The sequence below is a fragment of the Cinclus cinclus genome, chromosome 7, assembly GCF_963662255.1.
Source record: "Cinclus cinclus chromosome 7, bCinCin1.1, whole genome shotgun sequence".
Lineage (NCBI taxonomy): Eukaryota > Metazoa > Chordata > Aves > Passeriformes > Cinclidae > Cinclus > Cinclus cinclus.
Genome location: NC_085052.1, coordinates 4,983,462 through 5,055,550, shown reverse-complemented (window position 1 = coordinate 5,055,550; position 72,089 = coordinate 4,983,462). Strand labels below are relative to the sequence as shown.

The window sequence follows — 72,089 nt, the reverse complement described above, 5'->3', positions numbered from 1 at the left end:
AAGCATAAATGAACTTTTTATTTGGCTCCAAGGATGCATTCATTCAATTTATTCCACCTGAATGTAGGAAACTTGGATGGAATGCCAGTTTCCAAAAAAAGGTCCATATTTCATGATTGTTCAGCAAAATGGGGACACACAGTTTTGGAACAACCTAAGAAAAATAAAGTTATTTTAAATTTTTTTTCTCATTATTTTACTAAAGTTAACCTTGCATTTTGGGATATACAAATAGTGGATGGTTCATGTCCACTATTTAGAAAATGCTCAGTATTTTTCACTAGCAGAAAACAAGACATGAGAATATGAATCCTAAAAGTCAAAAATTACAAGACTGGGAGACAAAATAAGAAGACTGAGGATCCTAAAGAAGGAAATTCTTTTTAAAAATGCAATGTTTAGAAAGTAGTCAGATGTGTTAATGTATCTTTTTACCTTTTTTGTCATAGCTGACACAAATCTAGCAAAACTGATTACTCACCACATGTAAAAATTATCATTAACTCCACTGGGGACCAAGGAAGGATGAATTGTTCAATAAAAAAAGATAGAAATAGGTGCTTGAAGATATTGGGTTTTCTCATGTCTTTCTCTAAAAGTAGCAATTCTCCTTTATTTATACTATTGTTTTAAATAAGAAAATCAGTAGGGAATGGTAAAAAATATATCTATACCTCAGAATAATCAGGGAAGGCAACCTCATGGAAAAAAAAAAAAAAAAAAGCTTTATTCCTTATTTTTCAGCGTGCTAACTAAATACCTTCCTGAAGATTTTAAAGCATTTTAGCTCATGTACATCTTTGCAATTTCAGTGTCAACCCAGTTAAAGAGCCTCTGACTTAAGATCTGGTAAGAACCTGCTGCTTTCTTGTACCCCGTGCCACTGAGGTTGAGTTAAATATTCCCTCTAGAGCAAATTAGAGCACAGAACATGTCAAGCCTTCCACTAAAAGCCTTGGAAACTTCAGCAGAAAATCTGTTTTATTTGAGGGTTGAATTGCCAACAGGGCTGACCTGCTCTTTTCTGTCTGCAGAAATTAAGCATTCAGGGAAATATTAGGTTCTTCCCTATACCCCGACAACAATTAGCTCATCATTAGTGCCCTTGTGACTCCACATTGATTATGATAAATGCACAGAACTAATTTTGGTCAGTAAGGAATTCTATAGGAATTGCACAATTTCATTTAGTTTGAGTCTATATCCATTTCAAAACCATGTAATTTGTGGCTGAATCCACAACAGGATCCTTTTGTGGGTACTTGCCCAGCAGAAAAGCATCATTTTGCCAAAAGTAGTTCTGCAGTTCAGTATTTACACACAGCAGTGTTGGTGTAGCATGATGTTAAACAGCTTCCTTTCTACCCCCAAACAGCATAAAAGCTCATTATTTAAAACCAGTTGATTAAAATCTGTCTGCAGTTTAAGAAACTGAAATATGCATGAACTGATTTTACTCAAGTTTGTTCAATTACCTCTATAAATCAATGCAAAAAAAAAAAAGCATAATATGTTTTAAAAGTCAAATAAATATTGAATATTTGCCTTTGGCATTCTGAGGGGAAGTTTCCCAGTAACAAAAATTCCTTATTTCTAATTCTGAGAGGAGGCAAAATTGCCTCATAAAATGAAACCTCAATGTTGTTTGGTGACACAACCAGTGACCAGCATCCATGCTGATGGCACCGAGCTCAGGGGAGAGAATCTAAATCAGCTGCCTGTGATTGGATTTCATCATTATCAACAGCTGTTATCATTTTCCACTCAGATATGGTCAGCAATCTCTGGCTTACCTAGAGAAATCATTTGGATTTGCCAGCTCAGGGAGCTGCTGGTGTCCAAAATTGTAGGATTATTACAGGAATGGTGTACACTTCCACTGCTAGGCAACATTAATGACAAAACTGGCTTGGAGCACTGACTGCTTGGTGGTGTAAGCTGGGATTCAATCACCCTTTGATTAATTACCAGTCTTTACTTTGAGGAACTGCAGCAAAATGTGCAAAATTTGCAGTGACACACACACACACAGACTCAATCAGCGCCTTAGTTTACTCAAGTTGCAGAGCTGCTGATTTTTTAAGTATAGATAATAGAGAAGGCAAAGAAAATGAGGCTGTCACAGTGCGAAAATAAGCACCAAGCCTGTCTTTCAGCAAATAATGAAATTGTGCGTGCATTTTCTAGGCATCCAGAAGTTAATGCTCCTCAATGCTTTCTCTGTCCTTCATCTTCTTGAGCACTGGTAAAATATATCCTCAATTATATATTGAAAATGATACAAACTAAACCAAGTGTCTTCATTTGACAGTAGCCTACATCATGCTAGATGGGCCAGACAGAAATGACTTCGGTATTTAAATATGCACATAAATTATGACTTAATAAGTGCTGAGAATTCCAGGGTTCATGTTGGGAAACAAAGTTCTGCCACCTCAGTTCCAAACAGCATGAAGGGTTCATGTCTGATTTTAGTTTGCCTTCAGTGGCATTGGTGGAAACTGGCTCTAAACAAGGATGTTTCAGCTGTCCTCTGACCTGTGCTGTGGGCCTGACAAAACATCATCAATGCATCCCAGTTAGCCACAGAACTAAGGGTGCTTCCACTTCTGCAGTTATTGACCAGGCACTTCAGCCTGCAATTGATGTGAGGAAAAAGTAAAATGCTCCTTTTGCCACAGTGCACCCAATCTCACGGCATGACAGAATTTAAAGAGGAATTAGGTCCCTGGTGCTGTTTGCTGGGTTAGGAAATCGCTTTTGCAGTCGTTCAGAGCTACAACTCAGAAACTGCTCTCATTCTCATTGAGCAGAAAATCCTGTTTTTCTCCTCCTACAAATCACTGACATGATCAGTGGCCGAGGAAGCCCCCAGAACAGCAGCAAGATGTGATTCCTGCTGGGAAAGCCCTGGCACATTGTTCTTGAAGCCCTCAGGTACCACTGCAGCGAGCACAGCCCCAGAATTCAGTTTTCTTCCAGGGCTGGGGATGCAGATCCTGTGCACTCACAGTGTGATTCCTGGGGCAGAGCAACAAATGGAATGCTTAAAGGGAAATGCAGCCCAAGACTATATTAATACTCTCTCACCCTACTTTACCCTTCTGGGGGCCATGTCCAGTAAATTTGGGTTAGAAAAAAATTCCTGCTGTGAGCAGCTTCAGAATTCTGGCCGCTTTATTACACAGAATCCAGGAGAAATGGCTAGTGGTTTCCAAGAATCCAAGTTAAACATGAACAAACGGTCCTTTATTGTTACCAGTACTAAACCATAAGGCCATGCTCAAACCCTGGAGTGTTTGTTTTGCAGCTCACTCCTGCCCAAGATAATTGGCCATTTTATTTTGTTTTCCTCTGCTCATATAGAGCTTGTTCTTCCATTTACCTCTTCTATTTAATTATCCTGCATCATTATGCTCCCTTTCAAGTCAAGAGCAATTTGGAATGGCTGCAGCAATGGTTGGCAAGCTTCCACTACATTTAGAAGACAAAAAAAAAAAAAAAGAAAAAAAGTAATTAAACAACAATTTCATTGAAGTCAATAAGGCCATTCTTGGCATGAAGTATTACTCAAGATTAAAGATAGCAGATGTCTGCTTTAAGTCAGTCTCCTGTTAAACACTGCACAAGAGCATTAAATATTGTAAAGGTTAAAGACTTGAATTTATCACAAGTTTATTATGAGAGCATGAATACTTTTACAACAGTAACCCCATAACAATATACACAGTATATTGAGCACTAGCAGCACCAGTGCTGCAAATGTCAAATGGCTCATAAATGATTTATCTCAACTTCATGTATACATGTATTTAATTGTTTAGACTAATCAAATTTCCCCAAGATGCTGATTATTAGGGGTAGTGGTGTGCTGGCTGAAAATATGTCAATTCTTGGTTTAGAAGAGTTATAAAGGACACGTTTTGAAACAAGTCAGGGTTCAGTAGAGAAATCCCATGGGCAGCAGATAGAAGAGAGCACACAGGGCTGGCTGTTCTGTAGGGATGGGATGTCTGGGATGTCCCCGGGAATGGCAGGGGAGTCTGCCCCGGGATGGGCAGCAGCACGTTTAGTGCATTGTAGTTCTGCTCCACCAGATGGCCCCAAGCACATACAATCACCCCCACCCCCAACACCCCCCAAAAAACCCCAAAAAACATATATATATATATGCACACACACATATATATCTCTATTCCCCGATGAAATACTTGACACAACTTCATTAAACAGCAACTGCTGAAACTCGCTGATGCATTAATGTTCAGAACTGTTTAATTAGGCACAATCAGGAGCCAATTGTAGGCACCTGCACAGTAACTAAACAGAAGCATTAACGATTTGCTTTTATAAATGTTTTAAAAGTTATATCCAGGGCAATTAAGATGTGCATGGCTGCATCATGCTGATTGAAGTTTTTAATTCCTTTGGAGTTTTATTGCCTGAACTTTCTTTTGTCCATCAAAATACCAATAACTACTTAGGAAAGAGACCAACAGCAATGTATGTGGAATAGCAGCCAAATCCAATGATAATGGGAAATTCCCACTGCCATATGCATCTGTGTAGACATGTACAGAATAAATAAAATTATCTCAGTCTTGACTTTGTTTTTTTAAACAAAACCCTCCATGGCTTTGGAGTTCCTCTAGAGCTGCATCTACAGCCAAGGACTGTGCACTGCATCTGGGTGTGTAGCACAGATCAGACCATGCACAGGGAATGCAGGAAAGGAAGGGAAAAAAGGACTTTTCCCCATTGAGAACCTAGATATAAATACTCAAACAGGCAGGAAAAGAAGTGGTAAAAGATAAAAATAAAAAAGTACTGACAGAAGTAAAGACAATTTAAGAAAGTGCTAAAATGGTTATTTTTAGCTTCATTTATAACTTTGAAAGAATACGTAGGTTGTTTAGTGGACTGTAATTGCTAAAGAGTAAAAAGCTACTCTGGTGTCATGCCAGGCTGGATTTTAGGTTTCTTTGGCCAGCAGTTTTTGCTTAAGCATCTAGTTGTCTACAGACTCAGGCAATGGAGAACCAGAAATGTTGTTCATCCAGATATTTCTTAATATTTGGTCTCAGAGGATCCCAACCCACATCAGTTTTATGTCCTGTGACAAATCTGAATCGGGAGTAAATCACTCCAAAATGAAAGTTGTCTGCCAATCTGCTCCTGATTTTGTGTCAGAACTATGAAAGTTACGAAAACTCTATTCAACATCCTTTGAGTCCTTCTTAACATACATAATTATTTCACTTTTATGTGTTGTGTTGAGACTCTTGCCTGTTTTCAGAGTTTCAGGTGTACCTACCACCTGTTTTTTTGTCATGTTCCTTCTGCTGCAAGCTTGCTATTTTCCACAGTCTTTTGGCAGGATGAAGTTTACCTGCTTTGATAGAAAGTCAAGTTTTTTTAATCTCAGCTTACCATGAGCTGCAAGATTTTGCCCCAAAGCAGGTAAGAAGCATGCACACATCCTGGCAAAATGCTGTAATCTCCAGAAAAGCCAGGTCAGCTCTGCTGCTCTTTCTGGCTGTGAACATCTCTTTGAGGACTGAAAGTTGACTGCAGGTGGCTCAAAGAGAAACTAATCTTTGTGAGAGAAAAGTACTGAGAACCTGAGTTAGCCACCTAAAGGGATTGATAGCTGCCTCCATTGGGGTGGGATCAGTTCTCTCTCCTCTGCAGTCACTCTTAAAAACATAAATAGCATTGAGGGCACCTGCTGTGCCTGATGTAGGGTTGGGATGAATAAAAACCTGGGATGTTCTCAGGATTACTGTGGTTTGCTCTAAGAATGTGCTGTAGTGCAGTGGCTGTGCTATACCTCCTGCTGGTTTTAGCTTAATTCCACAATGTAGCCTAAAATCTTTTTCTTGCTATTTACCACTATTGCTCATATTCAGTTTAAAAGTCAAAGCAAGTTTTTGTTCTGCAGCCAGCTGCAAACTGGGTCTACTTTAAAAAAAAAAATCATTCTGAAGTATTTATGCTTCATAAATCACCATCAGCTGATACTGTTGGAGAGTCAGAAGACTACAAGCAGATCACTGCAGCAGGACAAATCTTGTTTCATTTGGAACTGGAACTCCTTGTTTCATGACTGGCTCAATTCACACAAATTATGAGGCTATTCCTTCCTATTAATAAAAGTAAAGATAATTCCAGTGCACACCTATCAAGAGTGTAGGTACACATTCAGTCACTGGGGGCACAAACCCGAGGAAGGACAAGTATTTGACAACAGAAGACCAACTGAGTGTCCTGAAAGGAAGGTGATGTGTCCTTTACCACCACCACCACCAGTTTAGTATGGAGGTTTCACTATTCAGATTTGCTTCCTGAGAGCAAATCACATTTTTTAAAATCCTGACTAAAAGTAGTTGACTGAGCTTTGTCTGAAAGTTAATGAAACCAGGTGTACAAGGGAGAAAGATCTCTTTTAAGTAATGCCTTTAGTGTTCTCTCCAATCACACAGTCACACATCTGGGTTTCCTGGCTTTCAGTCATACTCCTTGCATCAAATCTAGTGCTGGTGTAGTTCTCTGTAGATGAGTTTAGTACAGAATCTCACGTCTCTGTTCTTCCACAAACATGGTCAATAAAAGTTTTACTACTACGTAGTAGTTAATTCAGGGTTCAAGGCTTCCCTTTAATGCACTGTGCATATATCAGGCAGATAGGTTTAACAAAGCCTCTCTGGCATTAATTCTCCAGCAATAACCACGTAGTAAAGTGGATTGGATTCCTACTGCAGTCCTGATGGGTGTTTTGCAGCTATGTGCAGTGTTAATAGCTATGAACAATTTCCTGAAGCACATGCCCCTTCAAATGCCCCAAGAAAGCAGCTAATCAAATGCATTTAAATGTGAATTTGCTGCATTTCATGACTTAAGGCTGAAACTCTCTTACACCAAAGATGTTCAGGAGTCTCTCCATGCTTAGGAAGTTAAAGGAAGAGGGAGTTAAATGAAGGCTGTGCAAAATTAAACTAAGGTAACACAAGCAATTAGGCAGCCCAGAGAATGCCATTGAGAGGAATGGTGGATGGATTGGAGGAATCATAGGAGCAAACCAAGTGACTGGTTGTATTGCTGTTTTTCTCCCATCCCATCAGTTTGGAGTCCCATATAACTACAGCTTCTGCATGTTTAGCTAAACTCATCTCTGGGAATGAGCAGGCAGTGAATTAATGGCATCTTTAGGCTATAATATCACATATTATGCAGAATCTGACCAGGGTGACACACTGGGTTATCTGCATTAACAACGAGGAGTCAGGTTTAAAACGGCACGGATGTGTGAGCAGGTGAAAGGCCTGTTATATAAATACATCCGATAGAAGGTGTTCAAACGCTGTTAGTCCTTTATGCAAAGACAAAGAGAATGGGCCAGCTCGGAAGATCTGGTGTGTGATTGCCCTTTGCCCCACGGGCAAAGTCTTTTATGAACACCTGATGTTATCTGTGTGCGGCGATGCTCCCTCCCGCCGACCCCATTCTTTTTTTTTTTTTTTTTTTTTCCCTCCATCTTTCCGAAGCGCAGGGCTTCATTACGAGCCAGCGAAGAACACCGGAACGTCAGCCCACGTTCGGAGCTGCAATCCGGCGGTGCCCTGGGACGTCAGCCCCTCGCACCGATGGCTTCACGGCCCTCCAGGGAAGGATGGGGAGCGCTGCGTTAAATGGGGCAGAAAAAGCGCTCTCACGGCGCCCTTCACCCGCGGGGTAAAGGCATCCCCCTGCCGAGGGCACCCGGGCGGTGTCCCCGAGGGGCGGGCGGGACGGACCCGGCTGCGCTCCGGCTGCGGCTCCGCTCGGCAGCGCCGCGGGGGCGGGCAGGGGAAACCCCCGGGATCCCCGGCCCCCTCCTCCGGAGCGGGGACACCGCGTTAGTCACCGGGACCCTCCCTCCGGAGCGGGGACACCGCGTTAGTCACCGGGACCCTCCCTCCGAGCGGGGACACCGCGTTAGTCACCGGGACCCTCCCTCCGAGCGGGGACACCGCGTTAGTCACCGGGACCCTCCCTCCGAGCGGGGACACCGCGTTAGTCACCGGGACCCTCCCTCCGAACGGGGACACCGCGTTAGTCACCGGGACCCTCCCCCGGCGCTCGGCTCCGCCGCTCCAGCGCCACTCCCCGCACAGCGCGGCAGCCGCGGCTGCCGAGGGATGGCGGGGCCGGGGCTGCGGCCGGAGCCGCTCCGTGCCGGGCCCCGAGCTCCGGGCTGGGCGGCATGAGGCGGCCCCGCTGCTCCCGGGTATGAGAGGCGGCGCCGCGGGGCCGCGGGAGCGCCGGGACCAACCATGCGGGAGCTGGCGATCGAGATCGGTATACGGGTGCTGCTCTTCGGGGTCTTCGTGTGAGTAGCGCCGGGCAAACAGCGGCACCGCGGCAACTTTGCTGCGGGGCTGCTCTGACATCCGAGTGCCGCTCGTAGCGGGCCGGGGAGAGCGGGATGGAGCTGTAGGGATGGAGCTCTGGGATAGAGCAGCGGGATGGAGCTACATGTAGGGATGGAGCTCCGGGATGGGTCTGTAGGGATGGAGCAGTGGGGCTCGCCCGGTGGGCTCCGGCGCTCAGGGGACCCCGGCGGGGCAGCCCCTGGGGATGCCCGAGCGAGCGGCAGCTGCCGCCGGTCCCCTCTCCGGGATGCTCGGGGGTGGGATGTTTATTTCCCCGAGGTGAGTCTTTGAGAGAACTCTCCCAGCACCGGGGTTTTGCTGAAGAGCGGAGTGGAATTGTTCTTGGAGAAGCTGCTGTTTGTGAGAAGTGTGCAAGAGCGAGCAGCCAGAACAATGCAGCCTCAAGCGTGCTGGTGTTTTTGTCGGGCCGGTGAAGTGTGAGGTGAAGTGTCTCCTGGCGGGGCTGTGGATGCTCCTCCACAGCTGGCTCTGGCAGCAGCGGGAGCCCCGGGGCCGGAGCTGAGCAAGGACCGCGGGCTGAGCTGGGGCTGGAACGTGTGAGTGCGGGTTTGGGAACCTTCTCCGCACGCTGTTGGGCAGGGAGGAAAGGCACGAAAATCTGGCTGTTGAAAGATGTGCAGCTGTCGCTGCAGGACCATTTCTTTCTCTTAGCCCCTTTTTTAGGACAAAGCACTTAGGCATTATTTTGCTTTGTGTATTTCAGTCCTTTTTTTCATGTAGTTTGTGTTCTGCATGCATTTGCACAATGAAAAGTTCCACTCTATGTAAGTTTGCATTTCCATTGCTTAATGTTTAAAATGAGTGTTCTGAGTCTTTGTGGTGTCTCAGGGGTATCACAGAACCAGGATCAGATTTTGGTGTTTGCTCCTTTCTTTTCCTGAGGATGGATGCTGTCACAGGTGCAGGCAGTGTAGGACATCTGTTAAGCTGTGATATCGACTTCGACCTGGTGAAATGGAATGCTTTGATGAGTCCTTTCTGAACCCCTCATGGTTAATTAATAACTTGTCCAATTTACTGGTGTTTGATTTTTTTTCCCTCAGTGCTCATTTTTCTTGAATATTGATGCAAATCTTTTGATTTGCAACAAAACCCTGTGAGGTGCCTTTGATATCTGTCAGTTCAGTTGCATCTCACTTTGAAAGCAGACCCGTTCCTGTCAGCAGAACTCCATTCTGGAATACATGGAGTTATTACAGGGTGAGCAAAGATCTCAGGAGCTGATGCTACATCAGAACCTTTCTCTTTATGACTGTGTGTGTAATTCATCACCTACACCACCCCTGTAGGAGATCTCTTCATGAAGCTTATTACTGTGATACATAAGTCATGAGCCATCATAATTTGTCATTTCTTGGTTGTGCTTCTCTTTGTTTCCTCTCTAAAAGATAACATTATTTTCACCACTCTTTAGGCTGTGGTTCCAAAATCCTCTGAGGAGTGATAGCTAACAGAAAAGCTCTTGGTAGAGTCACCAAAATGGCAAATGCCTATGGAAGAATTTCTCATGTTATCACACAGCTCAGCTCCTGCCTCATTGGGATTCTGGGGAATAATTCTGATATTTCAATAGGTCATTCAGAGCATTCATTGACACCTGAAAGTGCTGGGCACGACTGTGTTCCAAATTCAGGCCAGTATTTAGTTTCATGAAGAACTGCACTTTATTTGCTGGTAATGGTTGCAAGAATACAATCTCTAGGTAGACTAAAAGAAGAGCTTTTCTATTCAGGTAGTATTAGCACAGAAGTAATCTTTTGCTATTGCAATAGCATTCAATAGTTCTCTCAGTTTTCTAAAGGGCAGTTACTCACATTTAGAAACTTTTATGTTGCAGTGGTTTAAACATGATGTTTCCTGTGGCTTTATAGACGGCAGGTGCAAAGATTTTTATGACACACTGAGTTCAGTGGAATATCTTTTCAGGAGTGAACATTCCCTGGTGAATTTGAAAGCCCTGGGACTGGAATCCAGGCAGCAGCAACTTGAGCTCTGCTGCAGAAGAGATTTCTAGGAATGGAAAGTCTGTATAGGTTTTACCTCCCTTGGAAAGGAATGCCATTAACAGAAATGAGCTGAGGCTGGGTCTGAGCTCATCTCCGTGATGAATGCCAGGAAATGAGGAGCTGGACAGAAGAGAAGGAGCTCTTTCTGAAAGGGTCTTGATGGTTTTGTGTCATTAGCAGTCCTTGTAGTGTCAGGAGCCTGACCTTGAAGGTAATAGTTCCACAGCTACTTGAGAGTTCTGAACCATCTGTGCCTCCCAGATCTGAGCTTCAGCTTAACAGTTCATATCACTCACAGCAATAGACTGGCACATTTTGTACCCTAGAATGCAGAAGAGAAAGGTGCATATTCCACACTGGAGCTTTGCTTGGTAATAAATGTCATTTCATAAAAATGGAGGTGTGAAAACTTCTGTTGATGATTGCTGAAATTGAATGTATTGCCAATTTGAATGTATTTTAGATCAAGAACAACCATATTTTCTATGTTTAAGACTGGCATTCTTTTTCCTCCAGTTGCCATAATTATCAACGTCAGTCATTCCATCAAAGGCAGAAACCTAAACTTGTTATATAAGATCTCTTCTATCCTGCAGATGGGCACCCTTAGAAGCAATGCACATTTTTGGTAGTTGAGTATTGATTTGGTTGAATTCAGCAGCCATTTAGGGAGGATAATGATAAAAACTGATTCAGTTCTAGGTGTTGTGTTCATGGCAATTGCTGAGCGCTCACTTAGCAATTAAAGACCGGATTAGGTATTGAAATTTAGCAACTCAAGCTTCTCTGCCTTCACAGAGAACTGTGCTAAAGGGTGTTTTAGCCCTCAGGATTTAGTGGTACTGAAGGAGGGATTAGTTAGAAGAGATTTATTAGAAGGACTGTCTGCCTGATATTGAGAAGCAGGAGTTAAAAAAAAAAGTCAACAAACCCAAACTCCAAACAACAAAGTGTGAAAACCCAAAAGCAAGTGGTTGCAGTAAAAAAGCAAAAACAAACCTAAATAGACCCTTTACTGCGAAGTTAAATATGTATTCTTTGAGTACCTTCAGCAAAATAGTTCTCAAGCTGCAAGTTACAAACTGCAAGGATAGTGTTACCTCTGTTCTTCTCCAATTTCTCCAAGTTTCTAAACTATCAAATTATTTTTCAGCTTTCAAAACATGTATCCTTGCACCTTTTGATTGTGCTAAACTGATTGGATGGAGCAAGGGTGGTTTGTTAACTCCAAGGGCAAGAAAATTCTCACGCTGTAATTTGACTATTACATTATGAAGTTTCAAAACTTTTCCAATCAAATCTTGACTTTCATCAATTCCCACTTCATATTTTTGTTTAGACTTTTACTTATTAAGAAATATCTGTGGGTGCAGAACTGAGTTTTATTTTTAAAGTGAGGTTTTCATGTAAGCTCTCAGAAGAAGAAATTGTCTGTTTTCTAATGTAACAGCCATGAGAATGTACTCTGTTTACAGGAAAAATGCTAATTTGAAGAATGATTCTTCATAGGGTCTTGCAGCTCTGTTTTTCTTCATTTTTGTAATTATTTCTGTGACTTGGAGCATCTTAAATTGCCTGATTAATGCTAAAACATGTTTTAAAACAACCAGACTTTCATCTTTATGTGAGCAGGGGCATTTGTCACTTACCGGTTGCTTGAAGAAAGCAAATGGTTTTGACTGACTTGGTTTTATTCAGATAAGCCAATTATAAAGGGATTTGTGAGCAAATCTGATAGTTTTACACAGGAGTGATGCCCTTAAAACAAAGTTTTTCATCTGCCCTGAAATGAATTCACTGAGTGGTAGCTCAGAGTGAGCCTGAGGGGCATCTTTATTTCTTAGTGCTCCGTTTTAGGCGTCTTCTATGAGGAAAACTTTTTTGCAGCTGCTTCAGAAGTTTTAGGAGACCACACTATTGCCTCTTGGCAGGGAGAGAGGATCTGTGTGTGCTGTTGTGTATTTAACCCAAGGACTTGTCAACAGCACGTCACTGATGTTTAGAGAGCTAATTGATTAAAAAGGCAAAGTGTTTCAAGGATTGCTTCATCAAACCTCGAGCTCTTCAGTGCATGTGATGTGATTAAAATACAAATGTAGTTTGGAGTAATTGGATATCTTCCCCACAGCACAGTCTCATTAGCAGCCTCCCTTGGGAATAAATGTTTATCTGCAGGCTAATATACAGATATATATTGCACAAGTGTGAGTTTACAGCACTGACTAATGCTGACATCCTTTGTGGTGTGCCACGCTCAGGTTCTGGTGTAAGTAAATAAAAGCTGTTGCTGTGCGTGTTGTGTTTCTTACAAGTTTACAGTATTAATATTTTAATCAAGTTATGAATATGCATGAAAAATAAGCTCTTTCAAGTAGCTTTCTTTGTCAGGGGATGTTGTCTTCTGGATATCCTGCTTATGTTGCCTTTATAAATGACACTGTGTACTGTCTTGTTAACACAGACAGAAAATCAATTACCCGAGGAAATTCTACAGTGCTGTACTTCTGCATTGCTCTTCTCCCAGACTGTGTTTGCCTTTTCTCTCTCATGTGGATGGGATTTTTGGAGGATAGAATGAGCTGACAATTGTGACTGTAGGTAGCAAAAAAAAGGTGGTATTAAGAAGAACTCACCAGACTGAGACGTTAAGATTTCTTTTCTCATTTTGACTCAAATGCTGCAAATTTACACAAATCAGTTGGACCTAGGATTCACAGCTCCTCTTAAGCTTTGGCTCTCTAGTTGAATGTTTCAAAGTAGGTATTTGGCCACTTCTTGGTGGTTTTGTGTCCTCTGTTCTCTACTTGAATATCTCATAGTTCTGTCTTGGTTTGGAACACGATTTTTGGCTTCTGATCCTCACATTCTCAGACTTCATTTCTGTGTGCCCTAATTTATCATACAGAAAACATTTATCACCATAATCCTTGAGTTAATTGATAAATTCTTTGTCATGAGGTAGCCAAACACATTGAACATGCTTGGAGCTTTTTCAGTGTTAGTTTCACAAATAGTGATGATAATAGGAAACGAGAACATCAACATGTTTGCTAACCTGCTTAAAAAATAGGTGCATCATTGTAAACTGTAATTTATATGTTATTAAATTGAGGGAAAGATCTGTTTTGTGGTGCAGGTTGAAGTCTAATTTGCTGAGTAGGGTTAATGAAGAGTTAAGGGAAAGACCTGCTGCAGGAAAGAGCTTTTCTGGTGCTTAGGAACTGAGAACATCTATCAATGCTTGCAATTGAGCAACAGACTTGTTCCAGTGTTCAGCAGAGCCAGTCACACCTTTGAAGTGATGGGAAAGCTGGAATGATATGGAGCTCCTGTAACTCCCTGATATAACCTGAAAGTTATATATTAAAACCTGAAAGTCATATATATTATAACCTGAAAGTCATATATATTCAGGTTCAAAATAACCTGAATTTTAACTTTGCTCAACACTGTGTCCTTGGCAGGTTACTGTGCAAACAAAAGGCCCTAAATACCAATTATACCCAGTGTCATATGAGGCACAGAATAAAATGACCTGTCCTGATGTGTATGAATTACCAGGGAGCTCTCAGGGAAACTTGGTACTGTATTGGGTTTTATGGCCAGGTTTTGTGGCAGGGGGCTGCAGGGGTGCCTGTGATGATCTGATCTCAGTCTGCATTCCCCATTCCCCTGTACCACTGCAGGGGAGGAGGGAGAAAAAATTCAATGTTAAGCATGGGGAAAAGGGTGGGAAAGCTGCTTTGAGGCTTAGATTTTATTTTCTCATTTTCCTACTGTGATCAGACTGACTTCCCTCAGTCAGGTCTGTTTTGCCTGTGACAGTAACTGCTGAGTGATCTGTGTCTGTTCTTTCCTGGACCCAGGTGCTTTTCACTGTTTTTTTCTCTCCCCCATCCAGCTGAGGAGTGGAGTGATGAAGCAGCATCCACTCAGTGTCATCCTGCTGTTCAGCTACTTGGTGTTTCAGCTAGCTGCAACTTCTGATTCTGTTGTTTTTGTATTTTATTTATTGGACTAGGGTAGGATTTTACTGACTTTGATAACAGTTATTCAGGAGATACTGTACCTACCTGTCATCTTGTGCAGACTGTGCAAATGTTTTTACAGACTGTTGTATCAATACTTCTAGATTGTGGAACTGAGTTATTTCATTTGTCTTCCCTGGGTCTGGGGGAAAGAGGGAGTGAAAAGATGGGAAGAGGGAAGGGGATTTAATGGCAGGAATTCTAATTGTCCTGCTAATAGGATAGGATTTACAGCTGATCTCCATGGCTAAACTCACAGCTGAATACATGCTAAAAGAGGATGTTATTGTAAATGCCAAAGCATCTGCTCCAGATTTTTTGAGGAGTAAATGGTGACTTTGTGTCTCTTGTTGAATCTTGCTGAATCCCATTTACTCACAGGCTTTGGCACTTTGTGTTTATTTGCTTCTAGCCTGATTGAGGATGTTTTATAGTGAGAATGCTACTGATAGGGTTCCTGGGGGGAAAATTTTTCTTTAATAAATTGATTCTTATACTTTGATCTAAGCACAGTCAAGACAGGGCACAACTGTGATTCTTTTGGGAAAGAATTTAATAAAAATTATAGTCTTACTGCTGAGAATGAACTCATATCTGGCACAGTAAATCAAGATCTTTATGGTTTCCCAATCTTTCAGTGACTTTGAAAAGCCAGTACTTGGAAATAGCTGGCAGAATTATTGATGCTAAAAATGAATTAAGGGTAATATTTAGTGTGTCTTGTACCTTTTTTTAGGTAGCAAGGACTGTGCTGGTACTGAACAGGGGATGCCTGAGTGCTGCATCTCTACTGGCAAGGATTAGTGGACAAGAACAGAAAGCTAAAGGCAACACTCATGTCCCAAATTAAAGGATTGGTTGTGATCCACTAATGAGCAGCAGGGACTTAGGCTTGGATGGTTAAGGAAAGCTTCACTTGTTTCTGGGTCAGGACAACTGCTTTACAGTAGATCCAATTGCATTGTCTGCATGGAAGAGACAAAGGTGTCATCAGTCCTAGCACTTGAATGAAGATTTTCATGACTACGTGGATTTTAAAGTACCTTCCAGTCACATTTTCCCCTGCCTTTAAATGTTAAATTTGTCATCATTGGACCACAAGTCAATGATATGTAAAAAACTCTGACTGATATGATTCTGTAGAAAACTAGATTGGGGTTTTTTCTTCATTTAAAATCAGATTGCTTCAGTCACTGTGTATTGTATTTATTTGTTTGTTTCTCTACATTACGAAACACTTCTAGTTTTACTGTCTGTATGGCTAAACATTTTCCTTGTTAAAATACCACTGAATCTGAATTAAAATTTCATAGGAATGGAATAAGTGGAAATTGTTTTACTGTAGGGTAGATAACACGGTAACAACTGGTGTTTTGATAGCAAGTAGTTGATTGAGATTAATTATTCAGTTGAATTCCAGAGAGCTCAGGGGAGGAGTGAGGAAGATTGTAATAGAGGTATAGAAACATTTTTTTTTGTTGTTTTTCTGGAAAAGGTAGAAAAAATTCAGTCTAATCTGAAGATCTGAGGAGACATGGCAGAGATTTTCACAGGTAAGCAGCTCCCTAAAGGTGTATGAAGACAAAATGCTGCTCTTCACATCCTCTGGGAATTAGACAGAAAGGAAAGATTTTTGAATTTGTAGCAAAGGAAATTTCGGTTGAGTGTGGGGAAATACATTCTAATGTTAAGGACTTTGAGCACTGTGACAGACTGCCCGAGGATAGGTAGAGCCTCCTCCCATGGAAGTTTAAAAATTCGAGGTACACTGAAGTGTTTTAAGAGTATTTTACATCAAGTTTTGCTTTGCTGTGAGGAGACTGGCTGGCCCTGTAAGCTGGCACTGAGTGGGCTGAGGTTTATACTGGCTGAGAGTGCCCCAGTGTGTGGGTAAAAGTTTGAAGTGAAATTTCTTGTAAGAGATTTTTGGCTCATCTTGATGGGTGGGAAAGCAAACAGAGATACCAGTTTGAAATCACTTGGGGAACACCTCAGCAAACACTGAACAGAAGCTGATGGTCCCTTCTGCGGGGCAGTGCCCTGCCAAAATTTGCGTGCTGAATATTCTGCAGTGAGCAGACTGTGGGGAAAATGAAACCCTAGATTAGGTGCAATGTTTTACTCTGCAATCTGGCAGTTCAGCCTTTACCGGGAGAGAAGCTGTACTACTCCTTTAGCATGTCTAAGGGAGGTGCAAATGCTGGCTCAGAAGTGTTTCATCCCTGAACAGTTTGTGGCTCCCCGCCAAGTGTTGAGAAGCCTTGCAAAGGGAGAGCAGCAGAGGGGAGTGTCACCTTACAGAAAGAGCTCTATTTTCATTAGCTGCCAGTTCTCACTGATGGGAGAGCAGATCTACCAGCCTGTCTGTGCTCTCACAGCCCCCAGAGGTTAATAACTCAGTAATGATTGTCTTCATCTCTGTCCCAGGTGCTTTCCAGGAGTGTAACTATTGCTACGGGACCTCAGCGAGTGCTACAAAATGCAAAAAGTGATGCTCCTATTCCCCATTACTTGATCTTCTTCCCGTATTATTATTATAATTTTAATCATTACTAATATTCTTGAACGTGTTGTTCGTACACAAGTGGTTTTGGACTGAAGGATTTTAATATGGTTGCATTTTATTGGGGATATCATTAGGAGGAGGAGAGAGGGAGGGACAGAGAGAACTGAGAGGGGGAGCTTTGGTCACAGAGTGAAATTTGGCATGGTTGTGAGTTTACTCCACAATTTAATTTTGGGTCCAAGCATAATCAATAGTGTATGACATGCAGACATGAAAATAAAATAAAGAAACTTAACCAGACTCATCTCCATCAGTTTGCTTTGAAGCTGTGTGGTTGTGCGGGAAACTGTGGAGAGTTTGACTGAAAACAGTTTGAGATGTAATCAAAATAAGCATTAAAAACATCAAGAGGAAAATTTTGACTGTCTGCAGTTTGTTTGGGTTCATTATTCAGACTTGTGCTTAGTCAATTTAAGCTGTAATATGAATTCTGTTTTTCACTTTAGGATAATGTACAGCTGCCAGCTTTGACACTTCTGATGGCTGCAGAACTCATTATTTCGTTTCCCTCTACTTTCTTCTCCCCAAACACACATTAAAATGGCTTTTGTAAAATAACTTTTATCATTTAATTTATGCATTTAATAGAATTAGAGGATAGAGGCAACAACTAATACCATAAATACTTCTTTTGGTAAATAAAATGAGAGCTAATGCAATGAAAGCAGGAGCCAATGATTTTCCCTTGGCTGATATTGGTTATTTCTGTAAAACTACCACTGTTGATTACCTTTGGTACATTTCTGGATGGCCTGAAGAGTTGCACCTTGATACAATAAGCAGCAGCTCTGACCTCCTTGCCTTGTTTTCCAAGGGCAGCACTGCTCCATGTGAGCAGGGATCACAAGGGCTGAAGGACCCTTTCACCCCAGGAGCAGCTAAATGCCAAAACAAAGTTGTTTTTGTTTAAGAATGGTTTATTTTATATTCTGCTGACCAGAAAGCAAAGCCACAAGGATCACTTTCAATATTAGGTCAAGGAAAGTTGTAAAAATTAAAAACAAGTCCTTCCTTTCACCTTGCTCATTCCCAAATATCCCACTTCTCTGAGGAAGATATGATGGTGAAAATGCTGTATTGAAGTTAATTAAGTACCTTAAGGCCTGGAAACCCATTTTATTCCCATGGAATGGAAGGTTTCTGGATTCACTGTAGAAATAATGATGCTCGGTGATATTCAGCTCTACTTGCTATCAAAGGCTCAGCCCCTAATGAGGAGAATGCATGGACTAGAAGTTTTTGGAATCTTTCAGGTGCACAAGAACAATCTCCTAGCTATGTTAATCTCTTGTTCTAGTTAATGCATGCTCAGATAATCCTTTCCTCTGTGTCACAGGAAGGAATTTTTTTACTTAGAGTTCGAGTGCCATGGGCTGAGAAAACAGGGACAACATAATTTAAGTGCAAAGAAAACTAACATTAGGTTCTACAACTGCACTCCAGGCTGTTCTTTCTTTTTCAGCATTGTGAAAAGATTGTTGGTTTGCTTTTTCATATTAGGTATTCTAAGTATATATCTCATTTATATGTGAATTCACAAGCTGCAGGACTCCTGTTGTGAGTCTGTATTGTTTCTAGTTTGAGATCTGAGCTTTTAAGTGAGCCCAGGCTCCACAGCTGTTGCCTCCTTGCTGGGTGCAGTGATGGCTGCAAGGAGGAGAGCACAGAGTGTGGCCATTCATCTTTGGAAGAAGTCATGCCCTGATATAAATCTGTAAAATCAGTGGGTATGGTGAGGCAAATCTGGGAAACCTATCAGTAAGGCTGAAGGAAAATACTGGAAACTCTCCATTTTTATCACTCCAGGGAAATATGACAGCTGTGGTAATAGTGTGTGTTTTAATACCACATCAGAAATTATTTTCAATCTTTTCTTAATCAAAATGATTTCTTATGTATCTGAAAGACTAATGGAGGCATATGTGCTAATTAAATGTCACGCTGCAATTGCTAGCTAATTTAAAATATTCAGAAATATTTTCCATCAAGTCATACTGACTCATCTCAAGCCTAAGTTACACTCCAGAACCAGTCCTCTACTTGTCAGTAGCATTAAATAAAAACCCCAAAACGTTGCCCGTGCCCTTTGTCTTTATCAGTCCCAATAAAGTTCTACATGGGGATTTCAAACTGTTAATCAGAAATAGCAGGTGTAGACACTGCATGGCATTGTACTGTGAAATGAAACATTTTTAGCTGTTAAAAAGGGATAATTTATTGATATTGGTATTTCTGTGTCAGTGTGAGTATACAGTACTTAATTGGTTTCAGTGCAGTTAAAAAATGAATTTTACAGTAACATGTTTCCATAAAAGTCTATGAAGAACCAATAAAACATTAAGTCTATTCTGATGGGAACACTTCTTTTGCATTCAGTGCCTAATGCAATATAAGACTGGATACATATTTTAAATTAACTCTTTCCTTTTGATTTCTATGGAGAAGTTAAATCTGCTGCCTGGTGTTTTTCAGCAGTGCATACTTGGCATGTGTAGATACCAGTCCAGCTAATAAACAAACTGCAGAATTAAGAGTTGCTTTGATACTGATAACTGGAATGGTTGGTTTGTCCTACCCTGCCTTGTAAAACCATGTCAGCAAACATCAAATCTCTTGACACCCAGTGTTGTGCCTTAACTACAGGGAACGTTTCTTTTTCTATCAAAGTAGAGTTTATATTGCTGAAGTTATATTTTTAATTCATGCCAGCTTCTTCCTTGCTCATCACTTGTAATTGATGGCCATATATATTGCAACCCTACTTGATGGCTGAGGAGCTGTGGATTTCCCAAATTACTTTAGATATTAAGTGGCTCAGTTCCCTTTGCCTGTGCTAAGCTGTGAGCTGACACAAAGCTATCTCATCATGCTGATACACACAGACAGCAGCATTTCAGAGTCTGAATTGCTCCAGCTCCATGGAGAGCAGGATCATGGTGATAAACCACAGGCATTGCTCCTTATCTCCCCTCATCACTCTCCCCTCTCCTTCAGTTTTGTTAATTTTACATGCCAGCCACAGAATATCTCAAGCTTTTCATATTTTGTCTGTTTTTACAGGAATTTGTAAAACAACCTCCAAGAAGTCATGGTATTTTTTTTTTTCCATAATATTATCTGCAGGCAGCAAGAAACCCTAAGTTTTCTCATGGCTTGAGAACAAATTATTCTCTCCAGGTACATCAAATAACATGGCATGAATGCTTTGTCCACTGCTAGCGTATTTCAGAAAGGGTGAATTGAAGTCTTGAATTCAAGTATGAGACAAGGTGATGTGAACAAACACTGTTCAATGCACCCAGCTGATGCAAACTCTGGGCTCTTTCTCTTTTAGATCACTTGTGGGAAGCCCCTGAAGCAAATCCTGAGTTAGGAATTGTGCACGTACTCTGTAATTAGGCCAGCTATTACCAACTTCAGCATCACTGACACTGCTCACAACCTTGCAGAGTAATTGATTGCACAATTTAACATGGCAGGTACACCAGACAAGCTTTTACTCCCTGCTCTGAGACCCAGATTGGGGAATACTAGAGGAAATATCCATGTAAAAACATGCAAAATGGAGTTCCAACAGCCTGACCACAGTTAATCTGTGGTTTTGGGAGAGGCAGCAGTGTTTGCTCACACAGACTTCAGCAGGCAGGGCATGGTGGTCAGAGCCAAATTTTTTCTCCACAAACCCCCAATGGTGATTTATAAGAGAAGTTCATGAACATCTGCTATCTTTTTGTTGTTTGCCCCAGTGGGGAAATGCAGACAGAGCCATTTGAGGATAAAATCTGCTTATCAAGAGATGAAGCTTAGAAAAATGGAGAGTCATTCATCAGGTGTCTGGGATGAAAGTCTGGGTGTCACAATCACAAGTTCCTGTTCATTCTCTCCTGTTGTTTTGCCATCCCGTGTGTCTCTCAGTTATTATCACTTGGTATTTGGGACAAGATTTGTCTGTGAGAGAAAAAGTAAAGGCAAAAAGCCCCAATTTCCCCCCTCTCTGCCAACCAACCAACCACCCACCCTTTAGCTGATGCTGAGGACCGGGCAGAAATTCAAACCTTGCTGTGTGATTCCTGCAGCTGAGGCCAGGCAGTGGTGGGAGCAAGGTGAGGTGCCAAACAATATCCTGCTGCTGCTGCTGCTTATGGGAGGTGAAAACCACTGTGGAAGCTCAGGTCTAAACCTCTGTGAGCATATTTATGCTCTGTTTGATTCCTTCACTATCACTGAATGGTTTCATAAAAAGATAACCCCAAGTTATTAGTCCGTATCATCAGAGAACTGCTTTTCGTGCTCTGTTACCTGGCTCTGGCTGTGATGTGGTGCTGGCACGAAATGATCCTAAAGGGCTGCATGCTGTGAAATGGAAATGAAGTTAATGTACCTCGAAGACCTTGGAGAAGAGCAGCGTTCTTACTCAGTGTGGAGCTGCAAGCAGCAGCGTTGGCAAGACCAAAGCAACCCCAGGGACTGGGGCACCTGTTGCTCACCGATGTTTGGAATGGAATTTGGGCTCCTTTTCCCTCTGGCTGCTTTGAAAGTCACAGTTGAAGGCTCTGGAAGTTAATGGAAACCCTTTTATGCCTTAAAGAGACGACACCACGATGAAGTGTTTAAAATCTTTCTTGCTAAGCTGTTAAAAATGTTGGGTGAATATGTAAAAATGAAGAAAAAGGCCAAAAAGCTAAGATTCAATTTTTCAGTGCTAAAACAAAGGAAGCTTTTCTGCCCCCCTGCTGCCAGGGGAGGCTTCCCTGACTGAGTTTGTGCTTTGGGCCATAAAGGATCAAAACCAGTTTTCTTTGTCCAAGGACTGCACTCATTTCTCATAACACCTAGTCCTTTAAACAAGCTTGTGCTGACTTATGAATAGTGATAGACTGTACTTTTGGTTGGGACAAAGGAACATAAATCACCGAGTGTCAGGCAGCTTAGAAATCAGTATATCCTCATGATTGTTTAATAGAGCACAAAGGGAATTGCCTTCAAGCTAGTGAAATCTCATATCCACTCACCCATTGGTGACGCTTCAAAAAAGAAGACAATTGTTCTCTTATGAGTCTTGGCATAAAAATTTAATTAGCAGTTGGGCTCTTTGGGAGGAAAAAGAAAAGTTATTCCTTTTTTTAAAGTCTCTTTCCTTTAACTGTTTACTTTCTATTTCTGTCTTGTTCACAGAGACATCTGCTGCCTTCTGCAGCTATTTTTTTCCTCCCTCAACAGTGATTTTTGAAATCATTTTGCCCAGAAAACTTTTTTGTTTATTTTTGGAGGTTTTTTTTGCATTATTTTGCACTAAATTTGATCTGTTTGGGGAAGATATTCAGAATACACACAAGTCAAAGGAATAAATGAAATCCTAATCAGATTTAATATATAGTGGATACAAAACTGCTGCTATTCCATAAAATAATAATTGCAGTCATTGATGGATTTATTGAAATTACTAATTCTTCATATTTAAAATACAGATGAGTATATATTAATCAAAAAAATCAGTCTTCATCAACAATCAGATACTATTAATGTTATTTATTGCATTTTCATCTCTTTAGCACATCTTATTTTGCTCCTAAAGGCATTAAATCTTATGACAGAATGTATCTGCAGTGTCCTAGCGTGTTTCCTGTGAGAACTGAGTTTGATTTTTTTTTTTGAATTCCTCATATTTAAACAACAAGAATTTTAGTTTTTCTACATCATGAGGGCCAGGAAACAAAAGATGAAGAAAAGCCCCATACCTTTAACTCTGTTGGCATTTGTTCACAATGTGAAATGTTTTAACATCAAACTAATTACATTTCTGGTGAAATGTGGCAAATTTTCCAGAAGTGCACTGGTGCACAGATGCATTGTGATCACCTTGAAGCACGGACGTTTGTGTGTGGTTACCAGAAATGCTTCAAATAATATTCTTTAGGACTCTCTCTTAGCTGAAATTTGGAACCAAACCTGCTTGCATTGTCTAGGAGTCGACCTTTATTTTTCTAGTTGAAAACTAGAAAATGAATTTTTCGTATGGGTGATATATTGCCTGGAACTGTTCTTCTTTAGAAATGTTTCCTATTTTCATGTCTTGCAGAAGCCATTGTCTTTTAAACTTAATAAAAGCTTTGTTTTCATTAAAAAAAACCCACTGAAACAAATTGTTTTGACACTTCTGAAGTTCACCTTCTTGGGAGAGCAGGTTCCCAAGTGGGTTTGGAGAAGCTGAGTATAACAGTAAATATTCCCCTTGCAAAACCAGGCTCCTTAAGCTCCCAGAACAATCTTGTTGTCCATGTAGGCAGTATAGGAAACATAAATAGTGTGACAAGTGACAAGGCTGTGTTTGACATTTTGGTCCTTAAATGTGGTTGTTTTCCATTAGGAAAGGAGAGGAAGAAGAGGCCAGTTGGGCTCTTTGGAATGTTGTGCAGAGGGAGTCTGAGTGTCCTTGGGTAAAGGGCTCAGAGAAGGGCTTGGGCTGGCAGATTCCTTTAACCATCCCCTGGTTCCAGTGCCATGGGCAGTGGCAGTGCCTTGCTCCTGTTGAGGAAATTGCTGACCCAGCTCAGTTTGAGGCTTGTCTTCCCTGGGGAGAGCTGCATATGTGAGCATGCTTTAATTTTACTCTGCTCTACAAATTGCTTTGGGCTTTTTTCTCTTTACAAAGTCACCTGATGTCTACTGATGTAAAACCTGAGTTTGGAGAAGTTTAAAGCCCTTGGCTTTGGGAAATTTACAGTAAAAAAAAAAAAGCTTTGGGCTGCTACACCTCTGAGTTCTGGCTTTGTGGGTTTATCAGGTGAGACCAGTCTGCAGAAAAGTGGTCCCTCTGTGTTCCCTCAGCACCCATCCCTCGAGTGCTAATAAACCAGACCTGAGATGAACAGTGGAAAACAAAGGCCAAAAATTTCCCAGGGTGTCTGATACTAATTCAAAGCCAAGAAAAGTTAAAGAGCAATGAAAGGCACTGTGGAAAAAGGAGTATGGCTTAAAATTAAGTAATAGAAATTTAGGTAGTCATGAAAAGCTTCTGAACTTCCCGCTGCAGCCAAATATCAAAATTCCTGCTTTTTTCTGTGCATGAGAAAAGACACCCACAGAAATTACTGTGTACAGAACGATGGGACCTCAGCATTTTATTTTGATGCTCTTAATTGCAAAATAACATCATTACAGAACAATGAGGCTTTTAAGTGTGTTTGTTTCGGTGGATTTTTTTTTTCTTTTTTATTTGTGTTTTGTGGATTTTTTGTTTCTTTGTAAGAGGGCTAATAGACATAATAATGAAATTAAAACTGCTTTGGTAGAATGAGACATTTCTGGTAGACTTAGATTCTTCTTAAGCTTGACAGCCCATCCTGTTTTAAGAGTAAATCTTTTTTGGAGATATTCTCTAAAGATATTCTCTAAAGATATTCTCTCTTTTCTCTCAGTAGAAGAAATTTTCTGGACCGAGTCTTTCTTTTGCTTTGTGATTCTGCAAATGCAACTGTTATGCTTCAAAGTCTGAATCTTGACATTTGAAAGACATTTTATATTTTGCATTTGTTATATAATTTCTTCAGGGTAAAAGACTGAATTACATGATTGGAAATTGATAATAAATGACTACATGATTTATCTAATCTCACAGTGATATTTGCACACTTTTCCCACAAAAGAAAAAAAATTTCCAGAGTAGTGTTTATGGAACTTTTATAAAGTTGTAGAACAGCTTCAAAAGTGCAGACTTTTAAAATCCAGAAGGGTGCATTTATAAATAAAGTTTCTATTGCTAAAATGCAGTGAGGTAGGATCGCAATGTAATAATTATTGATAGGGATAATTCATGCATGTTGTCAAATTTGGGGGAAGTTCTAAATGAGCAGAACTCTTCTGGGGGTTTTTGGTCATCACTTAAAATAGGGAAAATTTGTATCTTTCATTGTGTTTTTCAGTTTTACAGAATTTTTGGATCCATTCCAGCGAGTGATCCAGCCAGAGGAGATCTGGCTGTACAAAAATCCTTTGGTGCAATCAGACAACATCCCTACACGGCTCATGTTTGTAAGTACTAAGGGCCCAGGGGTCATTTGATGGCTCTAAACTGAGTAAATTTTCATTTGATAAGCAGTAGGAAATATTTCACAAGTAGAGGATGTCCCTTTAATCCTAAAGGCAATCCCTTTCCAAACCAGTGTTGTCCAAAATGTAGCAAATTATGGGAAGTCTTTACAAAGCAGCGTTATCTCATGACTGAATTTATGAGTGTTGATTTTTCAGTTTGGGATTGAAAGCAGTGTTAGCTGAGAGGAGGGATGTAGAGAAATGAGTAGAGAAGCTTTTTTTAATTAGCTGCTTGGGTGACCTGACAAAACCTTGCCATGCTCTTACAAGGTTAAGTGCTTAAGTTTTGAAATCCAATTTGTTTTAGCCATGTTAGGCACTGAGATACTGGACTCTGAATATTTTATTTTTTTTCCCTCTAAAGGCAAAACCTTTGTATTAGCTTCTGCCAACACTAAATATATCACAGAGCTGCCCTGCTGTCACTGCTCTTCTGCTCTTCCCTGCTCAGCACATGGAGACTGGATGGCTGAATTTGGTTATCAAACTTCCTCATTTTGACAACCTTCACTAGCAATGATTAACGATCATAATAACCTCTACACAGAGAGTGCAGTAAGACAGAACACCTCAGAAATGCTGAAATTCTGAAATTATATAGTTCAGGCTGTAAAAGTAGTAGTCCAGTCTTTCCAACAGCTGCCTCAAAGTTGTCTTTTCCTGAGTCCTCAGTGAGGCCAGGGTTTTACCTTTCAGACTTGAATTCATGCAGATTAAATGCAAATCAGCTATATAATTTCTATTCATATTTTTTATAAATGCTTCATCCTTTAGTCATAAAAATTTTTTCATTAAAGAACAACTTAAAGGTTCCTCCTGCATAGGAGGTGACCATTATATCCCAGCCCTCCAAGAGAGAGGCTGAAGCCCTGATTTTTAAATTTGCCTTTATAAACAAGAAATATTTTGGTTATATTGCATGAAGAAGCAGCTCTGTTTTGGACTTTTTCATCCTGGATGGATGAAAATATGTCTGTTTTTCCTGAAATGGAAGACAGCTGTGTAAAAAACCCAAAAATCAAACAACAAACAAAGATAATAACCCCCCAAGCCAAACTTTAAATTGTTGTGCTGGGCAAGATTGAGTTTAATTATTAGTGAGTTTTCCTTGTGCTCAGCATTACTTTGCTGCATGGTTTCTCTGATCTGTTTAAAACTAAGGAGTTCAAGAACCAAGAGTAAATCATTGCACAGGGTTTTGCTGCAGAAGTGAAACTGTTTTTGAAACCAGTTAGGATAATCATTAGTCCATCCTTTTGTTCCTTAGGCCACAGGCACTGGGAAGCACAATTCTGGGTTTTAATTATAATATATTCCTCTGTTCCCATAGCCCCAAAGTTTGTGTTGGGTGGAACTTTGAGGCAACTTTGTGTCAGTAACATTTGGATGGCCTGTGTTCTCTTTCTGGCTCAGATTTTAAACAGTGAGCAGCTTCTTAAATTAAGAAACGTAGGTAATTTCTATTTTCTTATTTTTTGAATTTAAAAGAGGAATCTGACTGGCATCGATCACAAGCTTCCATTGTGGATATAATTTGTTGCCTCTTCTGTGCTCTGATATTGAAACATACGGCTATGGTTTACCAGAGAGCAATCTCCAGGACTTTATGAATTGCTGGATTACCTAATTTGCTATGAGAGCCCTGAATTCAAGAGAAGTGTTGTGAATGCACATCCAAATTAGACAAAGCTGACTTCTGCATGGGTAGCAAAAACTGAGAACAGCCTGGTTCTGTCTCTCTGTCAATGGATATTCCTTGGAAAGTGCAGGTGACTGCCAGCTTTCCCCTGGAGGAATGGGAATGTGTGGGAGTCCCTGCTCCTTCAGCACATCTCTGCCTTGCCAGGATGAATAACAAATGACAGGGATTTTGTCCCTGTTTCACAGAAGCCTGGCAGTGCTGGAGTATTTCACTGCTGGAAAAGGAAACATAGCTGAGATGCCTCTGAGGAGAGAACTGCTCATTAGAATGTTGCCAAATCCCTTTTAGATATGAGCCAGAGAGAAACTTTCTTGCAAAATAAATAAAAAAGAGTCTGTCACAAGCCAAATTTTCTTTGTGTGTGCATTTTACTGCAGAATAAAAAGCACCTTCCAGCTAATGCTTTTGTGGAAGGAGCAGCAATGCACCACGACCATGAATAGTTCATCTCCCTCAAAAATTCACATGCTTGTAAAATATGAGGAAATCTGAAGCTTTACCAGATTTCTGAAGATGGATGGGGAAGTGGTTTGGAACAAACTGCCACCTGAATGCTATTCTTTGCTGATAATTTCTGCTGCTCCTGCTTGTTCAAAATTATTTCTGACTCCATTAAACCACCACTATAAGCCTGTCAGCCTTGGCTATATTTCTGCATGTTTTTCAGCACTGGAATGCAGATATTTTTCTTTCTTTTTGTTGTTTTTCCTGGTGGCAATCCTTATTTTAAGAATGCAACTAGAAATTCTAGGATTTGCTTTAACCTTTTTTTTTTAAATTTCATGATCTGTCTCTGAAAGCAGAAATTAAACTGTTGATGAGGATGGAGAGAAATGAATATTTCTGGAGCAGTAATGTGACACTGGCATCCAAACTTGAATCTCAGACAGAGGGAGACTTTAAGTGGAAATAACACATCTTTTTGCACAAAACTTGGTGCTTTCCTTTCTAAATGTAGAAAAGGGGAACAGACTCCAGCTTATGTTTTAATCTGTGGGGTTCAGTGAGTTAGATAATATTTTGCAGATGCAGGTGAGGACAATCTGGTACAAGAAGCACAGCCAAAATAACAAATGCAGCGCACTCTTGTGTTGTTTCCTACTCAGATTGTCTGAAATCATAGAGTGAGGACTGGGCTGAATCTGTGGTATGAAAAGAAGATTGAGTTTTTTGCCATAGTATATTTGTGTGGTCTGGTTTTTTATGTCAGTGGGGCTATTTAAGAAGAAAGCATAATCTCTCTCAAGACCTGGTACCCTTTGCACCATTTACAGCTTAATTTTTGCCTTGTTTAAAAAAAAAAAAAACAAAACAAAAACAACCAAACCCAAACCTCAACCAGTAATTTTCACTTTTTTTTTTTTTTTTTTTAAGAGAATAAAGTGTGTTCACTGAAGCACAGATGCCATTTCAGGTTCCTTGTAGGAGGATTCCTGTCCTCCAGCACTGACAATTACAGGATAAGGTTCTGTTTAACCAGTGACTAAACCTGTAAATGCTCAGGTGCTGCTTTGCTGAATTTGAACAAAACAAAGCAGCTTGCTCCACCTATGAACGCTTGTAAACAAAGGAATCAGAAAGACACAATCTTCCCAATGCGTTCAAGCATGACACTTGAAAAGAAAACAAAAAGTAAGATAAAGAGCATTTTTAAATGCCAGGAGGTTGGTGCTGCAGTGTGTTGTGTAGAGGAGGGTCTTACTGAGCCTGGGTGGGTGTGCTGCCTCCCTCTGCAATGCACACTGAGGAAAAAATGTCCAAAATCTCTACGGATCAGTGTATGAATTTTGTGGACGTTATGGATTGCTACTTTTTCTTTGGAAAAAACTGACATTTTAAATGCAGCTCTGGGCAATTACAAATCAATTATAGCCGAGGGCTATATTGGAATATTAATGTGCTCGTCACCCTGTAGTTGCAAAGACAAATCATCTCGCTTTGCTTAAGGTCAGGAGTTTGATAAAGATCATTCAGCCTTTCAGTTGAAATGGAGCTAGCTGCAGCTAATTATTAATCGGTTGGACTGAGGAGGAATTGATGCTCTCACACATGGTATTTGTTATCTCTCACAGGCAATTTCATTCCTCACGCCACTAGCAGTCATTTTTGTGGTGAAAATAATCCGTCGAACAGACAAGACTGAAATTAAAGAGGCTTTCCTAGGTAATGTATGTCATGCTTCAAGGTGGAAAAATGTGTGATAGCTCTCAGAGATTGATTCCAAGTGCAGTCCAAGCCCTGAAGAAAAGCTGTCTCCATTACAGTCCGTTATAGCAGCTTTCAGGGCAGTTCCAAGGCGTCGCACACAAGCCTTGGGTTTGTTTCTAGATGTACAGATCCTGTACAGATCCTGTGCCCTAATTCCACCACCTAGCCAGCAAGGACTGGAATTTGATCAGCAAAGACAAGTCCATCTGAGAGACTGTTCAGATGTATATTTTTCTGTCACACCCAATCCATTACTTACCTCTTATTTACACTTGCAGCTAATCTAAATTAAGGCTTTGACTGGAAAGTCCAGTGCAACTTAGCTGTTTAGTGTAGGAAATTATTCCTCTCATTGTTTTCTCTGATCTTCTCCTGGAATTTACTGTTACCCATTGCAAAACTCCTGCTCTGGGCTCAGCTTTTCTAATTAGAAGCTGTTGTTTCATCTTAAACTGCCAATGGAATGAGCCGTGCACTTAATCCTGGACTGTGAGCAGTAGTGGCTGTGCTATGGGTGAGGTCTAATTACAGTTGGAGACAGAAAATTGGAGCAGAGGACAATGGAGAGGGGAAGTTTAAAGCTGTTCCCGCTAATTCTGGCTGTGCCTATCTCTTGAAATTTTACAGTGATATGTGCTCAGATCCTTTTTACATAGATATTGCCAGGAGCCAATATTGATTCAAGCACTTTCACTGGCAAGGGATTCCTTGAAGCACTGAGAACTGCAAATGATTTTGTTGGCCTTATGTTTGAAATATGCATAATTCTGAAATTCTGCTTTACTGGCTAATTCACAGTTTAATTTATTGTGCCTTACGCAGTAAAACCAAACCGAAACTTAGCTTTGCCTTAGCTAGACAGGATGTAAATGGCACTGTGTAAATTGGAAGACTTTTTAGACAAGGCTTCATTCCCATAGATTATTCCTTCCCCAGTTGCTCTCACACAAGTGTGAAGTGATCCTGGGTTTGTTTTGACTGCTGCCAGTCATTTGTTGTAAGTTCTGAAATGTCTTAGAGTGATACTTCACTGACAAGTCCATTCAGGGGAAATAACTCCTCATTCATAAAACACACACAGCCAGTTCTGAGCCTCACTTTCTGTTGTCTAAGAAGGAAAGGAGCTTAGGCTCAGTTTCTCCATCATTAACTTTCACCCAAAAAACATTGTTTATTTTTTCCTGCTGTTTTGCCTTCTGTTGTTATTCTGTCTATAACATCTAGGAGAAAAGATTCCAGCTTCCCCAGTATTCCTCTTGCTACCCAGACTAAGGAAACACCAACCTTGATGTTCCGTTCGGTTTGTGCCATAAGTGTGGAACTTCTTGTGGCTTATTTTTGTTCAAGTGCACTGTACACTAATAATATTCAGTATCTGATGATGTGAAGGTTCATTAGATGTGCTGGGCCTCTGATTTGCTGAGATCTGGCACAGAATGTTCATAAAGAATGATCAGGAGTACCCCCAAAGGTGGATTTCTTTAAGCATGATGCATGGAGGACAGAAAAGGTTAAACATATCTGAAAATTCTTTGTCCCTCAGATAGCCATTAATACAAAGAAGGGCTTCAGTGCACCTTGGAGTAAGGAGGAGTTAACGTAGGTGCCCTTAAGCCTTCCCCTGGGAGTGCCTGAATTTCTCACTGACTGGATTATATGACTTTACATGGGCAATATGAGTCTTTCTTAGAGGAAACAACAGCAGTACAAATAGAATTTTTTTCCCACCCTACATTCACACTGTCACTTGATGCTTGGATTGCCACTGTAAGGAATGTGCAACAGTGAAGGCACAGCTCTGTCAGGTATACAAGGAGCAATCAAGACAAAACTCAGCAAAAACACTGAATTTTACTGCCTGTCTACAAAAGCAGGTGACTTTTTTAAGAAGGGGAGTGTAGTGCTGTGGCGTTGCTGGTCATCTGCATTTGATTTAATGTAAAATTTCCACATGCAATTTCCATAAAAAACTGAGACCAAACAATGAAGGGTCAAAACAGAGCACAGGATTGAGTGGTCCCTGTGAACACAGGTGTTGAAAGAGGAAGAGTTTTTTAACACTAGGATTGACTTGTCCTTTCATTTTTGCCAGCAGCTATTGTTATATTCTGAGAAAAGCCTTACTTTTGCTTTGATGAAGGTCCCTTTTTTTTTAGCTTTAAAAAATAGATCCTATAACACAATTTTATGATCTGTAATATCCTTAGGCAAAGGTTTTATGGAGACAGGGTGAGTGCTGCTGAAGTGGAGCATCTGCCCAAGGAGAAAGTAGCTCATATGGCTGTCATAATCAAAGTTATATTACTGTAAATGTTCTGCTGGAAATCAGACATTTGCCTGATTTTTTTTTTTCTGATGGGAAATAAAATTCATTGGTTCTTGGTTTGCAACAGGGAGCTATGGTGTGGACTGAAAAATTAAATCAATTTTAATCTAAAATGTATGTGCAGGATCCAAGTGCCAGTGAAATCAAGGCAAAGATCTCCACAGGCTTGAGAGGAGGTTCTTTGGAAAGTCTAGGGACTTGGCATAGCACAAATAGAAAAGTGATTAAGTCTTGCCTAGTATGACAGTTCCTTCTTGTTCTCCAATTTCATTAGAAAAAAAAAATTGTTAATCATGGGATCAAACGTAAGGGGAAAACACTGAAATATTTGAACAAAACATCCAAATCCTTTTAAAAGAGAAATAAAGTCAACCAATTGTAGTTTTAGCCAAAAGGCAATTCTTTAGCCTGGAAATGCTTAATTGCATCACACACACATATATATATATACATATATATACATATGTGTGTAGATCTATCTATATATATTGTGTTTTGGTCTATGCAGGAATTCTGCTTGACATAAAGAGCATGAGAGTTTAATATGTTAAATTACAAAACTCAAAAATTTCAAACCCACAGTACTTCATTCTCTAATTTTTTCCCCATTTGTTGACTTATGCCTGCACAAATGGCATGGTAGGAAAACTGGCTTTGTGTAGGGAAATAAGAACAAGGTAAATCATGATCATTATGATGCTCTGAGGTCTGTCCTTAGTCTGGCTAACAAGAAAAACAGTAGCCTGAAAAAGAAAGATCATTCGGTTTTCAGTCCAGAAAAGGTTTAAGTCTGTAAATCAAATGCTGTAATGCTTCAGTTTATTGCTTGGTACTTAGGTTATTATTGTTCTGTTTGCTCATTCTCTTTTGTAGCTGTTTCCTTGGCTCTAGCTCTGAATGGTGTCTGCACAAATACTATTAAATTAATAGTGGGAAGGTAAGTCCTGTCATGTTATAAAAGATGGGTTGAGTGAAATGGAGACAGTTTGGCAGCTACAACAAATCTCAATAAACAGAGAGCTGCAATTCCAGGGCACGAGGAGTCAGAGGGGGCCCCTGCAGAGCCATCCTTGGCCTGGTGCAGGTGTTGTACAACCCCATTATGTGACATCCCACTGTGGCAGGCATCCCAGCCCCGGGCTCTGCTGTTGGTTCCACTCGCTGGCACACCCAGACACGCCAGGGGCTGGGAAGGAGAGGTGGGAGCCCAGATCAGGTCACTAAATTGGCAACACGGGAGGGAAGAGTCGCAGCATGGGGGAGTTCAGATGCCAGTGCCCCTTGTCTGATGAAATAGCGCTCAGCTGAGTCGCTGTGTAACCCATTTTGTGAGAAGCATGTCCTGTGTCTAGGTAGGGAAGCATTATTTTGAATGAAGTGCTCAGAAAAATCCAGCAAACAGAGCTCCCTGGAAAATATGGTTTTTTATGTACTTTTTTTGGTCTCTTTATCAAAATTTTGAATGATTTCAGCTGAAAAATGCACATTTGACTTGAATTCATACACTATTTGACAGAGCCCAGTGCTGCTTTTGTTGTTGGGATGTTTTACAGCAATGAGGAAGCAATGTTTGTGTTTGTTTTCTGAGGAGCCCTCCCTGCTGCAGAGCTGATGTCCTGACAGTAATGGCACTTGGCACTCATATTTGATGGGTGCTTTTAAAATAATTATGAACACACCCTCTTCTTTAGACAGGAGTAAGCTCATTTTTCCTGCACTCCAAGCCAAGCATTTTGCTGTCATCATCTAATCTCTGAATCTGTGATCATTCACTTTTCTTCTCCACGTGTTTTTTTTTTAGCTCAGAACAGTATGACACCAGCCAGACCTACAGGCCCAGCTCACAGCAGAGTCATGAGAAACTCAGAGGTTTGCTCAATGCCCTGAGACAGCATCAAGGCTGGTTTAGGTTTTGGTGGTTGTTTTTAGGATGTTCTGAGCTGGGTGTTTTGGCAAGACCTGCAAAAATTTGGGAGTCATTGCACTTTGTGCAAAACTGATCACTCTAGGCAAGAGTAACCTGCATGTGTGTCATAAGCAGTAAATGTAATAATCACTTTGAGGTTTATTTGTTACTACAGCTTTTGTGTTTTTAATATCCATGGTGTTTTTTGTAGACCGCGTCCCGATTTCTTTTACCGCTGCTTTCCAGATGGAGTAATGAACTCTGAAATGCACTGCACAGGTGATCCAGACCTGGTCTCTGAAGGCAGAAAAAGCTTTCCAAGCATCCACTCTTCCTGTAAGTTCACTTAAACACAGTGCCTCGTTTGTAAAAAGCTTTCCCTCCTGTGGTTTGGGGTTGCTCTTTTTCTTCTGGAAAAGAACCTGATTTTTGCTGGACTTTCAGAAAGTCAAAAACATCCATCTGGAAATAAAATTGTGAGCCTTCCTTATCTTGGGAACCACCTGAGACCATTGAGAGTCATAGCAGGACTGTCAGCAGAGTGAAGCCTATTCAAGGTGACAGAGCACTGTGATTCTGAGGGGCATCTGTTCCCCAGTGCAGACCTTTGTCTACGTAGTAAATACTTATTTTGCATATTCCAGTGGGGTACGAAGTAGGACAGTACAGTCACTCTTCTTTTGGCTTTGAGGTAGTCCTCAATCTAAGTCTCATGATTTGATGAGATGCCCCCCAGTTTGTGCTGTACACTGACAGATGTTTAGGTGGCTTTTTGAGAATTCATCTGTCTGATTTAATTAGTTTTACTAACTTAGATATTTGTAAAGGTTCCTTTAAAGGTTCTCAAGAAGGTGATTTCTAGTGTGTTCTACGTCGTGTCTGATAAAACTTCTTTTCATCTGTAAATAACTTGACTACTGTAAGCTTCTTTGGGGTTTTTTGGCCAGTAATGTTTGTTGCTTTCAGCTATTCTGAGAACTGCCAATTGAGAACCAGTAAATCGCTTCTGTGGATTTTTTTTCAAAAGTGGTAACTTCAAATTGCCTAATTGTGCAGAAGAATATACTGGAAACAGGTTGGGTGATGAGATGACTGAAACTGTGAGCTGATTTTGCTCTTTCTTTCTTGTTTGAGTCATAGAAATAAATAAGAGTAGTAGATGTTTGTGGATGTGTTATAAGCTTTAGTTCCAAGACAGTGGGGCAGCCACAGAAGGAGTCCTGGGTTTTCCTTTTACCTGGCACTGGTTGTATGAGCGCTGAGTTATGGTGCTGCAGCTCACACCAAATTTATTGGAGCAGAATGAAGTCCCAGAGTATTTAGATCAAAATTATGAACACAGCTTTCTCCATCACTGGCATAAGATTAGAGTGTGGCTGGGTTGACTGTATTTCCCACCACAGAGCCTTTTATTTAAATGTGATAAGAATGAAGAGATATTATATATTCAGTAATTTTTATCACTTGGTAAGTGTGTGTTAGAGTGAGGCAATTTTGCAGCTGTTTGAACTCTTTAGCTCTTTGAAGCCTGATGCTATAATATCTAAGTCTCTGACAAGCCTTAAAAATCCATACATATTTTAGTCTCATAATAGAGAGGAAAAACATTTAATTTGACAATCATACAATGCTAAACCTTCTTCTCTGCAGCAAAATTATTTCGATAACCAAAATTGTCAGTTTTATCAAGAACGGTTTATAGTTATAATCACAAATTTAGTTTCTTGATATTACTTCATTCCCAGCAGTGTAAAGAGTAGAAACCAAAAATCTGTTATGGGAAGCACAGCATTATACTGCTTTCTTACACCTATGAAGCAATGAGGATGTTTGGGATATAATAATTAATGTTTGCAAATTGTGCTATAATTTTCCATTTTCTTAGCTCTGTTTTGAAAGCTTTCCCTCCTGTCCTCTTAACGTGTAGGTATTTATGAGCTTTCCTTCCATAATCTCAGTCCAAATTTTTTTCTTGGCACCTTTCTCCCTTCCTTTGTTACGAGCCCAAGACTGTTACGAGGTAAAGTGAAGGAGTTCCACTCTTCAGATTTCTGTCATCCCTTCAATGTGTGCTGTGAAATTCATGAAGCAGCACCAAAACCATGGTTTTTTGTTTGTTTCTGTTCGTGCTTGGGGGATTATTTTTTTCTATTTTCATGACTGCAGAAATGGAAGTGGTGAGGATGAGAGTTGACATAAACTATAGTACTTCTCTTGGTATGATTGTTACAAGTAGCCCACTACAGTTTGGTATTTCCTACAGCACCTGAACCCATGAGGAAAATAAATCAAAAGTAAAAGCTGCTAGGCAGCTCATAAAGAGGGGTTAGAAGCTTCAGTCAAGAGCCATTCTCATCTTCAAAACAGCTTTTCTTAAGGCATTTCTAGGATAGAAAAAGCTGTCAATCACAAGCTTTGTTATACCAGAATCTAAAACCTCATCCATGCAAGACAGGCCCTTAACAAGAAAGTCTGTGGTGCTGTAAATGGGGAGCTGTGAGAGTGTAAAATGCAGGGATGTGTATCAAGAGTGACAGCACTGGCACTCCCAGATGGCCTGACCTGACCTTGCTTGCTCCATAAAAATGTTGTGAACAATCTGCTACCACTCTCAGAGCCAACTCGTGCCCTGAAGGAGAGTTCTCCTTTCTTGGAGCACGGATTTTCTTCCCCTCCCTGGGCCAAGGAGTGCATGTCATAAAAAGAAGAAAAAATGTGTGAAGCATAGACTGTCTCATAAAGCCAAAGAGTGACCTGGATGCTCCACTGGACCAGGGGAACTTCTGGATCTTTTGGATTGTTTGGAACCCATTTTCCTTCTTTTCCAGTGTACTGCCAATCCTGTGTGAGGGAATGGCTGTAGGGAGCCCAGACTCCTGCCTGTGTCCACTAGTTCAGAGGTGCTCCTGAGTGGCACCAATGTTGCTATTCTGACACTCAGAATAACTCCAAAATATATGTTTGTTCGTTCCATATTTAGTATTTCCATGGTTTTAAAATGCGTTGGCAATTTTAGCTGAATTAAAGCTAGCACCTGTGATGGTAGCACACTGCCTCTCTTCCCATACTTCATCAAAACAGCGATGTTAATGAAGATCATAAATGCAGCATTTTTTCCTGCCTGTGTCCTTCCTGTGTGCCTTCCGAAGGGTTTTCTTGCACAGACCCTTTGGGCAGCCTGCCTTGGAGAGGCATCATGGCAGCCTCACCTCTCCAGATGTATTTTGCCCTCCTTGCAACGAGATGGAAACAGCAGCAGCAAGAGACAGATCAGAAATAGAAAACCAAATGGATGGACGTAGAGACAGAATGGTTGAATGCATTCAGTGAAACAAACAGCAACAATTGTGCAGAAACCAGTGGAAACCTTTTACTGGTAATGATTACCCAGCACACCAGTTGATGAAAAATGTGATGTATGGATAAAGAGAATTTAACTGAACGCAACACATGCAAGAGGAGAACTAAGGTGAGTGAACACAGAACATTTAATTGGACAAGCCACGTGCACAAGTGGGACCTGAAAAGATCACTGAATTTGCAGGCATACATTGTACTAATGGGTGGATAGACAGCCTTTTATAATTGATTTCTTCCTTTACATCTCATGACTCATGTCATTTTGACATTTGTGTCAGGCTGAAGGAATCTCTCCACAAACAAAATAGGAACTTATGAATCCTGGAGTGTTATTTCTCTACAAATCAATGTGCATGGGAAATAAATGCTTGTAATTCCACGTTTGTATCCAGTGGAGAAATTCCAGGCAGGAAAATGGAAAAGAAATCAGTAAGGTTCATTTAATTAACAGTTCTTTGTTACTTTGGGTAGCTTTTTGCATTTGCCCACTCAAGGAAGGTTTCACAATGTGCCACTCTTTATACAGGCTACAGGAGGTGAGCATTTGATTGTCTGGTATCTGTGTGGGCAAGGAGGTCTGAGTTTATTTTGGTGACAGAATTTCGAATTCTCATTATTACCATGGGGCCATGAAGGAGAATGTCAGCTTTCTAGATCCTACGTTAGTCTTAAATTGCAATTAGCTATAATTCGTTATAATTCCTATAATTGCGTAAATATCTTTGTTTGGAGAATATACCTACTTTTTTTCAGGGAACATGTCCAGCCTGGGTTTTTGCATGCACAACGAAGGCTGATTCTGCTTGTAAGCAAAGGACCTTATGTCAAGAACATGTTTAATTAAGGTGACAGGAATAATGAGCATGTTTTCCATATGAGAGCTCACATTTCTGAAAGCATTTAGGGTTCATGAGTTGCAGCTAAAATTGTTGCAGTGCCCTGGGACCTCTAAGGGGTTCTCAAAGGAGAGCAGAAGAACATGAGCAGTAAATTACCTGTGATTTTGCCACATCACCAGTCCAGTGGCTGTAAGGAGGGGGGAAATAAAGGGGCAAATTCTCTTTTCACTTTATGTCCTGGTAATGGCACAGATATAAAATGGCTCTACCAAATTTTATGAGTTGGGTTTTGTCCACATCTTTTTCTAGTTGCTATCTCAAATGAATTCCGGCTTAAAATATGAATCCAGATAATTTCCAAGTTTGTGATACCAAGTTTTGGATACAGAGCTCTAAATCAGAGGAATAAATACCAGATACATTGCATTCTAACTGAATCTTTGACCCAGATTTCACCGGAGGACAGGCCACCAACAGCAAGAAAAAGTGCTGCAAAAGGAGTATGTGTTTATGTTAAAATAGAAAATAAATGAGTCATGACTTATTGCCAAAACCAGGACAACTTCATGGTTACATCTTCATTGTTTATGTTCATATGTTGCTTATCAGAGCAGTAGGTAGCAAATCAGCATCACAGGCCTGCTCCCATTGATGTTCAGGAAAATGGGCTTTTTAGCATAAAAGAAAAAATGAAATCCTAGACAGGGAGATGTCCCATATGCCGCTGTGATTGTAGTAATGGAGTCCTTGGACAAGCAAATATGGGTAAATAATAGTAACACAACACAATTTATTTAGAAACACCAAAAATCCTCTGCAAATGTAATGCCAGATTCTTGACCCTGTTTACTTTCTTAGAGGAAATGATTAATTCTTCATGATATAACTGCCTTTGGGCTCTTATTCTGCTCAAAACATTTGCAAGCAGATTGCATTTACCAGTTTTGGCTTCAGCTTTATTTAGTGACTATTTTTAAATGTGTTATTTCTGAGTTGGCCAGAACTATTGAAGCTGTGTTTTTCAGCTAAGGGATTAGATTAGAGGAAGTTGCATGAAACTGGTTTTGATACCTTTTTACTGAAGCAAAAATAGTGGCTTGGTGAGAGGTTAATTGAGCATCCTTGGAGCTTGTGCTGCTGAGTGTTGGTGGTCAGGGGGAGATTGAACCCATGTTGGCCATCAATACCCACACAGACATCTTGAAACTGATGTGTCTGCTGTGAAAAAGAATGAATAATCACTTGTTAGTCTGATTTATATCAACTTATAGTTGGATTCACAGAACTCTGAGGATAAAGGTGCCTCTGGAAGTTGTGCAGCTCTAGACACAGCTGAAAGCAAGGTCAGAGGACAATTTCCAGTTGAGTTTTGATTTAATGTGAAGATTCCACAACCTATCTCCTAGGGAAACCTGGTCCAATGCCTGACCACCCTTTCAGTGAAAACGCTGTTTCCTATATTTCAATGCAATTTCCTGTGCTTCAATTGGTGCCAGTTGTCTCTTCACCTTGTACTGGCTACCACCCAGCAGAGCTGGGATGTTCTTCCCCCAGTCCAGGAATTTGCATTTGCCAGTCTTGGACTTGAGGAGATTCCTGCTGGCTATTGATCCCTCAGAGAAAGATCCCATCAACTGACTGGAAGCCAAACTCTCTAAAAATTAATCATTTTAACATAGTGGCCGCAGAGATAATTGAACTTACAATTTCATGTTGGATTGGATAGATTTATGGGAATAAAATCAATTAAAAGTTAACACAGCCTGTATAAAATGGATGTATCAGCAGCAAAATAGATAAAACACTCATGTGATTTTTATTTTTGTAGCTGCAATTTAGTTACTTAAAATACTTTGAAAAGTTGACTTTTGGCTAAATTGTGCCATTGTGTTTTTTTTTAATACAAACCTTTATTAAGTCTAGAGATTGCTTTTTGCAAGGAAAAAGTAGAGTTTTGAAGAAAGGATTTTGTGGTAGCATCTCGATTTTGTATTTACAGAATGAATGTTAACATAGAGCTGTGCAAGAGCTTTCATTTCTTGTGTGGGTGTTTTTGTTTTTCTTCTTTTTATTATATTGCTGAAAGAGGTTTGTAGAGATTACTGTTGAATATCACTGAAGAAATCAGAGAATTCAATCAGAAATCTGAAATGAAGAATGCAATTAGAGGCTCTGAGGACAATAACAGTGACTTGTCATATGCTTTTAAATTACCTCCTTGATGAATGAAGGTGTCTTGATATGTTTGAGAAAGCAATGGCCCTTTAGAAGTGAAGAAGAAAATTATTTTCTTTGTGTTTCGAGCTATAGTTTACACTTTCAGACAAAATGGAAATATGCAAAAAGCTGAAGTTTAAAAAGCAAGCTGCAAGTGTAAAAAATCTCTGATCTTAGCTCCAAGTTTTCCCAGCAGCTGCTGCTGTTTCTTGGTTGTTATATCTGTCCATTATATGCTTTATATTTGTTATTATATGCTTTCATCTGTGTAGGGAAGGAGCTTAATTACTTTTCAGTCTAATTCGTCCTTTCTTTTTGCTTAACTTTAGCTTTTCAGGCAAACAATTGTAAGTTAAGATAAAGGCTTGGTTTCACAGGCTGCAGAAGGCTTTGTTGTGATGCTGTAGATTTCAGCTGTGTCTGAAGTAAAGATCACTGTTCTTCTGCTGACCTTTTCTGTTAAAAGGGCTCTGAGTCACACCAGAGATCTAAAGATCAATTTCCATCTGTGAACTGTAGTGACAGCTCTTCTCTGGAGTGTAATGGGTCAGAAAGAACAAGTTTGATTTGAAAATGAAGGCTGTGAACTCAGGGGAGGTTGGCACATCACTTTCTGGCCATCTTTAAGGAAGAAATCTCACTACAATGCTGGCAAATATTGAGATTCCTTGAAGGTGCCATTGCTGCACATGGTGTGGTCTTCCAGCCCATGGTAAGAATAAATCAGAATATGCAGGAGAGTGTTCTACCTATATTAGAGCTACTTGGAAGTAGACCCAAATATTCTGTGTCCATGAGGACTTTGAAACTCCCTACAGAGCACTCACCTTTATAAATTGGGGTGGGTCTCTTCCACCCTAAAATAATTAGTTGTGATCAGTCTCCAAATCCTCCTTGCACACTCAAATCCCCTTTGAGCAGCAAAAGGGATAGACCTGACTCATGCAAGATCATGTTCTTCTAATGCAAATAACTCTGAGTCAATCTAGAATTATTTCATCGAAATCAGGAGTAGTGACTACAGTTCTGCTATAAGCAAAAGAAAAACATCTCAATAAAACCCTTGAAATTGAAAGATGAAGTTAAAATGCCAGGCAGCTTCCTTTGGAGGTGGCTGAGTGATTTATCAAACGGCAGAAATCTCAGTCATAACATTTTCTGAAAACATTAATTTAGGTCTCTTGAAAGTGAGGGGGTATTAAAAGGCTCTTGAGATAAAAGTTATGAGCTAAATGCAGGAAATCAAGTGTACTATTTATGCCAGAAAGAAAAAAAAAAGCACCTGCACAAGCCTCACTTGGATGTTGCTGATGCTGTCATTTCTACATAGAAAACACGAGCAATTGCAGATAATTTCCCCCCCTTCCTTCTGCAGAAGACTGAGCAAATAATGATATCAGTGTTTCCTCAAATGAAACCAAATATTTATGCAAAGTATTTTTAAAACTAATACTGCTTTGTTGAAAATGACTGACTTATCTGGTGGTTTTCTCTTGAGACTTTCAGTTTTCCTTTGTTTCAACCTGAACTAAGACTGTGGGTTTAGAATTCTTTCAGTCTGGTTCCTACATTTTATATAAGCAACTAGGAACTTTTGGAGAATGATTATGTTGAGGGTTTCTAATCATGTTGGAAGGCAATGCAAGTTGGATTTGTGGATGAAATAGGGTGAAGTATTTTTAAAAACAATCACTCAAAGGGGAGGTGGCGGGGAGGAAGAAATCTCTGGATGATTTTACCGAGGGCATTAACCAGAGAACAGAAATCAGAATGATTGACCTGATGTTTATGGTATCATAGCATTTCCAGAGACTAAATATGATTTAGTATGACTGCTGAGTTGTATAAAGACTTATTTTAAAAGATTTAAATATTACTAAATATTTAAAACATCACTTGCTCAGTCATGCAAGAAGTTCTCTACCTCATGATAAGCTGTTTTCTTCTTCATTTTATTAGCCTGTCTTTGCTGATCTCTTCACCCTGGGATCCAGTGACAGAACATGTGGGCATGATTCAAAGCTGTGCCACGAGAGGTTCAGACTCAATATCAGAATAATGTCTTTTCCAAGAGGGTGGTCGAACACTGGAAGAACCTCCCCAGAGAGCTGAGCAGTGTTTCCCAAGCCTGTCACTGCTTAAGAAGTATTTGGACACTGCTCTTAATAATTTGGTTTAGATTTTGGCCGGCCCTGCAGTGGAATAGATGATAAATGTTGGTCCCTTCCAGCTGAAATATTCTGTTCTTTTCTGTTCTATTCTCCATGTTCCCTGCTCTGTCTTCATTACTTGCTTGAAATCAGTAAGTTTGTGTGAATGAGCACAGGAAGATCCTGCCTAAACAAATTGAACTACTAGTTGATACAAATATCAAAAAAGTCAATAGGCAATGTTTAAAAGATATATATGCTGTCAAACAATAGGATGTGATATCACTTTCTGGTATTGTTCAGTATGGCAAGGAGGCTGGAATCCCAATGAAAAATATTCACTGAGATATTCTGTGAAATGTCACTGCAAGAGAATGCCTCTTGCAGCAGGGGAAGTGATGGGTAAGAGTTAAGTATGAGGAGCAGGAGAGTAATTTGGATGTGAATATCCATGGATCTGGCCTTGATTCTATGTATTGTTCTATGGTATTCCTGGGAAATGTGCATTTCCCTCTAACAGTTGTAGTCCTGGTTCAGAGACCAGTGCTGCCTTTATTTGGATGTCTCCCATTCCCCCCAGCTGAACTCTGTTTATTTGGGCTGAAAGCATTCTCAGCATTACTCCTAAATTAGGTTTCTGTCTAGTCCCCTCCTCAATTTTGGGAGAAGAGAGAAATCTCTTGGGTTTCCTGCTTCTCTGAACCAGTTATAAATTCTGTGAATTCTGTGTGAATTGTCTTCTTACCCAGGTGAAGACTCTACAACAACTCTCAGAACATCCCAGTACCTTTGCTGGTTGTTAATATTTTATTGTCCCTATCTCTCCACTCAGTGTGTGGCACTGTATAGAGCATTCCTGTTGTATTATTCCCCAGGAGCTGCCTCCTCTGATGATATTAAAGCTGATTATATCATTTATGCTCACACTAGGCTTGCCTGATGAAGCACAAATTAAATGAACATAGCATTTGTGGTGTCTCTTGCTGTGCCACTACAGAGAAAAAAGATGACTGGGAAATATGATGTCATTAGAATGAAGGGACAGGTAGCTCCTCCTCCCCTTTTCCACTAAATAATGAAAATTAGTCAGTTGTAAGAATGAAAATATTTTTACTTGTTAAAAGACATACATTGGTTTGAAAAATTAAAGTGATTTATGCGCTTTGGAGGGAAGAAATTATTGAATTTCAATAGAAATGTTTGCTATCCTGTGATAATTTTTATAAAATATTACCTCAGTACTTGTAATTATAGTTGGGTATCTAAATTTGAACTGTTAATTATCTTTTGCTAGCAATTTCATGGAGGATAATCATATTTCCTTCACTTGAAAATGAACATTTTAAGTAACAAATGAGTTACAAGCCACAGGTTTTTGGCAGTAATTGCTGCTACTCCCCTATTTTCAAGATAAATCTCTTAATTAACAACTGTATGGCAATGTCTCACTGAAATATTTCATCCTTTTATAAAAGAATCCAGGGAAATATGAAATGGATTTCTTAGATACGCAAGGGAAAAAAAAAAAAAAAAGTCCTGTAGGGTTTATTGGCTTCTTAATTCAAACTCAAAGTATACTCAGGAATGGTTATGTTTAATGCTTCTACCTCTTCTCTGACATGATTACCTGTGAATACTCAACAACAAGGGCTTGGAATTCATGAGGGGCTTGTGAAATGAACTCCTTCATGTTTAGTTTTCCAGCCTTAATAATAAATCAACTCTTCTGAGCCCGTTTGAGGTTCAGACTGCGTGTATACCTCAGGAAGATTTTTCTCTTTTGTGAGGTAAAAAAAAAAAAAAAGAAAAGTGGGTTTTTAATACCCAGGAATCTTGGTGGTGTAAAGCAGTGGTTCCTCACTGGGATTTATCCCACTTGGCCAACATGTTCCATGAGTTTGGTTTACACGAAGGATGTAGGATCACTGCAGAGTTGGGGTTGGAAGGAACCTTAAAAATCATCCAGTTCCACCCCCTGCCATGGACAGGGACACCTCCCACTAGACCAGGTTGCCCTAGAGCCCTCTCTTTTCCATACTGAAAAACTCAGTTATTTAGCACTTTTTTAAATTGTATTTTCTCCCTTTTCTTTTGTGCGCTTAAAGGTATCAATCCCAAGTCTACTGTGTGCTCCAGAATGGAGTGCAACTCTAGTTTTGCTCTCTTCAGATGGCAAACTTCATTCTAGACTGAATTGGGAATGAAGATTCCTAATTTTCCAGTCCCTGATTTTCTCAAGAAAGTTATTAAAAGTCTCTCTCAAGAGAGTTTTTGGCAAGTTTGGAGCCTGCTGAATTCAGTGACGGTTCAATGCTGCTGTGAAGCCACTTTCTCCTTGATGTCCTGGTTCACTTTGAAAGTGGGGGTGAAAAAAGCTCCAAGTCATTGGCCTTCCCCCTGTCCAAACTTTACTTCTCTACATAAAACCCCAATGAAAAGTTCCTCTCACAGATGGTGGGTAGATCAGGCTTCATTGCTTGACATTTTGCAGCGTTGCAGGAATAAATAACATTTTCCTATTCCTGCTGCGTGTCATGCCATGAACAGAGAAGCAGTGGTTTTCTATATAACCCTTCCTGCTCAGGCTGGGTATAGTCCTGAGCTTTCCCAGGTTCATTTTTTAGAGAAGTATCTAGAGAGATTACTTGCAGCACTAAAACTGGCAGATTCCAGCAATCTCCCTGACGCTGCTGACCATGAGTTTAACAGAAGCATTCTGATCCTCCACTGTAAAAAATTTCTAGCCATGGAGATCCTCTTCAGCCTGTCTCCTAACTGTATTTTACATGCTAATCTGGATGGGCCAATTTCCTTGAAGCAAATTCTAAATTATGTGCACATGCCTGGATGAGTGGTGCAAACACTTGGCATGGTGAATGGAATGATAAAAGGTTGAGCAGGATGTGATCCTTATCCAGGATGCTACTGATGGTGGAGTTACAGCAAAGCAGGACAGCAAGAAGTTACCCTGATCCATTGGTTGGAACTTGATATCTCCCAGTGTTGATCTGGAAAAGAAAAAATTGCTCTTGGTAGGGATTATTTGTTGTTTAATATCTTATAAATGCCCACATGGCCATAATTTGTATTAGAGCTGAAGAGGCAGTGATCTAAGGCTTGTGGCTAGATATTGTGCTCAAAAAGAGAAATTATAAAAGTAATTCCAGGGTCTGAGTTGGTTTAGTCTTCTCTTTACTGTGTTGTCAGAGAAGGGGGATTTTTTTCAAGGTTTCTACCCTCAGAAATGGAAAAGTAGGCTGTGGAACAGCTTTGCTCTTAGGACTTTTTGTAAAAGGCCTCATGAACTGAACAAATCAAAACTTAGATCTCATTTTTTGGTGGCAATGAGATGCCTCCTGAGGCCACCTTGGAAATTTCAGGTTAGATGAGGTATCTGGAAAGGTACATTAAAAAAAATGTCACAGAAAACCCCAAAAAAGTTCATAAGAATTCATGGTGGCAGTGATGCAAAAACAATCTAATGACTAATGCTCTTACTTTTCAGATAATATAAGCCTGTTTTTGTTCTAATACGTGTCTGTCTCCAACACCTCTTTTTTATTTCCCAAGTCCCTGCATACATTTGTATTTTGTGATGTGTTTTTCATGTTGCTTCTGCTGAGCTGTCTTTCTCTGTGAAAAGAAATTAATAAAGCTAAGCCAAAGGGAAGGAGATTGGCTGTCCCACTTGAAAAAAAAAAGAAAAGTTGTGATAATAACCTCATAACATTCTTTGGGAATTGTACTTCTATAAAATGCCCTTTGAATAGAATTTCAGCATTAAAATTTATGCACTCATTTGGTATCATACTTTTTCCTTCAAGAAAGATAAATATTTCAGTCTTTGAACAGTGTGAAACTGAAAACATTCAGCAGTAGCCCTAGCTGCTGGAATTCCTCAGTAGGAATTGCTGCTGAGCAATTCCAGTGATGAATAGTCTGTGTTTGCATTTGGGAAATGTACAGTAATCACTGCAAAAATAAAGCATTGCAGACAAAGAGATGGATGATTTTATCTGATCCCTACCAAGGCCATTCAGATGGCTGTTTTGCAATTTCATGTCACTTAAGGAAGTTGAGGCGTTTTCTTTAGTTCAAAAACTGCTTAATGTAAAAAAGTAATTTATTGTGTGCTTAGCAAAGCATCCATTAAAACTTGAGAGGCTGAAGATCCTCCTGGGGTAGTTTAAATTTCAGAAATACACTCAGAAAAGCAATTACATTTTTAAATGAATAATTTATTTGGGGTGCTTTAGATCAGATTCTTGTTTACAGTTTTTCACCTTATGCATTTCAGCTTGGTAATTGGCTTGGTCTGCACAGCCAGGTTTTTCTACTCACCTGAATCCCCTGTCTGGAAGGAATCAGGTGTCGGGATGGGATCTGTGGTGTTTCCAGGTGCTCTCATCCTCCTTATTCCTTCTGAACCCATTTTTTTTTTTTTTAAAAATGAACATCATAGAAACAAACTGAACTATTTGAGTCTAATGTATTTGTATTTACTCCAATAATGATATTGCATTTTAAAGCATTTTAACAAGCCATGACAGAACCTGTGTCTTGTCTCAGGAGTTTTTCCTGAGTTCAGCAACTTGTAGCATCAGGATTTGATTTGAGTTAGCTACACCAATTGTTTAAAATATCTCTTTTCCTCATTCTTTTTTCCTCTTACAACATTTAAAATCAATTATATATTTGCATCTGGAATTTGTGCCAACATGTTTCTTGTGTTAACGTTGTTTTAAACTAAACCAGACTGATTTTCTTCTATTCATTTGCATCAATGTCTCCAAAAAGGTTTGGTTGATATTTTATATTGCTTTTCCCTTCTTTATATATAGAGAGAGTTTGATTTTTTTTTTTTTTTCTGGAAGAAGGCAGCTTAGGAGTGTTTTCATATTGCTTTGCTGAATCTTGGGGATCTGTCTTCTTAATAATTTTTACTGGGACAGTAGTCAGGGTGTAACCCTTTAGGGCATGTGTGTATTTGCATTTCATTCATGATGCAGTGATGTATTGACTCCAGCTGGTGCAGGAAAAAGTGCTCAAATATATTCTACGGATGGACCAATTCTTCAGTGCAAATATCACCTTTAGGCCCACGATTCTGAAGAGTGAATTGTTTTTCTTAATGTTCTTGACTGACATCTTCAAATTGAGCCATCAAGCAAAGCTGCCCCCATGGGGTGTGCAGCAATTGAGTTGTCTTGAATTCTGTAGTTACTTTTATAGTGGATATCCCACATCCAAGAGCATTTTGCTATTAATTCTGTGGCTTTTTTGCTGCTGACTCTGCATGCACTGGGACTGTTGGGTCAAGCAGCTCTATCTGGATTTGCACACTCCAGGGTAAGGGAAGTCAGTCTGAAATTCTGCAGTGTAAGGCTTCTCTGCACCATCTTAGTTCTACGGCCACAATAGTAGTATTATATATTAATACATTACTGGAGTGTTATATATTTATTTTTCCTCTTATATTAGGTGTGGGTTCCCCTAGATGAATGGTTGTGACTCTCTTCTTTCTGCCTTTTAGTTCAGAAGAGCACTTCAACCTCCTAAGGCAAGATCTGCCTCTGTGTTTATTACAAATATTTCTCCTGCTGAACTTCCATGTTCTTCCATGAGCACCTCCTTCTGGAAATGTGGCAGACCCTGAAAAGAGCCCCAAAAATTTGGGGGAGATAGTCTTTTAAAAGTATCACCAGATTCTCTTTAAAACCCTTTTAGCTAGATCTTCTGCTGCTGTGCACCACGCTGACAATTGCTGGTAAAATTGCCTGGTAAATGGTAATAATCCTAAATATGAGTCTGTGTGAACTGAACACCTACTTTGTGGTTTGGGCAATATTTCTTTAAGCCCTCTAAATTGCTGGGAATTGTAGATTGCCTGAAAATGAAACCACAAAGCAAATGATTCTTCTGCCTGGGAATACTGCCCCTGGATTTCAGTTCACCTAAAAATAATAACCTGAGGTGGAAAATGGAAATATGAAGACAAACTTCTGGAGCGGGAAAGTTTTTGCTTCAGGATTGCATTTGATATTGCATATCCAAGACAGATCTCATTTTGATCACTCAATTTACTCATCTGGAAGATGAAATGATACAAACAAGTCCTTTCCTTGTCCAGTGTCTCTCTGGAAGCTGTAAGGGCTGTAACAGGAAAGAAGTTCAGTGCAGGAATTTGGTGTCTGAGTTCTCTTGGGACTGCTACTTGTGCAATTCTATAGAAACTGGGTAATGGAACCTAAAAATCTCATTTAAATGTAATTCAATTACAGTGCAAACTGTCTGAATCCTTTTTTGCTTTGAATCTTAGCATTTTAGAATAGGACTAAGATCAGGAAATGTGTGCTGAAGGCTGAAGCATGAAACAGCTTTTGTGACTCAAGTTAAAAATTTGCTTAAATGTTTAATTTAATGTCTGATGGCTCCCCCAGAGGAGAGAGGTAAATTGCCAAAGGAAGAAAAAAATTTCTATGGGATAGGTGAGTGTCTAGAGGCAACACAGTGTTTGCTGACCCTGTCAGATTATGTGAAAGCTGAGCATATATATTAGAAAAAAATCAAATTGCTTCTGAGTGCTCCCTTGCCTGTTTGCTTGCATTGCTCCATAGGTAACACCACTGCTGTGGAGAATATATGTATGTCATGGATCGTGTTGGAGAATGCCTTTTCTCATTCACTTCCCCAAAAAGGGGATTTTTTAAAGGTTTGCAAGATCACGACTTGAATAAAAAATATATATTTTAATAAAAATATGCTTTAAAAAAAAAAAAACAAAACAGTGCTAATTACAATTTACTGTAGTGATGTGTTTTGCTTTATCAGTTGCATTTTCAGGCCTTGGCTTCACCACCTTCTACCTGGCTGGGAAGCTGCACTGCTTCACGGAGAGCGGCCGAGGGAAGAGCTGGAGGCTCTGTGCAGCAATTCTGCCCCTCTACTGTGCCATGATGATTGCCCTGTCACGGATGTGTGACTACAAACATCACTGGCAAGGTGAGACATTCACAGGCCATTTTTTCCTATTCTTTGTTTTCTTATTTAGCCATGTATTTATTTGATTTTTTTTTTTTCAGCACATAATGTGAGTTAAAACATGATGGTGTGCTATAGATTTTCCTTGCTCCTGGATTGATGCTGGGGTTCCCTAGCAAGGTTGAATTAGCTAGAATTAACCTTCAGAGCTTCAGGCCGCTGCCACAACATCCTCTCCTCCCTCACAGCAGCACCCAAAATCAGCTGCATCTGTCACTGTTGTCTCAGACTGCTTCAAAATTCAGGTGTGAGATGTAACTGATGTAAGGGCTGTGCTAATTATCAATTATACACTCGTGTGATGTAAAGGTGGCAACAGCCCCACTTAATTAGTGGCTTGTCTTCATTTTCTTCTGCCTTCATTCAGAGTCAGGATTAAAACACAAAGGAGACGAATTTCTCCTGTTCAGACTTGGTTGTTTATTAAATCTTATCTAAAGTACAGAGAGTTCTGCAACACCTCCAGCTGCCAGCTAAAAGTGAGCAAAATGGAGGTGAATCGAGCTGGTTACAAGGTCTTTTAAAGCTAAACAGTCCAGTAGAGAAATAACACCTATATTATTTATATTTTTGACCCAATAACCAAACACCTGTGACCCGCAGTGCGGGATTTTCTATCCAACCAGAAACTACTGCCTGAAATCATGAATGAGAAGGAAGAAGAAGACAGAAAGGAGACAGCACCCAAAATCCTCCATCTTGTCCCATACTTATTACTATATTCTAAAAACCTTAAATTCAAACCTCAAATTCTAAAAACCTCAAATTCATGGTGCCTGCACCATGTGAAAGCACACACTTCTGTTCTACCTACATGCCCGTGACTTTAACTCCATCACTCAAGCCTTCTCCAAGGGTTCAAGAAAAAAGCAGTTTTCCCTTGGGGGTCCGTGTCAGAAAGCACAAAAAGCTCAAAAGTCCCAGGTTTCTGGCTTCCAACAGTGTGACAATTCAGAAAACCTTGCCATCAATTATTTCTTTTACTATTTCTCGACCCTCTTTATGGCCACCTTCGTATCTTCCTTGCTTTACTCATGCCTTCTGCTAAGTAAACCAGCCTGTAATTACTTTTCCCCTATTTGTCCCTTATGTTCCTATAAGAAATAGCATGCATGTTATTTCTGATGCTGTTATGTAGGTCATCCTGGCTTTCTGTGGTATTGCTGGTACTGTACTGCTGGCCTTGCAAATTGAACTCCCCTCAAGGTCCAGAGTGCTGCTTTCAATTACCTGAAATTTCAATTTCATACTGGTTACAGGCTTCTTCCTGTCTTCCAGCACTGTGGTGGGTTGACCCTGGCTGGACACCAGGTCTGTCACTCCCTTCCTCAGCTGGGAGGATGGGAGAAAATGCATGAAAGGTTTGTGAGTTGAGATAAACTGAGGGAGAGATCACTGAGCAGTTGCTGTCACGGTGCCTGGAGCAGCTCCTGCCCCTCCTTCCTCCCTGACCTGGGTGTCAGCAGGGCTCTCTATCTCACTTGTTCTTTGTTCTCACTCCCATCTCCAGCTGCCATTGCAGTTCTCCACATTTCTTTTTTTTTTCTTTTTTTTTTTTTTCCTAGTTTTTAAAATCTGTCATCCCAGAGGTGCTCCCACATCCCTGCTTGATCCATCCTGGAACTGGCTGCTCTTGGCTCTGTGGCACGTGAAGAAGCTTCTGGCAGATTCTCACAGAAGCCACCTCTGCAGTTCCCTCTGCTACCAAAACCTGGCCCCAAATCCCAGTACAAATACAACATTCTGTTGGCTCCTTCACGTAATTTCAATCAATTGCTGCATTGCTCTGTCCCCCTGAGCATCTTCTCATATCAGCCAGCAGCCAGAGCACCAGAACCAACCTCAGCCATGTTTTTTCTTATCCTGCTGTGCTGCTGCTGTTCTCCTGCAGCTGCTTGATCACCAGCCATTACCATTGACACGTTCTCTGGTTTCCAGCAGAGCCCTGTGTTGTTTCAGGACTCGTTTCTCTCCTTTTCTCAGTGACTCTGGGGCTGGAGAGAGCCTCCAGCACAAAACTGCTGAGCACGAGGCACAGACAGCATCTGACATTTGGCTGGCTTGAGCTCTCTGCTACAGAGAAAAGGAGGGGTGTGAAGAACTGTGGAGAGTACAGGTTTACTCGAGTTTGGAGCGGGTGTTCTCGGGGTGTGCTGTCTCTTGGCAGAGTTAATTCTGCACTGAAACCTAAGGCAGGTTATGATGATGGGCTTTGTCCATGGTGGAGGAAAACTGCACCCAGGGGTTGTGACTGGGTTCATCACAGCTGCTCCTCCTCTGCCCTTGAATTTTCAGGAGATGGAGCTGCTAACTGCTGGCTACCCAGGAGCAGTGCTGGCAGCCATCATCCTGCAGGTGACCTCTGCTTTCCCTGAAAGAGCTGTGTTCCCAAGGGACAGACTTCTCCACTCTGGGCACAGCACAGAACCTCAGGCCTTGGCTTTTACGCTCAGCAGAGTCAGCTAATTGTGCCAAATTATTGATGCTGGCTTTGTGATGGAGCCTTGACTATGCTGTGGGACATGAAAAAAGACCATTAGTTCTGAGTCCAAGACTTAGCACACTGCAGGTGAGAGATGGAGCGGAATGTCCCTGTATTAAAAGCCCATTGAGTGTGCTTACAACATTAATATATGAGAACTTTATGAGCTCCTTTCAATGTGGCTGGAAAGAGTGATATTCAAGGCCTTAGTACTGGTATTAGTGAATACTAGGATATTTCGCAGTGAATCCTGAATTCCTGAATATATCTATTCCCAATATGCAAGTCCCTGTATAGGCTTATAATTCTGAAAATGTTAATTTACTTGCATGATAAGGGACAACTTTGTATGGAGAAAAGTAAAGTTAAATACAGAGAACAAAAGAATATTATTTTTTCTTTACGGACAAAGTGAAGAAAAAGGAAAAAATAAAAAGAGGAAAGTTATTTCTACCATGAAATCAAACAAAAGACAGAATTGGTTTGGTTTTTTTTTCAAAAACAGGAGTTAAAATAGCTGCCTGTGGTTTTGCTTATTTCCCCCAGTTAAGCAAGGTCAGTAAGACAGAAACCTTTGGCATAAATCATGTAGTGAATTTGTATTACTGAGGTGCCCAAGCGGAGGGCCAGAGTTGCACAACTTTTGTAAGGGTTTTGAAAGAAATTGTCTGGGAAGGCCTTAAAATCCCAGGGAACTTAAAGAGGACTAGCAAAACTCTGGTGTTCCTCCATGATTAAAAATAGGAGTTATATGCTTGACCTCATTGTAAAGCTAAATTAAAAAGCAGCTGGAACACTATTCAGTCAAAGTTGGATAATCTGAGAATTGCACCAAGCACAAGTTTATAGAAAATTAATCTTGTCGCAATAACTAAGTTTTTTCAAGTTGATTGATGCTGGACAGTGAAAATTCTTGCCCTCAGGACCTTTAATACCATTATAGTTTGGTAGACACAGGCTGGTGAAATCAGTCAGCTTCCAGTGTGGGTAGGATAAGTTACTGTCTGCACACAATCACCTTGTAAATCCTTGTTTGAGCCCCTGTTACATTAATTTGTGATAGATTCATTATGTCCTTTTGTGTGGAGGAAGAGAACATAGGGTTAGAAGGCATCTGCTGGGTCATTCCATGTAGTCCCGATCCTCAAATGTGACTTACAATCACATTTCTCAAATTTATCCACCTCAGTATTAAATTTTTCAGGTTTTCTTGCCCTAGGTATTCCTGATAAAAGGCATCTCACTCCTCTGATGATTGCAAACCATCTATTACACATTAAAAATTGAACCATGTCATTTGTTCTAATAAAAATCACACTGACAAACCAGGGTATTTAATCTGTATGTATGGACTTTAGACAAAAATAATTTGTATTGATTTACCCTTCTTTGCCAGTAAACTCAATGATTCACCATTTTTATCACACTTAGGGATTTTTGAAATTGAGATAATGGAAATACAGGTATACACAGATGTGGTGCTGAATCGGTTTTGTTAAATTAAAATGTGTTGTCAGGCCATGTTTTAACCAGTTCCTTTTGCCTCACTTCATTATTCACTCTGCTAAATCTGAGGCTTTCACAGAGTGTGTATTTACAGTGAAATTTTTCTCGTTGGTTGTAATTGAAACACGAGATGAGGTGAGTATTTTAGTGAGAGGCAGAACCACAAACAGAAGGAATCCTCCATAGGAAATTTAAAATTGCCTGTGTGAGAGAGCTGCAAATACCTCATTCAATAGCCTTATTTTATCTTATTTTCTGACAGGATAATAAAAAACATCAAAGAAAGATATTCAAAAGGTGTTAAAACACTTAACAGGCAGGCTTAGTCTTTGACCTTTCAGATGCTTTTGGTGAGAATTAGTGCAGCTTGAAATTGTTCTTGGTAATCTGCTTTTGTAAATGGGAGACCCATGGATAGTCAGGAGTGTTTGATATCCCTTGGGGGCCGTTCTATTCCCAGTGTTCATCTCCCAAAACTTAGCCAACCATCTATGATTTGGGTGTTCAAAATTCTACACAAGTCCCCAAGGACTGATTTCATGTGTCCAGTGTGATTGCGGCATTTGGTTCTAAATTCTTTAGGAAAATTCAAAATGCACATTTTCTGTGTTAAACACCTTTACATCAACCAAGTGTCTTTTATTTGCAGTTGTCACTCCTGGCTGCCCTTCCCCTGGTAACGTGCTTCTGGTTTTGTTGCTTTTTTCCTCCAGATGCTTTTGTTGGAGGGATCATTGGCCTCATTTTTGCTTATATTTGCTACAGACAGCACTACCCTCCTTTGGGTAATACAGCCTGTCACAAATCTTATGTCAGCCTGCTGGATCAGAACTCAGTGAAGAAAGAAGAGAGACCTACAGCAGACAATGCTACTGGGCTGCCTCTGGAGGGAATAACTGAAGGTCCCGTATGACTGAGAAATGTGCAGAATGAACTTTTAGCCTTCTCACATTTCCTCCAAACTGGTCTCTTAACAGTGGTTCTTACTGTGCATTTTGTTTCTTTTGTTTCTTTCCTTTTTATGAAGGGAATTTCAATATTTTATTTTTAATGCCATGATACCATGTTAAAGTTAAATTTTCAGTTCCTACTGACTTGCTGAATTGTCTGTTTTCAGTCTACTGCAAATAGGCAGAACTACTCGAGGGAAGGAGAACATTATTAAAAACAATCTCATGTGGAGAATGGTTAAGAGAGTAATTCTGAGATGTGGTTGAGCATATACTAGATCTGGAAACAGATTTTCTGAATACTGAGTGTCTTCTACAGAGTTCTGGTCATCTTCAGCACTCATTGATTTCTGTGGCCGGCGAGTACACAGAGCATTTTTCAGCAGGTGTTCAACATCTGTAGTTTGATAATTTAGGGCATCATCCTTATGTTTATCTTGCTGCCTTCTGACATTAACAAAAAATCACCACATGCTGATGGGACTTTGTATTAATTATCAAGTTTTGCCAAGGTCATTGTGAGCTACTAACAGCTAAGAAGGAGAAAGGTGTGGAAGGTGAAGTGCTTGTAAAAGCAAGCCTTGTGCATTAGTAGTTTCACAGGGTGATTCTCATGTTCAAGAAATCCCATGCTGTTAAAATTACCAACTAAGAACAGCATACAGGATGGATTAGAAACTTGATATTGCATCATCAGCGATTTTTGAGGACTCTTGCAGTATTTACCATCAAAAGAAATTTAAAGAAAAGAACACCCATTGCATTTAACAAGCTGAAATCTTTCGAACACATGTTTAAAACCCCCTGAAACTGGGAGGATAAAGAAACACAAAGTTTTCTGTGGATCTCGGTGTGCCATGTCCATTTTTGTGTAGTGACTCACTGCAGCATTGGTGATCTGAGGAAATGCAAAGATTCTCATTCGTGACTTTGGGTGCACAACCACGAATGCTTGTGGTGGTTTCCGGCACTGTAACATATCCAGAGGAAGGCTGGAGGCAGTTTTCCACTAATCCCACTCCACATTTTCAGCTCACTATCCTCTTGGGTGTGGTGCTTGCCAGAGTTGGGTTGGTACCTGAATCGGAACTCACCTGAATCAAACCACTGTTGGTATGGAGAAGGTTGACAAGTGTGTGACCCGAGATAATTTATTATCAGTAGGATTCTGTTTGTTATGTATGCACTATGCAGTATACATCACATTCCTGTGAGATGATGTACCTTTGGATGGCAGAATGTCAGATTCCAGCTTTTTTCTCCTTAGGCATCCTGTGAAAAATATTCCAGACCATTCCCTGGCAGTTGAACATTTCTTGGAGCAATCAAGATAATGTTGATCAACGACCACAATTACGGTGCTTCAGACTGGAGGAGACTGCTGCCACGATTATAATTTCTGTGTTCCTGTTGGAATATGCATCAGCCTCGTAGACATTTTGTGATTCAAACAGCTCAATGTCTTTATGTAAGGCTTGTCATTTACTTTCCTCAAAGCTAAGCTTTGTAGATTTTTTTTTTTTTGAGAAGAGCTTCCTGATTGGCAACACTTGAATTTTTATAAAAAGCAAGTAAATTGGGGTCCCATTAAAAATAAACCTAATAACTGTGTACAAGAGGATGCAACCTTGCTATGTATAAACTTATATGATATTTGGAAATGGCTATAAATAGGAAGTGACATTAAGGAACAGAATGTAACAGGAGTGAACCCGGGAGGTTCTGTGAAAATCAGGCCTCGAAAAGCTGGTACAGTTTAACTGTGTCAGAGGGAGGGTGTTTCACTTGCAGTTACGAAATTCTGAGCCCTACAGCAGGGACAGTTGGACTTAGCTGTGGTATTCCTGATGAATATACAGTAATTCACAGTACCAGCATCAGCAAAGCAAAATTATTTGGCCTTGGCACTGGATTTAACAAAGCGCTCCTCTGGTGTGGTTGAGATCTTATTCTAGATATCCACAGAGTTCAATGGAGATTTAATCTTCCTATGAAGTTTAAACTTCCTACAAGGTTTTTAAACCATCCTACAGAATTCTGTAACAAATATAGTTTTCTATGACTTCATGTGGGAGGTTTACAGAAAGCCCCAGAGTCAGGGTAAGGCTTAGCCATTAGCTCTTTCTTTCTGCAGGAACCCTAGTCTTCCAGGTTATATGCAAATGTCAAAAAAGAAAAATCTTCAATCAAAATTAGGAGTTTAATACTGATGCATAGAGCATTTTGCATGTTTTTATATAGATCTGGCTTATTCTCAAAATTGAGTGGGGGCCTTCTAACTGTGCTGTACACATTCTCAGTATTTTAATGGATTTTGATACAAGCCAGCTGTCTTTGGGACGAAGAAAAGCTCGTACAGCCCTCAAGTGAGTAGTGGCTGTTAAAGGGTTGGAACATGAAGTGTAATACAGCATAAAATCTGAAATTGCAAGAGTAATTGATGGCCTCGGAAAAGCAGTAAAGAATAACACATTTTAATGGGAATAATTAAATCGAGAGTCATAAAGTAGACAACGTAAAAGGTTTGATTAAAATGTAATTAAAATTATGAAAGACTTAATGGAATGAAACTTGTGGAGGGATCTGTAGGTGCTGCAATTGCCAGTGCAAAGTCAGCGTAGGGAAGGCATTTTTGTGGATCAGTGTATTTTAATCTCATGCTTTCTCAATGTGAAGGAAATGTAATGTTGTAATGCACCAATAAAAAACACATGAATGTGGGTTTGTACATCTGTGTGCTATCATTTTTTTTTAGAAGAATATAGTTTATCAAGTTGTTTTCGTTAATAAACCATGTAGAGCATCACACAGAAAAAGCCCTAAAGAAACAGTGTTACTGGTAAACAGTCATTAGTGATATTAAAATGGAACAGCTTCCCTCCTTTAACCAAAATAATGCTCTTGCTTTCCTCCAGGCAAAGGTCCAGTGTAAGTCTGCAGTTTGTAATTGTTACCCAGCTAAACCAAAGGTGCCTTTCCCTGGTCCCATTCCATATCTCAAATAACACTGCAAGTGCTATATCTAATAACAAATGTGGTTAGACACGAGAAGAATATCAAACTAAACACAGCAGGGATTTCCTGAAACCATGGGACTAGGAACCTGCAAAATGTTCCCAGAGGGAATGCAAATCTCAGGCACTGGGTTAGGAGTAGAGCATTTGTGCTGATTCATTCAGATTTTGTTGCTTTTTCTAATTTGGCCCTTTGTTTTTTACCTTGTGCATAGACCAAATTATTTCTATTTAATGTGAAAAGAGAAACTCATTTTCCTTCTTTCTATCCATGGCAAAAAGTATTTTGTTCTGTATTGGTGGGGAAAAAGAAACCCACTCCAAACCTATAAAAAGCCATATTTTTGTTTTATGCTACTAAAATTCAAATTATTTTGGGAGAGCTGCTCTGGATCACTGAGCACATCACATCCTACAGGTGGAATAAAGCCTTCAGATGGATTTTGCTCACAGTCTTAAATTTTTGAATTTGTCTTAAAATTGCTAAGCAGGACCATGTTGTTGGATAGATAGGAGTAGCACCCACAGGTATTATTTGAAATCAAATTTCTTATTACTCCTATCCATCTTTACAAGATATATAGTCTTACCTGCTATCTCACAGTACACTCCATATTTGTCTGATAAGCAGAGTGCCTACATTGCTGTCCTAAGAGGCTAAGGCTAAATTAGAAGTTTCCACTAGGATGCACCCAGTTTAATTCAGTTTATTATATAGAGAACTCCTGTTCTATAGGTGGGCAAATTACTCCCTGCTCAGGAACTGGCTCTGAACAGACAAAAAACATTATCATTTTGCCATTAAATTAAAATTTGCTCAACATGTATAAAATTAAAATGACAAGACTGAGTGAGTAGCTCCTGATGCGCTGAATTAACTGAGATTCTTTTTACAGATGCTACAGGATTTTTGCTTAAACTTGCAGAAATAACAAAAAAAAATTAAGAAAAATAAAATCAGCATGCAGATTTGTTCAATCTTTAGACCTTGTTTGAACCCAGATAACTATCATAAAAAACATCTGAGCTGTGACAGATGTATGCTGAAGTCACAGAAGTGAAGATCTGCCATTATTATTTTCTGAAAAAATAATTTCCAAAGGGAAAAGCAAAAGTCATTTGGGATAACCACATTGCATAGTCTGAGTAGCAAGATATGAATGGGGGGGTGAAATAGAAAATCCTCACTCAGTGCTTTGACTTGGTAAAAACAAGAGTGATGCATTCAGCCAGTTCAGGAGGACTTCAGAAAGTCAAGCATGAAACATGATTGATGCAGCTCCATAAGCCTTAAACCTTTGGACTGAATCTCGTTGTTGGTTTGCCAAAAAAACTCTTAATTTCACTGGCAGATTTGAGCAGCCATGCATTATGCTGCCAAGCTAGTAGATTTTAACGTGGTCTGAAACAAGTTTATTTCTAGGAGTAGGTGGGGTTGGGCACAAGGACACTTTGGTTTTTATTCCAGTGGTTATCTATGGCTTGCTTTTATTTGGCTTCTTGTTCACAGATGTAATTTTTCCTTTTAATTACAACCCACACCACTGTGTTCTCTGAGCTCCTTTGGGTCCCTGGTTCTTTCCATCTGCAAAGCAACTTCTCCTGGTGATGAGAAGGGGAATAGTGACATGTACACTGATAGTGACATCTAAAGATGTCACCTTCTTCTGAATGGTGTCTTCCTTCCTTCCTTCCTTTTCATCTTAATTAGACTTTCCAAGTCTAATGAATTCACTTACATATAAGCAAAATCCACCCACAACACAGAGTGCAGCTCTAAAATATCACTGCAGAATTGCCCAGCTGAATCCAGACAAGCTCCAACAGGAGGACTCAGGCTGCCATTCTCCAATACACAGAACTTCCCACTTTTTAAGCCAACAGGCATTTTAAAGAATTTTAAGGCTTTTACAATCCTTAGTGTTGCAGTGAGGAAGGGCAGTCAGTAAAGTTTCCAAATGCACTTTCACTCAAATTCAAATGATTTCTCCCTCTGATTCTCAGCTGGAGAAACAGCAGATTTCTGCTCTTCCCATGTCTCAGGTTATAGGCTGAGCACACTCGCACCTGATCTGGGAGATGCTGTGAGGGGCTGGTGAGTGCCCTGGCACACACCTGGTTTGGAGACAACAATTCAAAACATTCTAGCTGGCATCACTCTCGAGGTGACCTTCTGACACCATTCAGATTAAGAGAGAAGAGCTGCTAATTAAGATCCAAGCCCGTCACATAATTGCTGGAAGAGATCTAAGCCAGGGAAAGTTTGATTTATTACTTCCAACAGGTTTGCCCAGTGCCCCTTGCTGGACACACAGAATAGGTGGCTCTGAAAGCTCCCAAGAGTCAGATTATTGTTTAAAAATCTCCTTAAGCTTTTTATTAATTGTTTTTGTGTGTGTCAGGGTTATTAGGAGAAAGGAGTCCCCGCTCTATTGAGGGTGATATTTACAAATCATTTATGACTTTGCAGTCTGTTGAAAAACATCTCCTTTACAGGCAGGCTGAATGCACAATTCTGTTGTGTTCGTCTGTATTCTATTCCCATCACCCCTTATCAGCATTACAGAGCATTTGTGTATACAAAAACCCATTTCATCTTCACTCCCAGTCCAACAGATTGAAGCCACAATGAAAGTTTCAGATGTGGGTTCCTGCTGAAAATCAATATAACACCGTAAAAAAGGAAGGGGAAACGAACATTACAGCAATGTCACAATGTCACTCTAATCTAAGAGGGGTAAACTTGTCTAGGGAGTGAATGTGATGGAATTCGTATCTACAGCATTGTTCAACAAAGATAAGGCAACTTAAACATCCTCTGTTTCACTGAGTGTGGAAAAGACTGCAGCTGGCTTCTTCAAACAAATCATTGCACAGAGTAAAGGGATAGGGATCACATTTCTGAGGCTTGTGTAGGAAACATTGCATTTCATAAAGGTTGGGAAATATTTTTAATTTCATGTGTTAACAAAACTCATAATTTTAAGAATATGCTAATGGAAAAAACATAATCTCTTGTTACATGTCAGTATATAAAGACTTTTGCCAGCCTGTGGGGGAATGATTTCCACCCTTGCTCTTTTGAGGCTTCCAACCTTCACATGTCGAGAAATGCCCAGAGTAACAAGGTTATTCTTGAGTGGGAGAATTTTTCCTTCCTAATTTGCTCCTTTCCTAATTCCATTCTGGTCTGAATAACCTCCCTTAGAATTTCAATGCAACACCTCTGCTTCTGTGAATTGGCCTGAGGGCAAATTGTTTCATTTTAATTTTTAGCCAGTTTATTTTCAGCATCAGCTGGACTCTCCTCTTTTTAAATACTGAAAGAAAACTCCTGTGCTACCAGCCCGAGAAGGGATGAGCACAGCTGATCTAAGGATTCAGTTCAGGCTAATGGGGAGCAAGGATTGTCACAGAAGAACCCAGCTCCTGCAGCAACGTTTTGAAAAAGAGCTGGCAGGGGAGGCTGGTGCAGGAAGAGGTGCCACAGGAATTCATTATCAGTAAGTGGATTTACATTTTCCATGAAGTGATGAAAGCAGCCTCTGCTGTATTTTGGGATTTCCCAAAGTAAATGGAAATAAATCAGTTGTGAGTGCATTCCAGCTGGGAATTTGTGAAGTTTAAGCACTGCATGGTTTAATGAGGAGAAACTGTAGAGCCGTTTATGTGCTGTGGATAAATGGGGGAGCAGAAATATTGACCTTGTTTCTCTATGGCTCTTTCTTTGTTGGAGTTTTCTGCAGCAGGGGGAAACAGAATTATCACCTAAGAAACATTTTCAACTTTCTTTTTTTCTTCAAACCAGTGTTTGTATTCTCCTATCTGCCAAAAAAAAAAAAAATAGGCTAGCTTTTACCTCAAGGTGTACTGGCTTATAACCAATCAATACCATTAATCTCTTTCATCCTTACCTTTATCGAGTGATTATAGTGAAGAAGCCAACTGGGGTTTTGAACATATATTTATTTAATGCTTACAGTATTTAATACTTACATGTCCTAGGAGTTATAGAGAACTGTTATGCAAGTAAATGCCTGTTTAACTATAATGTTGTCCTTGCAAAAATAAAGATGAAAAGTTAGACCACTTCTTCCATCTTCCTGTAAAACTACATGGTTAAATGAGTTTAATGGCACTAGTAATGGCTATGCAATGAGAAGCATTTATAAAGCAGTAAATGCAGTTTTGAAGGAAGGTACTTGCAAGGTAAATCAGAGCAGGAGCCCCTAGTCAGGTTGTGATAATGCCTTAAATAGCCAGAGTCAGAGCAATAATTAATATTACTGTTCAGAATTTTATGTGATCTGCAGCCCCCTCCAAACGTGGGGAGTAAATCCTACATGAGGGGCTGTGAGTTTGCTTTCCTCTGCTCTGTCTTTGGTGATATTCACCCAGGTACATCAGCATCGTGAAGAATTTGTTTAAACTCCAGAACTATTGGGTGCAATAGGATCTAAAACCATCCTGTGACATGATTTTCAATGGCTTTGCTGACAAAGAGTGGGACAAAAATACATTTTGTTGTCAGCTGAAGCAGACTAAAAGCTTTTCTGTCACTTCCCTGTCCTGGTGAATTTTCACTTCGTTTCAAAGTGAGGCAAGAGGTGTAATTGACTCTCTGGGTTTGTTAAAGGAATAAAGGTTAGATTCAAAAGGAGCAGCTAATCACACAATGCTCAGGGAATAGGGAGAGATTCACAGACACTTCTCCCTTCTATCCCTGCCCTCAGTGGAGCATCCCAACTCATATTTTATGGTCCAGTAATGTGCTTTCAGGAAGCACACCCTGCTTTTCTTCTGGCTAAATTGTGTGTTTATGTTTTGGGTCATTTCTAAACCCTTGCATTAGTTCCCCCAGCAACTTTTGTGAGCTAGGGCTATGACACAGGAAAAAAGTCTGGAAGCTGAGCTTTTAGGTGTGAGGCTTTTTAAAATAGTCTCTCAGTATCTATAGTGATTGCTCTTTGCTATTAAACAGTGATCCCCCAAGGTGATTATTTGAGAAAGTGAGATTTCCTGCAAAGCCCTTGCTATTCCAGTTAAATGATGGTTTATTTTTTGCTTTCAGCAGTGCAGGGCACACAGCTGAGCAGTTCAGGTTCTGTTCAGAGGAGCTGGAACTGACTCGTGTGGGTGGGATCTGAGCCAGGTTTCTATCCACATCAGACCCTTAAATGAGGTTTAGGGGCTTTGGGCTTTTTTACAGCCAACAGATAACTCTGTACTTAGACTGCTCTAGAGGAAGTTTTAAACCTACAGCTCCAAGTGAATCCCTGATTAGGACAAATGTAGATATCTGCCTGCAAACCTGACAATGAAAAGTTTATATTAAAATTAATGTGGTCGTTAGGAAAAAGAACTTCCTTTGATCTCTGCTGAAATCAGTGGAGGCCAAATCTAGTTGGGGGATGCTGGCATTAATACTGTGCTTTATTTTCTGTGAATTTGTTTGTGGGAAGGTGAGCTGGCAGGCATGAGAGAGCTCCTAAAAACATCATCATAATCTCAAAGTAGTTCTTGACATGAGATAAACTCGCCTGAAGTCCAAAAGTGTCAAAAGTCAAATTGTTACAATTCAACAAACCTTAATGTCAATTATTCAAACTGGTACTCAAGGTGCAATACAGGCTTTCACTCTTTCCTGCTATCCAGTGAATGCAGGTGGGGGATGGACATCTGTTCAGCTGGGTTGAACATCACCTTTATTACCTATGAGATTTATTGTTTTCTGATTTTTATTGGTTCCTGATACCATCCAAAGGACATGAAAGGGCTTGAAGGGATGAAAGTAGCTCTCATCTTTCTTTTCGCTCTTCTGGCATTAAACTCCAATAGGCCGGAGCTGGTTTTTGGTTCATTCTTTGTTCAATTATTTGTTTAAATGATACTTTTGAAATGGCAATCCAGTGAAAATGCCTTCCTCTTTCACATGGTGTGTTCTGAGGACAATATTTGTGTCATGCTGGGTGCATGGCAGTATTTCACACAATGTTGGCATGAATATCATCAGCTTAGAGAGAATTTATTTGCACTGAGCATTACAGAACCATTCCTGGGATAGTCACTGGGCATTCAGGGGAGTATCCCCCATCACATGGGAAAGCCTCTGCTGCTCCCCTAAGTGCAGCAGTGGTTAGAGACCTACTCTACCTCAATACAAGCAGGAAGGACTGTGCTGACATCTTTCCCTCCCTCTGGCCTTGATCTGAAGTCATACGTTAATTTAAATCACTTCTGGAAGAACACCTTTAATTTTTCCAGCTTCTTGCCTCCTAGCAGAAAAACATCTCTAAACTATTTTATGGATGTATTTGGGAACTTCTCCTCTGCGTATGCTCCAGGACAAGAACATCTGGCAAGCTGCAGACAGTGACACTAATAAATTATCCTGCAAACTTTTTCCATCCCTCAAACCATGCAGACTGAATTTGGGCTGCCCATTTGCAAATGAATCTGTCTCTCCCTGGCTGGACGGATGTCCTGTAATGACTCCCTGGCTCCCAGCACCAGGCCATTTAGGATATGGTTAAGCTGGCTGCTTTTTTCTCTCTATCTGTTGGCCAAAATTAGAATCAGGCCAATGTGTACAGTGCAATAGTGTTATACAATGTGACTGCAGCAAGAAATCTGACCCTGAACCTGTAAAATACCTGGCAAAGCCTGAAGTGAGGAGAAAATAAAATGCCTGAAACCAAGGCAGTGCAGAATGGAACTACCTGTCTGAGTACCTCTGCACTTGAAAAGTGGCATTCTCTAATTTATGGTTTTCTTGTGTATTAAATGTCACAGAACCAAGCATGTTCCATTTCTCTGGTCAGCCCTTGCAGGTGACATCAGTTTTTCTCACGTGACCATCAGAACAGAGTGTTTTAAAGGGAATATTACTTCATAAAACCAAAATTAATTGCTCACAGGCTGACACGTTCATAGCAGCACATTCTGTAGCCTGCTTATGTAAGTTCTACTTTGAGAGAGCCTGAGTGGTGCTGTGAAAATAGATAATTCCTGTGTCTGTGGAGAAGGAAGGGTTTGCAAAAGTAAGACCCTGAGGAGCACAGAGCTGAGGAGCAGCACTGCCTGGACATCCTCTGCTCCAGAGGATTCTGCCTCCTGGCAGCAAAAGCACCAGATGGATTTTGGCAGGAGCATCAATTTTGGCTTCCTAAGTGGTGCTTCTGTACTTCTGGAGTTTTTACCAACAGTTAATGTACAATCAGCTTTTATTTCCTCTACATTAATTTGTCCTGAATTATCCAGCACAAATTATATCCTGAAAATTAAGTCCCCAGAGTGGTAAGTCTGGAAACACCCAAGAAAGAATATGCATCAATTACTTGGAAAGTTGGCTAAGTAGCCAACATTAATATTTACAGATGAAATTTAATGACCAATGGCAGAGCAATCACTGTAATAGGGCAGCTCTTGCATTCCAGAGCAGCTTAAGCAGCATCTCAGCTCAGTTATTGCTGGCAGGAAAACCTTTCAAAAAATCTTTCTTGCCAGAGATAGCACATGTTTGGCACAGTACATATTGACACCTCCCTCAGTGCTGGGAGAGAGAGACTTACCTGGCCACAGACTTTAAAAAAAATAATTAAAAATTTTAAGAAAGGTGTTTGGGGTTAATATTTGACCCTTAATATGTAGGACCTGGCTGCAGGTCCTACAGTCTGATATCACACTCAAGCTGAAGCATCTCTAAAGTAAAAATCAAACTTGGACCAAGAACTCCTGGTAGAAATCCTGACCCAAATAATTGAACTGGAAATAAGGTGAAGACGTGTATTCCTCATATTTTGTCATTGTTAATTATTATTATTGTGAGTAATACCATCACTATTTGAAGACATCGTCTCTGTGTGTTTCTAAAATATATGCTCTAAATAAATCTCAAGATGATGTGAATTCAGGCTAGGAAAAAATTATCATATTTTTTCGTGTCAAAAATCCATGTCTCTGGATAGGTTGAAGATTAAACTGTCAACTAGGAGACAGCCTCCAGCTTTAGGATTTGGACACTGGATTTCTCACCCCACAGGTTTTTTTTTAATTCATTAGAAATACATGTTTAATTTTCTAAATATCAATTACAAAAGATATCAGGAAGAATTCTTATTGTATTTTTTCCTACCTACTTTTATCTACTAGGAGAGAGTGGTTTTCTTGCAGGTCTTTTGCACTATAATTCATCAATGTTAACCTGGTAATGTACATAAGGAAACAGGCATGCATCCTATGTAGCAATTTACTCAGAAAAAAAGAAATTAAGTGGCTTTTGGCTCTGGGTTCATGAGCTATCAAGCAAGGACTACACAATGCACTGAAGAATTAACATTTTAAGTATCTTTTTTTCCATAACATCTGTGGGCCTATCTCCGAACTGGGAAGCAAAACTGAGTCAAATTACTAAATTTATATTAATTTCGACTTGATACCAATAAAAATATGACGGCAATAGGCGTCATTATAGTTCTTCCCAAAAATAGGAAATTGTGCCTGTTTTGGTAACGATGCATCCTGAGCCCCTGCCAGGGTTGTCACTCATGCCCTGTTCTGGTGTCTCAGCACCTCCCACAGGGACAGAGGTTAGCAGCATTTCCTCTGCTGATAGAGATGTTTGTGCAGCAGGTTTTTCTTTGCTTTTTTAGAGGAGCTTTTAATGCACACACACCAGATGCCTAAAGCCTTGCATATTCTGCCATGTATTTATACTCCTACTTATGCTCCCAGTGATATTTACGCCTGGGGTTGTTGGAGAATTAGGCAAAACCTCCACATAAATAAAAGATGAGGGCCAGCAGTGATGGACATGGATAGATTTAGATGTAGACCTTCATCCTTGCACAGGTAATACCCTACACAGCATTATTGCTGTTAGCAAGATAACAAGTTCTTATCTGGGTCAATAATGAATAATAATTAAAAACCATCTTAAAGTATACCTGGGGAACCCAGAGGAAGGTTTGTTTAACAGAGGTGCAGGTCAGCTGTGTTTTACAGGGTATGAAACTACATTTTCAACGTGGGATGCGTCCTCATCCCATCAGCTCTGTGGCAATGAAGGCGTCCTAAATTTTGGGTGTCTCTTAAGCTGATTAGCAGGCACTCATTAAAGCAGTGTGCTTGTTGTCATGGTTGCTGTTTGCCAGCAGGAATCCCTGCAGGACATGCCAGCCATCCTTCACCTGGCTCAGGGCTCAATCCTTTCAGGAGGTGCAGTTCCACTTTATCTTCTTCTTCAGGCAAAACACATCAATAGCCTTCATAAAGCCCAGCTGGGATTTTTTATGAAGTACAGAATGTTGGTAAATCTTCTCTAATATCCCTTGTTTGACTGTTCTGGATCAGCAGCACTGCAATCAGGAGACAAACTCCCTTTGATTCAGCTGTGATGCCTGCACTGTAGCTGTCCCTGCTTCCTGAAGTTGTTGTCTCTCAGATCTTGCTGAAAAACCGAATTTAGCATCTTCTGTGGCCAGCTTGGGGACTGCAGGTGACCTCACCTAATACCCTGTATGTGTGTCAGGAGAAGCTGCTTCATGTGAGCACCAGAAGAGTTTGGATAAATTTTCTTGCTGCCATTTAGGAGCACAGCTGCCTGACTTTGAACTGTCCCGTGTTGAGTAGGTTTGGACTGGATATATGGATGAAATTCCTCCCTGTGAGGGTGGTGAGACCCTGGCACAAGGTGCCCAGAGCAGCTGTGGCTGCCCCAGGATCCCTGGAAGTGTCCAGGGCCAGGCTGGACACTGGGCTTGGAGAAGCCTGGGACAGTGGAAGGTGCCAGCCCTGCTTTAAGAGCATTTTGACAACTGCCAAGAGAATTTTCCGTCACTGCTGAAGCATTTTTTCCATAGCTGCTCTTCCCAACTTTACATTATTGGGGTATTTGTCTCCTGCCTGTTCTTACACCACTTGCCATGTTGCTTTCTGGGGTGTCTGGGGCACCAAGCATAACTCAAAATATTTACTATGAATTCGATATTTTTTTTTTAGATTACTTTTTTTGGGATATTATCCACAATCCCAGTGGTGTGCAGCTTTTAGATATTTTCATTGTGTCTCAGAATTTTTGCCTTTACAGGCAGCAGGATGTGATCCTCTGTTCCTGACAAATGGATCCAGCTGGGTGTGCATGAGGTTCTTTTTCTTTTCTTTTTCTTTTCTCCAGAGCAGGAGAATTAAGGGGTTCAGGGACCACAGAGATCCCTTCAGCTCTGACCTCTGCCTGCTCTCAGAATCCATTCTTGCTCTCTGCATGGCAAGTTTCATTCCCCTGCTTTTCTAATGAACTCTGAGGGTTCTAATGAACCCTTTCCCTCCCCATGGAGGAGCCACTGTATTTTACAAAACCTCAATAAGTATTTCCTTCCCAAGTTTCAGCAAGAGCTTGCTCTCGGCGCTCTGCTGTTTGTTTTCTATTGCCTGAGGTATCTCTACCACCCTGGTGCATTCCCCAGCATCACACAGACAGCCCACTGCTCTTGAATCCATCATCCCTTGCATCACTTTTCATCCAATATGTCACATTTGTTGCAGAGCAGTTTCAGTGTTTTATTGGCTTCCCCAGAAATAAGTGCTCCCGACCCCAGTCTTGCTCCCCACAACTGCAGCAGATGCTTTTTGCCTTTTTGCTTTTTTCAGCTTTGCTGGTGGAAGAAGGCAGTGTTGTCATTAACCCCTTTGGCAGCCAACTGTGTTGCAGTTTTTCTGTTTGGAGATTTGTGCTTTGCCTTTCTTGTCAAGTTCTTGGATTTCTGCCCTTAGAACACTGCCAGTTGCAGCCTTTGTTTGTTTGTTCATCTTCCCTTCTACTGTATTAATGTAGTTTGCCCTATGGCTTCATCTTAGACCTCCTCACTGAGTAATTTTGATTTTTCTATTGCATTTATAGTTCTTGGTCTGTGAAGACTGTGCACACCTTTGCCTTGCAGGTGCTGATTGCCTTGTTAGGGGCTAATTCTGGACCTGTTACATTTCTGTGGTGGTGGTTTTTTTGGGGTTTTTTGGGGTTTTTGGGGGTTTTTTTTGGTTTTTTTTTGGGTTTTTTTCCTTTTTTTTCCCCCCTCACCAAAGTAAGGTCCCGGAAAGGACTTGCTTAGCCAATGTTGTAAGACTTTTTTCCATTCACTTTGATTGGTGAAATGGAAGAAAACATCAGTGCTTCTTTGGCTCAATTTAGATGGAGCTATTTGCATCCTCTTCTTCCATTCTTCCAAGGCTTTAACTACCATCCTGTTACTTCTACATTTTCCTACTCAGTGTTTTTGTTAATGAGATTTGCTTCTCCTAGCTGTTAATTGAGAACCACCAAAGAACACTGACAGACGTTTCCATGCTAAAATCCTGAATTCCAGTTGAGGGGTTGGGATGAGATGTATAAGATGCTTTGGAAAAGGCAATTGCTATTTCTAACTGTGTTGCTTGTCTGGTTCTTCAGAGGGAGCAGGATTTTTTTCCCTGAGGATTGGCTGACATCTCATTACAATAGAAAGACAAGGAGTTAGATGGATCCCTACAAAACAATTCTAACATGGCCATCTTACCTCTGGGAATTCCATTGTAGCAAGAGAGAATTTAATACTTACTTAGCCCTTATTTCCTCCTGATTAACACCACCTTGAGTTGCTACTTGTCTCAGAAAATATATGTACTGCAGTGATAGTGTGCCTGGCCTTTCTGACTGCCTCCAAGGGCAAAAATGTGTTTGAGTCTCCTGATGGTTGAGTGAAGTTCAATAGATATTATTACTGCGCCAGTCAATAAAGAGATGAGCAGAAAGGCTTACTGCAAATCATGTGTTTGAGGAGAGTCAACTCATTAATCTAATTATCTACAAGCCCTCTAAAATGTGATATTGACTGTGCTTGCTGAAGCATCAACTCAAACAGAAGAACTGCACACACTGAGCTGACAACCCCTCTCCATTCTGGCAGAGCAAATTCCAAATTGTGTTACACATTGCAAAGCAAAGGGCACGTGCTCCCTGTGTGAGGACAGCAGCACTTCACAGCCAAGTGTTTCTGAGGGGAATAAGAAGGGAAAGAAGGCATCTACCCCACAGAAAAGTTATCTTGGGTTAACTCTGTATGCAAATCATTGTCTGATTATTGCCCACCTAACAGCCAGCTGTGCATCCCACACTGCATGTGGGATGAGAAAGCAAATGCATGGGGTTTATTCTGCTTCATAATTACAGAACTTGGAGGGGACAGCCTGAAGGCCCACAGGCACTGGGAAGTTGTCCTCTTACCTGGCTCCTTCCACAGTTTGTGTTGTCTTTTATAGGGGAGAAACAGCATTTGTCAGGGCAGAGAAGTGACCTTGACTCTAAGTGAAACCTGGACGTGCTCCTTGGGACAAACAGATGCCAGGCAACATCTGACTTCAATCAACTTAAGCCCTGAGGCTGTTTTGAGCTTGAATAAAATGCACAATTGTGCATAAAATGCAGAGTTTTGGCTCTAGGTGCTGGCACAGCCAAGGAAGTGAGAGAACAAACCTCACAGGGGAGCACGTTGCATTCAGGGGCAGAAGGTCTGGTCCTTCAGCTCTTGGCAGGTTCCTTTAAAACAAGTTTTGCTGATCTTTCCAGAGCCAGGAGGGCTTAATAAAGAGTTGTCACTGAACAGCCCAACAAAACAATAGCCCATGTCAAAATATGGGGTTTCATGGTGAGGATTTAAAAGTAACCCCAAGGAGGATGGATGTTTCTTCTCTAGAAGAAAGTGCACACAAAAGGTTATTAGCTCACTGGAGACTTTATAAGGGAACGTAACCCTGATGAACATGAGATCAAAATTTTACATAAGTGCACAGGATGATTGGTTTTATCAGCTTAGCTTTATGGCTTAATTAGAAGAAATCTTTTCCCCTTGCCAATAATGCTAATTATAAAGATCTTGATACTTTTATAAATACACTTGGTAAAGAGATGCTATTCTTAAGGAATATTATCATAAAATCAGGGAAGTGTTGCATGGAGAAAATGGTTTTTAGGGAGAGCCCTAAACCATCATAACATAAGCCATAGAATTGGTGTCAAGTGAAACGTGATGATTTGCCCAACAAATATCTCAAAGCTTATCCCAAAATAAACACAGGCATCTTTAATAATCTACAGGAACATATTTAAAATCAGAAAACGGAACTGAGAAAGTGCTGAAAGCCAGTTTCACAAGGGAGCTTTAAAAATGCTCCTGGAGCTCTGGTGAGTGCATGATTTAGGCCCCTGGAACCCTCTGCCTACCTGCTCTAAATGGATAATTTTGCTTCTAATGACACATTTGTATTCAAACAGAGACTTAAATCCTCCTCAGCTCTTTTGGGCCTGCAGATAGGGGCTCCAGTACAAAACAAACAGATGAACCTTCAATTTTCAGGCTATTGCAAATTTGAACTTAATTAATTGTCTTTCATCTCTAATTTCTTATAGTTTATAAAAGGCCTGCATTAAATATTTAACTTTGTCCAGTATGTTAACAGAGCAAAGTCTGTATTTTTTCCTCTGTAAAGTTTTCCATTCTGAGAGATGTTTGAATTAGGAATAATTTCTAATAGTTTATTTGAAATTTACTATTTTTAAAAAAAAAACAACTTCTCCAGGTTTTAGTCTCACGTATTATCTTGTTTATTTCAGATCTTGATTTTCATTCTTTTGCTGTCTTCTGTATACAGAAATTTGAAGCTGTTCTGTTTTCTCATTATCTAGGAGAGGTGTAGTTCTTGTATAGTTAAATGTAGCATTTTTTTAAAAAATCTTTTACCTAGGAAGAATTTGTGTCGCCCATGTCATCAGTTGCATGATGTGAATTACTGTTCTTGGGTGTAAACTGTTTGAAACAGCTTCTAGAGTTTGTCTCTACAGTTTTATCCTGATAACCTGTGTCATACAGAGCTTTTGACCACTTTTTCAACAAGAAACTCGAACCACTTTTAACCACTTTTTCAATAAAGATTTGACGAAGGCAGCTCAAAGCCTTGCACCCAGATATTTTATTTCGAAGGAAGTGATGCAGTACAGCCGAATCCTGGAACTCCTGAAGTTGATAGGAAATTTGGACTGGCTCAGAATAGCCGAGTGGATTTGGGATTTGTGTTGCAAATACAGATTTGCTTCTACATTTATGTTGAAAGACTGAACCAACCTATCCCTCTGTCAAAACAAGCTGTAGCTTTGTATCAGGTAATTTGGTTAAAAAATTAAAAACCGGGAGCAAAAGAAAACTTACAAAGGAGGAACAAAAGATAACTTAAAAGATAACTGGAGAGGAACAAAAGATAACTTACTAAGCTAAGCTTGGTGGCATAAATGGTATATTCACCAGCACACCTGAAATGAAACAAGATGTTGAGAATTTCCTCAAACACTTCAGTAAGCCCAGAAATGGGAGCATCATTCTGATTTCTCCAAGATCTGCAGGGGCTGTGAGGCTTCTGGGGAAGAAGGATACTTCTGCCTGGGTGAAATTCCTGCAGCAAACACTTCCCAACACTTGGGATCCTTCTCCTGGCACCATGGGTGTAATCTCTTTGGAGAAAGGTGCATTTCTGTCCCACCAGCAAATCACACCAAGGGCTTAACAGCAGTTTTGTATCATAGGAGGTTAGTGAAAGGGAAAATGGAAAAGCAGTCTGATTTTGATTTTGCTCTGAAAGTGCTTCTGTTTATACTTCCATTATCTTGGTCTTGAAGCCCTAAATAATAAACAAGTTTAATAAACTAATTTGAAAACAAATTAAGTAAAGGTAACATTAGAACAAGTGAATAAAGCTAAGCAGGGAATGGGAAAAACTTCTTAAAAATGTTTATGGAAATGAAGACCAAATGCAAGAAAGGCTTTGACTGATTTAGGCTGGGAAGGTGATTTTTGTTAATAATTTACTAATTTGACCAGGTGGAGACTGAAAGGTAGGTAGAGAAGAGTGAGCAGACCCACCTGGGGCCATGGCAGGAGTGTGGCTGCAGCCCACAGCTCCTCAGCCTGCAGCTGTCCTGGGCTCTGGGAAGAGTCTCCCAGGCTGGAACACTCAGCAAATTTACAGGCAATTACTCCAGGCTGGGATTCCTTGGATCATTTACATCCATCACTTGAAATTTGTTGTATTCATTCCACCAGCTCAGCACAAAACCTGGAGATTTATCGCAGGGCTCACACCTGCTCATCTCGTGGTCACTCCAGTCAGAGCTGCCACCAATTTAATGGCACTGTGAGGAGCTGTGGGTGAAAAATTACCATGTTAATGCAGAAACTTTGAATAT

General features: G+C 40.2%; 1 protein-coding gene across 1 annotated transcript; it reads left to right on the top strand.

Annotated features, from left to right (window-relative positions):
- The first annotated feature begins 24,849 nt into the window (after positions 1–24,849).
- Positions 24,850–53,773, top strand: PLPP4 (phospholipid phosphatase 4). Its single transcript, XM_062496611.1, is given in 7 exon segments — positions 24,850–24,926; positions 24,928–25,063; positions 28,898–28,988; positions 32,233–32,296; positions 33,477–33,601; positions 48,663–48,833; positions 53,574–53,773. Coding segments are annotated over 7 exon segments (864 nt in total).
- Positions 53,774–72,089: the final 18,316 nt, after the last annotated feature.